Source organism: Neovison vison, chromosome 6 (assembly GCF_020171115.1).
Source record: "Neovison vison isolate M4711 chromosome 6, ASM_NN_V1, whole genome shotgun sequence".
Taxonomy (NCBI): domain Eukaryota; kingdom Metazoa; phylum Chordata; class Mammalia; order Carnivora; family Mustelidae; genus Neogale; species Neogale vison.
Genome location: NC_058096.1, coordinates 110,062,790 through 110,134,878, shown reverse-complemented (window position 1 = coordinate 110,134,878; position 72,089 = coordinate 110,062,790). Strand labels below are relative to the sequence as shown.

Sequence of the window (72,089 nt, the reverse complement as noted above, 5' to 3'; positions counted from 1 at the left end):
TACACGTTTGAGGCAGTCTAGCAAACAGCCACAAGGTGGCAGGGTATACCGCACGTGAAAGCTCATGCCCTGCTTACTGGTTCCAGGGAAGCGGGAAGGTGTCTATGGTGTTAGTGCTACGTCATCTAGTTGCCTTCCTGGGCCTTTGTGCCTGCTCACTTCCTGTAAGTCCCTTCTTCAGCTCAGTGAAACCATCCCATGGGATCGGCCGGTGGCCTCTAAGATGTGATTTGCGGTCCTGTAGCCTTCAAATCTCTCCTTCAGAGATCTACTTGGGTGTGTGAATTTCCACTCTGAAAGTCATTGTTTTGTTTCAGGTTTGCAGCTGTCCTGGGGAAAAAAAGAGTTCGGGTTTCCATTCTCAGGCAAAAGCAAGTGATCCCTAATAGAACACTGGAGAGGGAGAAGGGGCTTATGAGATGACAGTAGCAATAAATAGAACTGAACGTTCGGAATCTCCAGGGGCTGTCATTGCCAAGAGCTCTCTTAATCCTCACCACAACCTTGACCATGAAAGAAGAAAAGATTCAGAGCAGACAGCCTAAGAACACACACGGGGTTAGTAAGTGGCAAAGTTGGGGATGCAGCTCTTACCCTCCAACTTGCAGAGAGGGCCTCAGCTAGCACAGGGGCTACCTCTGTGTGTCGGCTGTTGAATTTACAAAAAGGGGCCCCTTTCTTCATGCACCCCAGTGCATGGCTTTTCCAACTACACAGCACAGTTTAAGGAGAGAGTTCAGAATTTCAGAACTGGAAGGGCACCTGGGTGGTTCAGTTAAACGTCTGCCATCAACTGTGGTCATGATCTGGAGGTCTGGAGATGGAGCCTCACGTCCAGCTCCATGCTCCCTCTCCCTCTGCTTCTCCCCCACTAGTGCAAACACACTCACTCTCTCAAATAAATAAATAAAAATCTTAAAAAAAAAAAAAAAAAGAATTTCAGAGCTAGAATACTCTTTGGGTCAAAATCCCAAAATCTGAATGTTAGAGAGGAAGCCCCCAGGGCATGTCATGCAGCTCCATTTCTGCATCACAGTGTTGCCCTGAGCTCTGGATGCCTGGTACCAGGTGTGGACTGGCTGTACCCTGAGCATATTGCTCCTCCCCTTCCATGCTGAGGACCTGGGATTGCCCCCTGGACCTTTCCTCTCTCGATCATATTTAGTGACCCTGGGTACTTGACGGGGAGGGACATCATCCAAGCCCTGCTGGCCTGGGCCATCAGCTCTGACCTTGACTGAAGGTTACTTGGCTTGGTCAGAAAGCTGCTTCCCCTGGGTCCTCAGTTTCTGACTATTACATGAGAAGACTGCACAGGAGAATCTCTAAGGCCCCTTCTAGAAACCATGACCCTGACATTTCCAGCCTAACTAACTGGGAGACAGAGATTGCTCTTGCTAGGGGTGTCCTGGGAGTAGAAATCACTCATGGAGACCACAGAGGGCAATAATTGCTGGAGAACCGCCTTTTCTCATCTGTTGTTTCCAGTGTTTTCTGCATCCACTGGATCAACATTCACAGACCCAGGATCTGGGGCTTCTAACATGCCTCCCAACGTTTTCACAGTTCAGAAGGTGCTTAGGATGAAACACTAGTTATCACAAACTCCAGCCTACCTAACAGCTCACAAGGGACTCTGAGTTCCTATATATTTAACATTCGTAACTTGCAAATCTTTATGTTAAAAATAACATTATTTTATTTCAAAATTAATGTATGTTAAATGCACAAAAACTTGAAAAACTGTTATGACAAAAATAATAATGCTAAATAACATTTCTTTAACATTCACAATGTTCCAGGAAGTCTTTTAAAATTTATGTTTAAAAAATTATAGATTCACAGGAAGTTACAAAAATAGTACAGAGAAGTCCCTGTTTCCCCCCGTGGTAATATCTTAGGTAACCACAGCACAGCCTCAAAGACAGGAAGTCAACATAGTTGCTACAATCTACTGATCTTATTCAGATTTCACCATTTTTGCATGTCCTCCTGTGCATGTGTGCGCGCGCGTGCGCACGTGTGTGTGTGTGTGTGGTTCCATGTGATTTTATCTCATGTGTAGATCACAGATGCATGTTATCCCTTCACAGTCCCTTAAGCCCTACCCTCCCTTCAGCCCTACCCCCTGGCAACCACTGTTCTTCATCTGTATAATTTTGTCATTTAAGAATGTTCTAAGTCAGTCCAAGAAAGACAAATACCATATGATTTCACTCATATGTGGAATTTAAGAAACAAAACAGATGAGCATGGGGAAGGGAAGGCAAAATAAAATAAGATGAAAATTGAGAGGGAGGCAAACCAGAAGAGACACTGAACTCTACGAAGCAGACTGAGGGTTGCTGGAGGAGAGGTGGGTGGGGGATGGGGTAACCGGGTGATGGGTATTAAGGGAGGGCATGTGATGTAATGAGCACTGGGTCTTAAATGCAACTGAAGAATCGCTACATTTACCTCTGAAACTAGTATAAATAAATAAACAAACAAATAAAGAGAAATGCTGGAGAACACACCTTGGCAAAAAACAACAACAACAACAACAAAACATTATACATACATAGAGGGGTTCTTGGCTGACTCAGCTGGTAAGGATTCTACTTTTGGTTTCAGCTCTGGTCATGATCTTGGGTTCCTAAGATTGAGCTCTGCATAGGGCTCCCCACTAAATGGGGAGTCTACTTCCTTTCTCTCTCTCCCTCTGTCCCTTGCCTGACTCATGCACTCTTTCTCTCTCTCTAAAACAAATAAAAAATCTTTAATAAAAAAAGAATGTTATATACATGGAATATAATAATAGCAATATAATGACATAATAATAGTAAATAACATGTATTGAACATTCACTATGGGCTGGGAATTTTTTCTAGCCCAATACAATTATGAGTTCATTGATCCCCTCAAAAACCCACTGCCATGATTTCTATCAATACCCCTACTTTCAGATGTGGAGTCTGAGATAGTCACCTAATTTTATTCAGATTATAACTGGCAGAGCTGAGATTAAATTCCATATCTTGCTCTATTAGACTTTATTTATAATAGTATGCTCCCTTTCTAAATAGATTCAATCTAAATTTTTAAAAACTAAACACAGAAAAGTGTAATTCAACAGAAGCCTCAGAAAGTGTCAAATGATTGCGACCATAAAGACCACATTCTCTCAAAACAATGCAATTAAGGGAAAAACCAATGATAAAATGAGGACTTGAAAATTTTCTTTTGTCTGTAAATTTTTAAACTTCTACCTCTAAACAACTCAGAGAAGAAGAAGACAGGAGTTTTCCCAGCAAGGGAGCAAGCACTCATGGACAGGAGGCCACGAGGTGAAGGTGTGATTGCTTCAAGACTGTAAACAAAGGAGAGGCCTGGACCGAGTCCAGGAGGCAGGCGATGTTTTCCGGTCATCCCAATAGCCTCAGAGCCTCACCTGACACTGCATTCGTGGAGTCAGTGACTGTTTGGTAAAGGACACCTTTTAAAAATAGTCCCGATGGTGGGTACTGCCTCGATTTTCCTAGATCCTGAGTCAGAAACTCAGAAATATTTGCGAAGGCTTTCTGGTTTTTACTGGAGTCACATTTAGAGAGCGTCATGGGTTACCAAAACATGACCTCACATCACAAATTCACTGCTTTTTCAACTTATAACAGTTTCCTCCTTCTTTTTTTTTTTTTTTTTTTAAGATTTTACTTATTTATTTGACAGAGAGAGAGATCACAAGTAGGCAGAGGCAGGCAGAGAGAGAGGGGAAAGCATGTTCCCCGCTGAGCAGAGAGCCTGCTGCGGGACTCCATCCCAGGATGCTGAGATCATGACCTGAGCTGAAGACAGAGGCTTAACCCACTGAGAAACCCAGGAACCCCTTTCCTCCTTCTTTTGATGAAGGATCGCTTTTTGCTTTTTATTATTTTTTTTAAGTTTATTTATTTGACACAGAGAGAGATAGCAGGAGAGGGGGCTCCATCTCAGGACCGGGGCTGGCTCCCAGGGCCCAGGGCTCAATCCCAGGACTCTGGGATCATAACCTGAGCTGAAGGCAGACGCTTAACGACTGAACCACTCAGGTGCCCCAGAAGGATTGCTGCCTTGCAGTCACATAGGTGAACTCTGATGGGAGGCAGCTGGGGAGGTATGCTGCTGGACTCAGCTGGGCGTCCAGTACTAACACAGACTTGCAGAAAGGCTCTTTGTCTCATAAATCAGCATGTACCACCCTTGAAAGACATCGATGCTATAAGTCTTACAAATTATAGACACTGAAACATTAGGATCTACTCTTAATCAAATGTATTCTGCAATCAAATTAACTTCTAAATTTTTTATCCATAGTAACTTGACACAAAAATTAAGGGCAGGGAGAGGTGGGGTAAAGAGCATGTAGAATTTTTGTTTCTTTGTTACTAAATTTTTGTATTGCTTGAAATTTTACAATGAGTTTGTTACTTTTAAAACTGGATCTAGGGAAAAGCTCAGTGGATAAATGCATCCAGTCAGTGAGGTATGTTGTTTGGGTTCAAATCCTAGAACTGTCACTTCGTAACAATGCAACCACCAGTAAATGACTTAGCCTTTCTGTGCTTCGTTTCCTCACCTGTAAAATGGGGACAGTAATTATAGTACCGATCTCATAGGGTTCTTGTGCGTCAAAATGCATGAGTATATGTAAAATATTCAGAAATACACACGAAGCAAAGTCAGTGTTCTATCACTATTCATTTTTACTATAATAAAATTTTATTAGGATTTTCTTCCCAATGAATTTTTAAGATGAGGAAATAATCTGCCGTTTCCTCGCCCAGTTCCCGGGGCCTCCAGAAGTGCGTTGCAGTTTCTGCTACTTCTTGCATCATACAGTCTCTTGGAAGAATGACCTGGGCTCCCATGAGGAAATAGCAGCTACCTGGGAGCTTGGTGTCGTCCTCTGACCAGTTTCCATCAGTAGGTCCCGCTGGACACTGAAACCATTCTGGACTGAATCTTAGAGTTTCTTGACCCTTTTGGATTTTGCTTAATTGCCTTTGACAGGAGTGAGACCGATTAAGTAACTATTCTACACCCGGCACCGGCAGTTTCTACTGCATCATAGAATGTACTCTTGAGTATATGATTTGTTAAGTTCTTTTTAAACTCCCTCTTTCCCCTGCCTACCAGCATGAATCCATATTGAGATTTTCCTGTGCTGGGGCACCTGCGTGGCTCAGTCATTAAGGGTCTGCCGTCCGCTCAGGTCAGGATCCCAGAGTCCTAGGACTGAGTCCTATCAGGTTCCATGCTCAGCAGGGAGTCTGCTTCTCCCTCTCCCTCTGCCTGCCGCTCTGTGTACCTGTGCTCTCTCTATCTCCCTGTCAAATAAGTAAATTTTTAAAAAATCTTTAAAAAAAAAAATATTTTCCTGTGCCTCTGTATCATCTTTTTAAAACTAAGTGGAAGACTTAAGACAATTTGATGGCTATTTCCTGAGAGGGTCTGTGTCCCTTTGACAAATGCTGCCTGAGAAATAACAGTTACTCATTCCTTGTTCATAGGAACTTCGTCTAGGAAAATGGTCCGTAGAAGTTTCATTGACAAAATGAGGTCATTAAAAACACGTAATACTCAAATTTGGAGTATTCAATGCTTTCTGGTATAAGCAATATAGATTGTTTATTTCTCCATTTGCTTAGCTCTTAATCCAGTAAGTCTCAGTTGGCTGGGCATAACAGAACACTCTATAGTCCAATGGAGTGAAGCTTCTTGCCACCCTCCTGCAGGGGGGTCTGGGTTTGCAAGAAGCTAAGTAGATCAGAACCCAGAGCTAGAGTGTCCAGAGAACAGTACTGGAAACATCAGCCAATTTATGGGGGAAAGGGAGAGAGAGCTCGAGGGCTTGGAATACCCGATTACCAATAGGCAAATCTGATCACATACTTCAGTCTTAAAACAATTCTGTCATTCCATATCGCCTCTAAGACAAAATCTTAACTCTTCACACAGTGTTTAAGGATCTTTCAGACACTAACTGGAAAAGATACCTGCATTCCTGTGTTTATAGCGACATTGGAAAAGACATGGAAAAAACCCAAGTGTCCTTCAAATAGATGAATGGCTAAGGAAGTCATGGCATGTAAATATATTATTCAACCATTAAAAAAAAATAAGGAAATCCTGCCGTTTACAACAACATGGAGGGATGTTGAGGGCATTATGCTAAGTGAAATAAGCAGGACAAAAACAAATATTATATAATCTCACTTATATGTGGATCTTAAAGAAAATAAAAAAGTTCCCAACAGAGACAGAAAAACAGACTTATAGAAAAAGGGATCAGATGTGTGATTACCCGAGGCAGGGGGAGGGGGAAGGAGACTAGGAGAAAAATGGTCAAAAGGTGCAAACTTACAGGCAGAAGAGAAATAAGCACTAGGGGTAGAAGGGACAGCATGTGACTACAGCTAACCCTGCTGGATAATGCATAGGAAAGTTGTGAAGAGAGTAAATCCTAAGAGTTCTCATTACAAGGAGAAGAAATTTCCTTTTTTTTTTTTTTTTGCTTTCCTTTTTATTGTATCTGTATGAGATGATGGATGTTGACCCAACCTACAGAGGTAATCATTTCACACTATACGCAAGTCAAAGTGTCATGCTGTACACCTACACTTCTACAGTAACGGAGAGCGATTATATCTAGAAAAAATGAAAATAATAAAATGTTTTTTAAAAGTCCTTCACAATCCCAGCCCCACACACCTCTCAGGCCTCAACCTGTATCACTCCTCTCTGTGAAGTCCATGTACTAGATGATTCAGTGTCCAGAATGATTCTAGATTACTTTATTCTTGAATTCTTTGCTGAGCGTTCCTGCTGCTTATAATTCATTTACTCCCCTCCTCTGTTTAACTGAAATGGCTGGTTCTTCAAGTCTTTATTCATGCAGTATTCCTTCTGAAAACCTCTTTTAAATATGTGTGGTGCACATGTTTATCCAAATACATTGTGCACTCAGAGGAAACCCTTGGTAGTGCCATAAAAGTGGAAAGATAAATGTAAAATCTTTAAAATGAAGGCAAAATGAGAAAGGATTTCATAAATGTGGGGTCGAGTCAGATACATTCCAAAAGGCGTCTTTTGAGAGCACATGTCTTTGTCTTACCTTTTCTTCGGCCTATAATGTTGGTAGTTTGCCCCACATTTAAAGCCAAGAGCTCTGGGTGCTACACTTGCAAGATTCTCAATAGCAATGCTAGAAGGTCTATGTCCGTTCTAGACCGTGAGAACCAGGTAGGGTTTAGGCAGCAAGGACTCCCACAGATAAACCTTGAACGTGTCAGTGTGTGTTTTTTCCATTACAGACAAGGAATGGGAAAGGCCCTCGTACATCACCAGGGGACACACTACATTTTCTGAGCATCTTTCCTTCCCCTCAGTAACCGAATGCTGTGACCAACGAAAAAATCAGTAACCGGAAGCATTTGCCAGGTAAGAATTACAAGTTAAAATTCTGATGCCTTTATAGTACAATAAATTAAACAAATTACATTGGAATATCAACTTGACATAACAGCTTGGTTTTCTCAGATTTTAGCATCTTCCAAACTGTGCCTCTGATCTCCCCACAAAGCTGTTCCTCCTTGTTCCTCCCTCCGTGATAGCCCTTCAGGTGCCCAGGTCGTCCTTGACCCTTTCATCTCTCTCACATACTCCAAATTCAACCTTTAGTACTTCCTGTTACGATATGTACAGAATCTGGGCCTCTCACCAGAGTCCAACCCCACCACTCTGTCCCCATGGCTGTCAATCTGTCTTCTCTTATATTGAAAGAGTATCCTAATTTCTTCCCCTGCATCCTTGCTTGTCCCCTGCAGTCCACTCCTAGAGTGGTATATGGGTGATTCTACTCAAACCTAAGTTCTGTCCTGTTACTCTGCTAATCCAAGTCTTCTTGACAGCTCTTGTGAAGACCTAGCAGGCCGTGCGCCAGCCGGCTCTTGCCTGATGTTCTGTGGTCCGTCTCTCCAACTCCTACACTGGCTTATGAGCAAGCCACTGGGCCACGCTGGCCTGCCCACTGTTCCCTTGGACACACAGGGGCGCTCCCACTGAGGCACTGTGAGAGGCTGAGACATGGCCCCTGAAGACAGTCACGTCCTATCCTTGAAACCTGTGGATGTTACTTTACATAGCAAAATGGTCTTTACAGATGTGATTACAGTAAGAATCTTGAGACAGGGAGATTTTTCTGGATGATTGGTAGGGGATGGTTAAATACAATCACAAATATAAGAGGGAGGCAGAGGGAAATTTTATGACACACAGAGAACGCAATGTGAAGACAGACCAGAGAGAGATTCCAGGATGCTGACCTCGAAGACCACAGTGATAAGGACACAAGCTAAGGAGTGAGTCTTCTCCAGGGCTTCCAGAAGGAATGTGGCTCTGCACTTTGGCTCTGGCCAAAGTGATACTGTGTCTAAATCAGTGATACTGATTTTAGACTTCTGGCCTCTCAGACGGTGAGACAATACATTTCTGTTATTTTAAGCCGTGAAATCTGTGGTAAATTTGTTCAGTAGCTTCAGGAAATAAGCCCAGGGACTTGGCACTTGCTGTCTGCCCCACCTGGAGAACCTTTTGTCCATTGGTAGGACGCCCTTTCTTATCTCTTTTGTGCTTTTCTCAAATATGGCTTTCATTTGAGAACTTTTCCTCCCACACTGTCTAAACTGTAATCCTCTCTCATCCCCTCCATCCATACACTCTCCATCTCCCTCTCCTGTGGACTTTTTAAAACATTCTGTCCTAGTAGCAACTACCACAGTGTTATTTTATTGTTTATCTCTCTCCATAGAATGTAGCACCGTGAAGGAAGGGATTTCTGTCTTTTTTGCACCGTGTTATCCCCAGCACTTAGAAAAGGATGGAGACCTAGCAAGTACTCAATAGTTATTGAATGTTGAATGAATAAATAAAACCAGAGCACGCAATGTGTCATAGAAGTGATTAAATCACCAACGTGTAAATAATGCATTACCCCTCACTTGAAAGAAAGTGATTTGAGTGTATATAATCAGTGGGGCACACAAAAAAATTAATGATCTAATCTAATTATTAATCATTTAGTGCTTTTACAGTCAGTGCTAATGGCAGTATCCAGTACTAATGAACTCTTAGTTGACAGACAAAACAATTATTTATATTAATTTAAGTAACTTATAGCATCATTTTATAAGAAGAAAAAGCTGAAATTATAGTTGGGATAAAAATGCTTTTGCAACAATGTTAAAACCCCATTGGAAAATATCAGTATGAACTTACAACTTAATGAAATATATCTTTTCAAGCTCATCTCCTTAAGTGGTTTATGAATAACGTCACCCCCAGCACATGACTGATCTCCAGCCCCAGCATACAGATTATGGTTTCTGATATTTCTTAAAAGGGTGCCCAATATGTCTGATATGTCTGAGGGAAGTAAGACGTCTATTTAAAAATTAGATACCCTCTTGGAGGGTAAGTTTGGGTAGATTTTAGGGTTTCTCCCCTCTTTTTTATAGCTGGCATTATGTTGAGATTATAGTGACAGAAAACATGATATCCTACACTAGACTTATGACTGTAAACCTAATTCCAAGAAGCTAGAAATTCCCCATCAGTCCCAGAATTTGAGGGGAACCTTCATGGACAGATCATGTGTTAATGTGTCCCTCTCTGCACTAACGTTCATGTTAGCATGTCGTGAGTATTAAATAAATCTTTGCTGCTATGGACTGAATGAAATTACAACGCCTATAATGTGTTATTGGGTCTGTGGAGACTTATTATATGGTTCTTATGTTTTTAGAATTCACATTCAGCCTCCAATGTAAAGGATACACACAGTAAAGTCTTGCCTCTACTCACTCATTAAACAAGATTTTAGGGGCACCTGAGTGGCTCAGTGGGTTAAGCCTCTGCCTTTGGCTCAGGTCATATCTGGGTCCTGGGACTGAGCTCCACACTGGGCTCTCTGCTCGGCAGGAGCCTGCTTCCCCCACCTCCCGCCCGGCCCGCCTCTCTGCCTATTTGTGATCTCTCTCTCTGTCAAATAAATAAATAAAATCTTTTTTTTTTAAACTGTGATTTTACTTAGCACCTACTATGAGTTTCAGGTTTTGATACTCACTGGAGAAAACACACAAGATGAATAAGAAAGTCTTCTGGAGGGAATGTACTGATATTGCGGCAGGGGCTTGAGAAGTGCATTCGAGATCCTGGGACATTTACCAAGAGCTTACTATTACAAGATACTCTGTCTCATAATTTCTTTCTTTGACCTTCCTTTGCTCATCTACCTAAACCTCTCTCAGGGTAAGGACATGATGGTTTCTCTAGGCCTCTTTCAATTTTATGATTTATGACTATCTTCATGAAAATGTTCAGAAGGGCCATTGCTAGACGCTGATACTTTGGGACAATCTGAGGAAAGGGGAAAGGCAGAGGTAGTGTCCATTTTCTTTAAATTGTGTCATGGGTCACATATACAGGGGAGTAATAAAACATACACATACAATTTGAAGGATAATAATGCACAGAAAACCTGCATAGCACACATCCAGGTCAGAGAAATCTTTGCCAGCCCCCTAGAAACCCTCCCATCCCCAATACACAATAATCCCCTATTAGAGTCACCTTTCCCCATCTGCACAGAGACAATTACTATCTTGACATGGTGACAATCACTTTCTTTGTCTTTAAAAATTATATGTCATATCCGTAACTACCCTGCACCATAGAACCAGTTCAGCTCCCTTGTTTTAGGAGGGTGCCCATTATTCAGGAGGGTCCTGTGATGGAGTTTATTGTTGTTCATAATATTCAGGGCCACTCCATAAAGCAACCCCTACCACCTCACCTTTGGCAAGATATATTTCCCTGTGCCATTGCAGGCTTGGCTGTGTCACTTGCTTTGGTCAATGGAATGTGAGGAAAAGTGACGAATGTCATTTTAGAAGGGAAGCTTTAACAGCTGACATAAGCTTCCCCAGGCTTCCTCATCACTCTGTCATGATGCCTGGAATTGTCCCAGAGAGGAGCTCTAGTTATTTACGTGTGTGTGTGTGTGTGTGTGTGTGTATGTGTGTGTTGCGCCTCAGCTCACCAGAAACCAGCAGCTTCCCTGAGAATAGCTAAGGAACTCTGATGGAGGCCTTCAGCCTCTTCGACAGAATTCAGCATAGGCTTTATCTACTGAAAGTCCCTCCAGACCCTTCGACTTCTACTGTCTCTTTTCAGCAGAGAATTCTGTATTCTTCCTTCCTAACCACTAACTCACTTAGTTGACCCTCATCCTCTATTTTTTTTTCCCCCTAGCAGGGAGCACTCTTTTCTGTTTATGTACTCTCCTTACATAGTGTGACAATTCTTCATGAAAATTTTGCCTAGGATAATAAGGTTCTGAAAAAAGTGACAGTAGATATGGTTGCCTTGAATACAGACTTCGGGGTATCTACAGCATGGCCCATAGAATTTGGACCCTTGAATACCAGCAGGAAAAGGAGCTAGGCTGCCTGCAGTTATTCTGATTGGCGTCAACTGATAAAAGCGTGACATGAAATACTTCCAGAAGCAGTTTCCCTGTATGTCCTGAGAGCTGTTCCCACCGGGTGACCGCTCCCAGGATTCAGAGTCTACCTCCACTCGAAGAGTAGAGCCTGGGTCGGGCTGCCTCCAAGTGCCACATCCTGGGGATGGAGAGGCCTTCTTAACCACCCTTGAAAAAGATTCCCTGGGAACCCTGCATGTGTCCTGGAGCACCTTCCATGGATCTTTGAATTGTGGAGAGCTGGGGGAAGACGGGACATAATTTGCATTTCCTCTGGATTTGTTTCTTATCCGGAACCACTAACTCACTTTTTTTTTTCTTTATTATGTTCCATTATCCTACATAATTGCACTAACTCACTTTTATTTCACTTTCTTTTTTTCTTCTTGGGCCCTCAAACACCTCTAGAACAACACATTCCCATCAGTAACAATGGTTGCCAATGACAGGGGTTCTTCTCTGGGCCTAGAGTGGGTAGAGGGAATATATCCCCCCTCAAGACCATGCATTGAATGTGGGGATAAGGGTTACACACAGTTTCCAAAAGCCTTCAAGTGATACCTACCCACCCCCAACTCTTTATTACCTTCAAATTCCAGACTCTGCAATGCCATCCCTTGTATTATTTGAGTAAGTAACATTTGAGTAATGAACATTTTTCAAAAGTATTGATTAATATTTATCAACCCATATTCCAAATTGGAGAGGAGACTAGATATTTTATCCTTCTCCTTTTTGCCGATTTTGTTCGCACAATACAGGTGCATAGTAATTTATTTTATAAATGAAAAAAATTTCCTTTATTAAAAAATACTATCTAGATTAAAAAGACAGCAGCGATGTATAATGAAATGGCCAGTATGTGATGTGGCCGCAGCTGCACACATTCTTACATTGTGAGTTCCTAATTTGTGGCTTCTGGTGCAACTCAGTGCCATCACAGAAAACTGAGGTAGTCTGTTCATTGGGTTGGATCACAAGCACATTTTTTTCTTGAAAGGAAACAGGGCTGTTGCACAGAAAGAGGAATTATATTGGTCTCTGCTTAGAGGGCTCCCACTCTAAATTACACCTGATGTAAATTACACACCTAAGGGGATTGCATCATTTGGGTAAAAACAAACAGATAAACCCTGACAATTTCCACCCTCTATCTTTTTGGTTTTCCTTCTTTGTCATTTGTTTTCAGATTCATTCTGGATGTGGCTCCAGCCTTGGCCATAAGCTCCTCAAGTCATTTCAATTCCGGGGAACCCCCATGTCCCCCATCTCACCTGGGCTGGTAGCTGACCCCAGGGAGGTATGAGCAGCCCTAGTCATGAGCCCAGTATGAGAAGCCGAGTTAATTTCCCATTTCTGAACCTCAGGTGTCTTCATTCAACGGCAAGTGATAAAGAAGTCAATGAAGAAACCATATTTTTAGAAAACGTCTCTTCTAGAGCTCTTGGTCAAGGGCTCTAAGACATAGTTTTGTCCTTTCTGACATCCTCACCGTAAAGCTAGTGGAGAACATTTCCCCATCCTAAGAAATGATACAGTGGTATTGTCCTTGACCTCACCCCATGCAAAAACCACTTGGAGACAAATGCCAAGACTGGAACTCAACACTGAAAAGTCTCTTCCAGCTCCAACCAACTTCTTCCATGCTGCATGTTGTTCCTCTGTGTGCCTCCATCTTCCCAGGGATCTGGTTTCCAGATTAAAGAATCAGGGCGGATTATGGCTGGAAGAGACCCTAGATACTCTCTAGCCAGCCTTCCCTGTGCAGGTGGGAAGATGGAAGTCCGCTGAGGGAAACTACTGGGTTCTGAGGCCAAGCAGATTTGCTCAGAGCCTGGACAAAGTGTCAAACCACCTGGTTATTTCCCTGCCCTGGCTGCCTCCCTCTGTTGTCTGTGCCTTCAAGTGGATTATGCAAATCTGGAGTCAGGTTCCCTCCTAGTCTCTAAAGTATTTAAATCAAGCATTAGGGAACTGTGGGTGCTTCATTGCCTGGCCTCTCTCAGCAATAGCTGAGATCCAGAAGCTTGCAGCATAGAACAAACTTGTTCTTCCAGCAACTTCTTCTGTATGGCCTGGGACCAGAAACCAAATGCAAGCTCTAACAATTCTAAGACTCTAGGAATCTGAAATGTTATCATTGTGCTTTTTACAGCATGTCAGATTGCATTCTATCTCACAACTTACTTGAGATCTTTCTGAGCAAAGGGCATCTTACTCCTATCTCAATCCCTACGTGTTAAGAGCTCAGTAGTACTCTGATAAATGAATAAATGAGTATGGTTTTGGAAGGCCTAGATCTGAGTCTTGGATGAGGCTCTTAGAGCCATGTAAACCTCAGTTTCCAGATCTGAAAGGAGGGGGAGTTAATTCCCACTTTGGCCAGCACACAGGTCAAGCAATTGATGAATTATAAATAGCAAATGATGGTCCCCACATATAAGGAGGCGTGTGAGCTGCAGGCTCTGCATTCCCTCAGCCCTTGCTTCTCTTTGGCTCCTTAGGGTGTCATAATCACTATAGCACACAGTGCATAAGATACCTGGAAGGGCAGCGGGGTGAAACAGTAGGGGAAGCAGGAGGGGGAGACCCCTGAATGCCTGGGTGGCTGTGATCTGGGTCTGAGCCTCCCAGCCTGCCCCTTCCACCCAACCCTGTCTTCCCAGCCCAGCTTTGGTCCCTGGAGCTCTCTCCTGGGACCTCCCTCCTCCCCAGGCCTGGCTCTTGGCTCCCAGCCCAGCTACCATGGAAACAGGTACCAGGGTGACAAAGAATAGTGCTGGGTCCTGTTTCCACCTAGTCCTGCTGATGAGTATTTTCAGACCACAGACACTGAACTGCTCTACATTGATCTGGGCTCTTTCTGTGTGCTCACTCAGGCAGAATTCAAGTTTCCCTTCCTACCACCAGGACCATGTCTACCAGCCTGACCACTTGTGAGTGGAAGAAAGTCTTCTATGAGAAGATGGAGGTGGCCAAGCCAGCTGATAGCTGGGAACTCATCATAGATCCCAACCTCAAGCCCAATGAGCTGGCCCCGGGCTGGAAGCAGTACCTGGAACAGCATGCCTCGGGCAGGTGAGCAGCCCAGGTGGGAGGGGTCTACAGGCAGCCTTGGGGACATCTTCCAAGGGGAGGCAGAGAGATCCATGGAGCCTGGTCCTAAGGTCAGCTCTGGTTAGAGGACAGAGAAGGAACTTCCAAGGGGGTCAAAGAGGCCTAGGTTCTAATCCCAGCTGTACCACTGACTCCCTGGGTGACTTAGGCAAGTTGTTTTCTGTCTCTGGGTCTTGTTTTTCTACTAAACAAAGAGCTAAAATGTCCTTACAATCTCTGACATTTTAGATATTTTCACATTTTCATAATCTCTTAAAGAATAATGGGGACTGAGAGGAAGAGGTCATGAGGTCCGCTGAGAAAACCTTTAGCTTAGGGTTGTGGCCTGTGCTCTGCTCCTAGGTCTGTTTAGTCAACTTAGTCTAATTTAGCCTGAGTACAAAAAAATTTATTGTTTATCTGCTATGCTCTAGAAACTGCCTTTATGGCTAACTAATTCTATGAACTGGCAAAAATTCGCTTTCCCTTTCACAAAACCAGAAAGTTGGCCTTAGGTGACCAGTTAAAACCATTCCAGCTCTATTGTCTATGGGTTTGCGACAAAAAGACTTAGCATGGGACACAATTTCCCTTAGGTCCTTAAAGTCCAGTGTCCTATACCTCATATGAATCTCATGCTTTCCATAGTGCAAGGAGTCCTTGAGGCTAAGGGGACATATCCCTCTGAAGCCCACGTGCCTCTCCTTCTTCTAGACTGATTTGGGATCAGAACCACAGAATTCCCTGCCCAAGCTGCTTCAAACTCACCTTCAGGGCCTATGCAGGCCTCTTCCCCAAGTCCACTGATTCAGGGAAAGATGGTTCCCCTGGGCCCTCAGGGAGGCCAACAGGTGGTTATATTTTGGGGATGTGGATACGCAGAACTTGGACACAAAGAGTGGGTTATTCATGCATGTTTTATGGTGAGGCATGCTGATGGGGGTGGCACTAGGGGGCAGGCTGTGGGTGGGGAGCTTCTGTGTGTACTCTTGTTCTAAGACCTATCAGTGTTAGAATGAACTTGTCTTTGGGACAAAAGACAGAGGGGCAGAGGTTGGTTGGTTTATTTCAATTCACATCAATTCCGGAAACATTATTGTGCACCTGTTATACACTGGATCCTGGTTTTGTCTCTGGCTGGCTGTGTGTACATGGATAGCTCTCTTTCTCTCTGCTTCTGTTTCATCCCAATAAAACGAGGTTGACTAGATGATCTTTAAGGTCCCCTTGCACTAGATCTGCTGTTTAGAAATTGAAGATCTGAGATCTAGCTTGAGGGAGAGGAAACAACTCTGCATTGGTTTGATTAAAAAGCTGTAAAAGAAGGAGACAGAACACACAAAGCTCCTGAGCTGGCTGTTGCAAAGGGCTGGGAACTTGGGCCCAGGAGCCCAGGGGTCTGGGGGACTAGGGGCTGAGCTCCACGGGCTTGAGGCTGCTCCTTGCCTCAAGTCTCCGCTGGTCCTGTTCCTGGCTGGTGACCTGTGGCTCCCAGCTGGCCTCAGGCAGGCCTTCAGAACCGCAGATCTTATGTCACTCTACACACAGGCTCACTCTCCTTGTAAGCTTAATCCTGGTGCCCCACAGCTCTGGCCCAGCACGAGTGGGGACCAATCAGGCCGTTTCACTGGCCAGTCTGGTCTTGGGCTATACTGAAAGTGTTCTGTGCTTATGTTGTCCATGGGATCCAGGCCTCAGGGTCAGGTTTGGCTTCATCTCTACTTTACAGCCTGGACTGTGTGGTGGTTGGCATAACATAGGTGCTAAGTGGTGTCTGTTGCACTGAATTGAGTTCCTCATCAGAAGTCCTTTGGGCCCTTATACAGGGGACCCAGAGAGAGTCATCAGTGAGGGCAGACCCAGTAGACGCTCGACTGTAAAGCAATTCTAACAGGTTCTGGAAGAGGTTCCTCGCAGGAAGGAAGGGACTGTTCTGGAGGCAACGAGTGTTCCATCACTGAAGGTGAGCAAGGGACACTTGAGGGAGTGGGGCTTGGCTATGAGTCCCAGACCACTTCCTCCCACCAAGCTTAAAGCTGGGACTCAAGGGGGCCCACTTTGTCTCAAGTGTGGCCTGTGTGTATGTAACTGTGCACCTGTGCATGTGTGTGGAGGAGGCTGAAGACTAGCATCCATTTTTCCAGTCTCTATGGCAAGGCTAGTGTGGGGTCTAGGGATGACTTATCAAGGGGTAAGAGGGTGTTCTTTGAGAAGGTACAGGGACCAAACTTCGTAGTCCTCCCCCTGTTGGTCCATCACCCATCCACGGTCCATCACCCTTCCACCAGTCCATCTGGTGGATTCTTTGGTGGATTCTTGGAGGTTACTCTCTGAATTATCCTTGGTGGTCCATGCTCAAGTCGTTCGAGCATTTCCTTTCCTCCCCAGAGCAGGCAGGATGCATGAGTGAGACAGGTAGAGGCAGGGGGTCTGAGTGAAAGGAGCCTTATTTCTGCACCATCATCCTGCAATTCACAGATGAAAAATAAGGCTCGGATTTGAGGGGTGAGCCCTATGCAGGTACAGGTGCATGTCCTGAGTTCATTAGGCTTAAGGGTTGCTGAGGCCACAGGAAGGTGTGCAGGGGGCAGGCTGGAGAGACTGCTAGAAGCCAGATGGCTCCAGTGCCAGGCTCCTGAGGACACTGCTCAAGTCCCAGGGGAGTTCACTGGGAGAAGGCAGAGTGTGTGGAGCGCTAAGGAACCCAAGGGACAGCCAACAAACAGCCTTTACCTCTAGGCACAGGCACACAGGACTCATTCTTTCTGGGCTCCTCCAGGGCAGGCTGTCGCTGGGAGGGAAGCGGACCCTCTCCATCCTTCCCTCCCCTCCCTGCAGGTTCCACTGCTCCTGGTGCTGGCACACCTGGCAGTCAGCCCACGTGGTCATCCTCTTCCACATGTACCTGGACCGCGCCCAGCGGGCGGGCTCGGTGCGCATGCGCGTCTTCAAGCAGCTGTGCCACCAGTGCGGAACCGCGCGGCTGGACGAGTCGAGCATGCTGGAGGAGAACATCGAGGGCCTGGTGGACAACCTCATCACCAGCCTGCGCGAGCAGTGCTACGATGAAGATGGTGGCCAGTATCGCATCCACGTGTCCAGCCGCCCCGACGGGGGTCCGCACCGCAGCGAGTTTTGCGAGGCCTGCCAGGAGGGCATCGTGCACTGGAAGCCCAGCGAGAAGCTGCTGGAGGAGGAGGCGACCACCTACACCTTCTCAGGGGCCTCCAAGCCAAGCACCCAGGAGGGTTCGGGCTTTAACTTCTCCCTTCGCTGGTGCCTCATCGGGGCCTCCCTTTGCCTGCTCATTGTCTACCTGCAGTTCTCCTTCCGTGGCTCTTCCTTCTTTTAGTGGAGCCACGCATGTGGGATGGGAGTGGGGGAAACCGTTCTGCTTGTGATTCTTCTGCAGAGTCAACATGTGCTTTGGACAGCTCTCTCTTGGCCTCAGTTTATTCCTCTGCAAAATGCGAGGTTTGCTCTCGGGGATATATAATGGTCCTTCCATTAAAATTTACAGAGGGGGGTCTAAGTTGGATTTAGGCTTGGTGGTAGTAGTAAACCCACAGGGAGGTCTCTTCTCCCTCCTCTTCCTCCGCCCCCATCTCTACCCCACCTGTCGCTCCATTTCCATCTCCCGCACCCCACTGGGACCCTAGTAGGTCCTGTCATGCCCTGGCCTCATCTCAGGTTCATGTTCAGCGTCTGACCTGCCACTCTTCCCCTTGGAGTAGCAGTGATCCCTCCCATACATCAATACTCAGTGCATCTTGATTTAGTCCCTCTTTTGGAGAGTCTGCTTCCACCATTCTGAAAGTTTCAGATTTCGGCTTTGGTGCTAGAACTGCACTCTCCACTTTGGTAGTCACTAGTTTTATGAGACTATTTACATTTCGATTAATTAAAATGAAATAAAATTACAAATTTATTTCCTCAGTTGCACCAGCCACATATCAAGTGCTCAGTAGCCATGTGTGGTGAGAGGCTGCCGTATTGGGCTATGTAGACATAGAGCATCATCACAGAAATTTCTACAGGACAGCACTAGTCTAGAGCTTGAAAATCTCACTTCAATGTATGTGAATTCATAAAAATCAGAGGGGGGCACAGGTTTAAAGGATGCATCATGGAGCCTTCTAGGGACGGGGACAGGTAGGGATGCCGTGTGTTAGAGATACACAAATAAATTTGTAATCTCTGTGTTTCTGGCTGTCAGTGGATTGGGATTTGTGGGTCCCAGTCTTGTCTAAACTTATCTCCTGGGAAGGAGGACCCTGTTGAAATTCACTACAAGATGATGGCACTCAATCTCTCTTGCTTTCACTGTGTGTGTGGGTGTGTGTGTGGGGGGTGTCTTGGTGAATATATTTCTGTGTTTTAAAGGAATGTGTGAGATACAGCTAATTAGCACTAATTACACAATGCAGGGAAATACTCCTCTGCCATCTTGAATAAAAGTACCATTCAGCCAATTCTATGGCTATCCTGTTCCTGGGGATGGTGAAGGAAGGGTCATATTAAGCAGATATGGAATCTTTCAGGTACAGTGGAGCTATGAGTCTCCATCCAGAGGAAGTGATGACCAAGGGGAAGCATGAGTAGTGGAGGCAGACAGTACCTGTCTGCTAGCACCTTCTCCTTTTCCCAGTCCATGAGACTGCCCCATTAGGGGGAATGTATTTGCTGTGTCCATTTTCTTAGACATAGCTGTGACTTGGGCAGTTTGACTCATGGTTCAGTGTGAGATGACCTTGTGTTTATTATTGTCTGGAATAGGAAACAGAAACTCTCCTATTCACACTCCTCATTCTTTCCTGACATTCACACCTTTCCATAGCCCATCCTTAGAGCATCTATCCCAAGTGGTTTCTAAGAACTGAAGATGAGGTTCAAGGCTGGTGTGTCCAGCTAGCTGCATTTGGAGAAGGGGGGTTGATTTGGACACTGTGTCCCACCTGGCCACTGGATATAAGGCTGGCTTTATTCTCCAGCTTTAGCAGGGGGGCTCTGACGTCTTGTCTGAATTCCCCTCCGGACTTGTAGGTGCAGAAAGGTAGGCCATCTGGAAGAAGCTACCTCTCTTTGATGGGTACACTAGAGGTACAGGAGACCAGAGCATTTGTGAACTGGGGGCACGAGACATTGTGTTCACTTCTGTTAGCTACAGAGAATGCTGAACTGGGCCTGGGAAGCGTGTATGCCCTGTGGGGTGCTGCTCAACTGCAGACACAGGGTGGCTTCTGGGGGTCAGCCATGCTTCTGCCTGTCTCACCTGCTCTAGATGTTGCATCATGTACCTCCTTCTGGAAGATTCTATGATGGCAGTTGTGCCTCATTCTCCCCTTTCTGTTTCCTCTCTGTTGTGATGTTCCCTCTCTCTCCCCTCCCTTACACACCAGGGTTCCCCTGGAGGCTCTCTGTTGGTCTTCCTGGGTACCATGTACATGCTCACGTGGTAGGTTCTCATGCCTGGGAACTCCCAGTCTTTGCAGCTCTAAGGAGCACTGCTACCAAGCTCCAGGCCCACAGACCAAGTGGCCTGATCCCTGGGAGCTCCCTCAGCATGACGAAGACTGATCTCTTCACTTTGCCATCCAAACTTGTTCCTTCCACTTCTTAGAAATCTAGGAGTTATCTCCTAATCCTCCTTGACTGCCTTCCCTACCCGTCCCTGAACAAATGGATCAATCAACATGACCTGTTGATTGTTCTTCCCAAGTACCTCTGGCTTGGTCTCCATTCCTTCTTCCCACTTCTGGCTGCCCAGACTCATCCTTTGGTGTTCCTTGACTCTGCAGCCTCCTTAATAGTCATTACACTTCTAACGTCCCCTCAGACAGTCTGCCCTGCCCTCTACCACTCTCTAGTGATTTCTATCAATCAGATATAGTTAGCTCACTGCTTAAACTCTTCCAGAGATCTTTCCTGCTAATGGACAAAACTTAGTCTCATTAGCTAGGCTTGCCTCGTTTTCTAGGTAATAATAATAATAATACAAGAACATTCATTGAGAAGGAGCTCAATAAGCAGTTGTTATTATAATTTACTGTGTGTGAGGTGCCATGCTAAGTACTTTGTGTACATCGTCTGTTCTGAAAACAACCATTTGAGGCAGACACTATTATCATCTTTAGTATGGCTGAGGCTCAGACGCTGGTTCATGTGAACCCAGTGAGTAGGTCCCAGAGCTAAGGTTGAAATCCAGGGTCTCTCTGATTTAGAACTTCAGTTCTTGGTCACGATGTTGTCCTGCCAGTCCCAACAAGCCAGTGCTCCTCAAACTGAGATGTCCGCTCTCCAGGAACCCTGTCCCCATCTGCCTTCAGGAGCCTTTTCTTCAGGGTCAGCTGGAGCCTTAGCTCCTGTGTGAAGACTTCATTCATGTCTCACCCCCGTGGGACGGCCTCTGCTACTGTGCTTGTCATGCTGTGTTGTCACTGCTGTCCGCATGTGTGTCTGCTAACCACAGTCACTTGTTTTTCTCTTACCTCTCCTCAGTACCTGGCACACAGTAACTGCTTAATCAGAAGGTTGATGGACTAATTTCTTGTCTTGGATGCAGTAAAATCTCCCACACCTTCCCTCCCACCAAGAACCATCCTGCGTATGTTTTGTGGACTGTGGTACCCACAAGTTGGGAGGGAAGGACATACTGACTTTTGCCAGCTATTATGTATAATTTCAAACCCTTACTAGCAACTCTTGAGATAGGCACTATAATTATCCACACTTACAGAGGGGAAAATGAGTCTAAGCAATATGTTTAGTTTTGCAAGGCTTGGAGTTGGTTAGTGGAGGAGCCCAGATGGCCAACAAATGAAGAACGAGATAAGCCTGTATGGCTTAAAACATAACAGGTACTGAGACCCCCAGCACCTTTCCTAGAGGGCAGAGCCACACTCTAACATCTGGATGCCATCTGGACTTCAGACCAATAGCTGAAGACAGAAAGGGAAGCTGGATTTCTAGAAACGTGTTAACAGAGAAGTCTAAAAAATGTAGAAAATTTGTCTACTGGAATAAATGACAGGAAGTTTAGGAGACCTCTCGTAGACATTCAGTGTAAGATTAGCCCCATGATCATGTGCCTCTGATGCTGTTATGGGGAATGAGTATTTGTACCCCACTTCTCATATGGCCTTTGTGACCTGGAAAGGGATGTTTCTTCTTATTATTAGTTTTTGGTGTTGGTGTATATCCTACAACTACATCTGTGTATATCCTACAAGTACTAGGAGTTATAGGAAGGCAATGCTCTATAACCCCCATGTACATCTTTGTGGTGATTTTCTGCCATTGAATAAGCACAGATAGCATGCATTGGTTTCTGGTTGGCAGTCTGCAGACTCCCTGATGAAGAGTACAGTAAGGCATGCAAAAGTATGTGATGCCAAGACTCAAGATCTGGGTACTAGTCCAAGGATACAGTGGAATGGATTAGTATAAACCCATTAAAAACACCCAAAAAATGGTATTGAGGTATATTCTATGGTTATAGAGTTATATTTTCTTCCATAAGTCAATATACATCTACTCTATTTGATTGCTTGCCTGTCCTAAGTTCCACGATCACAAAGGTAATCAGACAGTTTCTGACTTGGAGGACCCATAATGTGCGCTAATCAATGTTATGCTAGGAGAGAAGACAACCTAATCATGTCTCAGGGGCTCGAGGCTTGGAATGGTTTCTTAGAAGAGGAGTCATGCAGTGGGTATGTCTTGAAGGATGCATGGAAGTGGTTGGGAGGTCAAGACTAGGGCTGGCAGGGAGCCAGGAATAACCCATTTCATATCCAGGAAGCAGTAAGCAACCAGATACCAAGAAGAAGTCAGGAGGATAGAGCACAAGAGGAATCTGGGAACAAGGCTAGCAAAAACGTGGAAAACAAGATAGGCTGGAATTGGGTAAAAATGGTTTTCTTGGCTCAAGTAAGGAGTGAGGGAGGAATATTTTGATTTAAGGTAAACATTTTATTGTTAGTTTTATAACTTGCCTTAATTTTTTTAAAGATTTTATTTATTTATTTATTTGAGAAAGCAAAAGAGAGAGAGGGAGCATGAGCAGGGGGAGAGGTTGAGGAAGGGAGAGAACCAGACTCCCCATTGAGCAGGTAGCCCGATGCAGGACTTGATGATCCCAGGACTCTGGGATCATGACTTAAGCCGAAGGCAGATGCTTAGCTGACTGAACCACACAGGTGCCCCTAGAACTTGTCTTTAAAAGAAAATGGAAAGATAATACTGAGCAGCAATCTTACCCTGGTGCCTCCTAGAAGCATTAGAATGGCTGCAGGTGTTGTACCTGACACCACCTGTGAATGAGAGGAAGCATTTAATCTCCCCTCACTGCAATCTCCATCCACACTTCTCTCTCTCCCCAGCAGCTGAGAAGACTCTCAGCCTCCGCTTCAGGGATAGACATGAATGATGTCTTCAAGTGCTCTGCGGGCAATGAGAATCTGGGCTGCAGATCACAAAACTATTTTCAGTGACATAACAGAAAATGTTGTTTATTCAATACTGAAATAAGGTCAGTTAACTATTTTAATAATCAATGAAAGTAGGCAATTAGTTTCTGGTCCCAATTGTTCACATATGTTAAATTCAACTGAGGACAGTTATGGTACAAATGATTTTTCCTTTTTTGCTCCTTTTTATAACTACAATTCAAACAAATTACTTCCTTAAATATTTGACTATACATATGTCCATATCTATTATAGATACACTGAACAAGAATAAATGTTTCTAACAGAATAAAATATGCAAAACTTTTGATGTGTGTGTGTGTGTGTGTTTATACATCAGTAAGTGCTTATATAAAAGGTGAGAAAAAGAAAAGCAGCCTCTGGCATCTGGGAGCTGCCCTAACCTTCACAGGTTAGGCACTGTCGTGTCTCTTCACAGCTGGTTGTGGTGTTCACTTGTTGAACACAAACACTTCATAAAACACCAACCTCAATCGGATCTTTCTGGGGTGATGCTGGGTCAAGGCAAGCATAAGATCACTCTATAACTGTATCTGAATAAAAACAGAAGCATGCACACTGTTCAAACTGCAAAAGATGACCAAACAACCCCCCATCATGGTCAATATGAATGGCCACTATTTCTTTACCAGTCATATCTCCTGGCCTGTAGATAAGAATAATTAAGATATCCCATCATAGAATTATCCCCACTTTCTGATAATATCCATTCCAGAGTGCTGCCCATTTGCACAAACCTTCCCCCACCTGTCACATGCCCCAGTGCTACAGTGTGTCTTTTCTAATGCCCTCTTACTGAGATGCTTCAAGTTTGCTAAATGCATCCTTGCTCTTTGCAATCAATCAAAAAACCCAACTTTGTTCGGTAACACGTGTGTTTCTGGTGGTCTTTGGAAATTGACAAGGAGGTTATATATCACTTCTTCTAGTATCCATGGGGTGTTCGGATGTCTCCGTGAACTCAAAAACAAAAATACATAGAAAGATTTTTTTCTGACTCTGAGATATTTAACTGAGAAAACCAAACAATTAACCAAGTAAAATAAAATTTAAGGACTTAGAAGTTTTAAAAGGGTGTTTCTAAATCTTAGGATAAAAATGAAATATATGTATTTGTCTTTATTTAGAAGTTAAGGAGTGCAACTTCATGTAAAAATTATTTCTATTTTCATGCTTCGTAATCCTTTAACAACCTATTTTATAGTATTGGTAGACTTTTAAAAATTTTATTTCCCATAAAAAGTTAGACAACAGGGGCACCTGAGCGGTTTAGTAGATTAAGTATCTGACTCCTGATTTTGGCTCAGGTCACAGTCTCAGGGTTGTGAAATCGAGTCCCACAGTGGGCTCCATGTTGGGTGTAGAGCCAACATGCTTAAGATTCTCTCTCTCCATCCCTCTCTGCCCTCCACCCTGCTCATGCCCTCTCTCTCTCCTCCTCTAAAAAGAAAAAAAAAAATTTAAACAACAAATGTCTATTCTAGTACTGATTATATTCACATTTTCAGAAAATGTATTTTTACCCATATTCTTAAATCTATTTCAAGAATGTTACATAAGCTATTAATTCTTTTGGTAGAATAGGGACAAATTTCACATACCCTCTTCCCTGCCAACTTGGATTTCCAGTTTTGATAGAATGAGCTAATATTTTATTACTAAATTAAGAAAATCCTTTATGGCTTATATGGTTTCTTTCAAGAACTGTATTAGACACATGCATTATGTTTCATAGTGTTAATTTAGAAATTGACTTTTAAATTTAAAATTTTATTTCTCCTCACCATCTTTATGCAAGCCCACCCCACTTTTGAGGTCTTTATTTTGATTTATTTTCTTCCTTTCATTTGAAACACTTTTGTGAGAAGTATTTTCAGAGAGGGGCTGTGGTTGGTTTGGCTGTCCAAGATTTCTGTTGCTTTTATTTGCCCAGAATAGCTTGGCTAAGATTATATTCTGTGATCACAATACTTTGTTTATTTATTTATTTTTGTCTCAAAACTTGGTGGCATCATTTCAATGTCTTCTGGAGCTTTTTGAGACAGAGAAAAATTTTGTTATCACCCTAATTTTTCCTTTCTTTTACATTGCCTGATATAACGTAAAATGTGTGTGTGTGTGTATGTGTGTGTGTGTACAATAGCCTCACAAATCTTGTAGAGAATACAGTCCAGAGAGTTTCTGAAGTTTTGCTTGTTTTGTTTTATTTCTTGTAGTAACGTCATCCACAGAGGAGAGGGAGACATTTATTCTGATTTTTTAGATTGTCTTTATGTGTTTGAACTATAATTTTTCATACAATTAATGACTTTTCTCCCCCAATGCTTACAGCAGGGAGATGGAGGGAGTGTTCTGTTATAGACTGTGTCATGTCTCTTCAAATTATTTGGTCTCTGACAAAAGTAGAAGAAAAATACCTTATTTCCTAGAAGTTTGGTTTACTGGAAGAGAGGTCATGTTATCAAGGGGTTAATAGGGAAGGAGTCTCGCTTAGATGTAGCTACCCTGCATGGCCATAGGAGTATGGCAAAACTGTCCTTTTCTGTATTTTGTGGAAAATCAATTTGTTGTTGTAGATCATTGCTTCTCTCGCTGACTGCCAGGAATACCTTATTAGAAGTTGCCTTTAATAGTGGTATTCCCTTGCTTTACTTTTCTGCAAATTTAATCCAAAATTAGAGCAGTGACTAGATGCTTCCTGTGTAGGGACCTGGTGTAGTTCCAGAAGTGGGGTGGAGACTTGCCCCTTGTGACTGTCCTTCCACTGTCCTTGCCACTCCAAGCCTGGAAAGATGAGTAAGTACTCTTCTGCTAGGAGAGGTGATCTTTTCCTCTTAGTGCTGAGGTGAACTTCTTTTTGCATATGGAGATCCACAGATTGGTCCATATTCAGTGGCATTGGGCTTACCATGGTATCATACATATATCTCTCAGCACTTTGGGAATGTAACATTTGTGGTTTCCAGTGAATACAGATATCTCTCTCTCTCTACTTTACATTTGATTATGCCATAGGGAATTTAGAAAGTTTAGAAGGTTTGGAGGATAGGTACATTGGCTGACATGTACCACCTTGAACCTGAAGGTATAACTTCTAATTTGGATTTTAAAATTCTACTCCTGTAAACTTACTCGAATTTTCACTAGATCAAGATAGTAAATAAATAACCTATATAGATTTAGATACATATTAGGTGACATTAAGTAACCATTTTTTTAAAAAAATTAGTACATTGTATTCATGCATCTCTGGTCCTTCAAAGAGTTCTTTTCTTAGGTGTGATTGACCACTAGTTCTCTCCTAAAATCCTTTGTCCCATTTTCCACAGGAGTAGGATCTTAGCTGGGCACACAACCTCATAGAATAAAGCCTCCTTATCTCAGACCATTGGCAGGTAAGTTATGTCTTTGTGACTAAGTTCTGGCCACTAGGACGTAAGTTACACAGAATGAAAAGCATTGGGGAAACTTCCTTAAAAGACAGTGTTTAGGTTACAGATGGCTGTTTAATAGAAAATTAGTGGCATAAAACAATAGTAATAGTTGTTATCTTTCAAGGCTGCTGAGGGCAGAAAGAACTCAACTGAGGGCTTCCGACTGGCTGTCTCTAATGCAGCTGCACTCAGATGCTGGAGCTGAAGCATGGAGGGCTGGCTGGGTAACTTTTTTCATGGAGTCCAGAGCCTCCTTCATGTGGGCTATTGGGCCACCAGGCTGAAGGTGTCAAGAACGAGAATCCCAGTGAGGAAAGCAAGGTTTAAAATTTCTTTTGTGACTTAGCTTGGCAATCACATACTGTCAGTGTACCATATTCAGTCAGAACAATCACAAAATTTTCCCAGTTTCAGAGAGAGAGTAAATAACTCACCTTTCAAGAAGAGTGTGTCAAAGGCACACCAAAAGCAAAACATATGGATTGGGATCTGTTGTTATTCCCACAGATGATGACCATGATGACCATGTGTCTTTTGTTCTCCTCACCTTTAATTTTTTTGGGGGGGGGAGCGGAGTTAAGCCAGCTGCCTCAACACAGATCTGCTATCTGTGGTCATGAGGCCAAAGCCACACATGACAGAGAGACAGATAGAAGTTACCTGGTACCTAATACCACCAAATACCTTATCAGCCACGGATCATCAACCTGAAGTTTTATGCCCGAGAGAAATAAACATCCTAGCTCTTAAAGCCACCCATGACTATCTTGAATTTTGGGTCACTAGGAACTGAACCAGACCACCAGGAACACATCAGGGTCCTAGTTCATTAGTCTGCACATTGGAGCCTCAGTCACATAGCATCAAGTGCTGCCTCCCAAACTCCCCATGCGTCCCTGGCATTCTTGATGTCCAAGGCTGCAATTCTCTGGTCCTCATTCTTCACCAACAACTAGTTTACTCCCCTCCTTCAAGTTCAACAACAACAAAAAATGCTCATCTTTTAGGAAACTGTCTCAGATGCCTAGAGACAGAATTAAGGACGTCATCCAACACATTCTCACACCCTGTTTTGTGAGCCTACACTTAACAAATCCACACTATCTTGAATGGCAGCTATTAGCATATCTTGGAATCTCCTGCTGCCTTATAAATTTCTTGATCATGAGGAGCATTTTACATTTATCTTTCTTGTCTTCCTGCTTGGCAGTTTTCCAGAGCACCCACCTCAGGATCCCTCATGCTCAATAAGGCTCAATAATTTTGTTCTATGAATCTCTATTCACTTTCTCCCTGATGATAGGAGAGAATTTTGTATTCATAATTTTGTACTTTTTTTTTAGAGAGGGCACTGTCTCTGGATTCATTTTTTCCTTGGAAAATATGAAATGGGAAATGTTCTATGAGGAGCAAGTAGACATTGAAAGAAGGAAATGTGCACACAGGTCCTGCAGACACTTGGAACAGGATGAGCAGTTTAAGAGAGACTAAAGTGTGTGGCCAGTTTAGGGACTGGTGAGCCCATGTATTTTCTAGAGGGTGAAACATTGGTGCAAACCAAACTTGAAGAAGTTGAAACCACATTTCTGACAGTCTCAAAAACCTGAATAAGGATTATGGACCTTTTTTCTTTTCTTTTTTTTTTTTTTTTAGGAAGCTGTAATTTTTTTTTTTTTTTTTTTTTTGGAGCTTTGAAGGGAAACAATGATATCATCAGATACGTATTTATAAGTTGAATCAGGCCAAGTGTATAGAATATATTTGAAGGAACTGGGTAGGGAGTTGGAGAAGAGACCCAACAATGAGAGGCCAGTTAGAAAGTTTTTAAAAATAGTTCACAAGAGACATAATATGGTCCTGAATTAGAGTGGTGGCCTACTATGACAGCAGTGGAGAGAAACAAAAACGAAATGCAGTCCTATAGAATTCACAAGATGTGATTACTTAAATGTGCCATTAAAAAGGAGAGGGAGAGAAATATGATATGAGAAGAAGTAAATTTAGGCATTATTGGGGGGGTAAATGTAATAGTCAAAGACATTAGGGTCAACATTCATTCAATATTTGACCAGCATTTTGTGAATATTTCATACATTCCAGGCAATCAGCCATAGTCTCTGCTGTTGAGGAAAACCCTTTTGCCAGGAGCCCAACATGCATACAAAATATTGTTAGAGCGTAAGGTAATTACTACAATGAAACATAACAAAATAACACACAAATAGTCCTCTTATTTCAGAACTGTTTAGATGCATAGGTCTCCTGCTTTGGGTTATGGGTTCTAGAAGAACAAAGCCATATATGGTTTGCATCAGTCCTCTGGAGTTGCCGGAAGTAGATCTATACAGAAATGCCCAACCTCTTTTAAAGAAGGAAATGGGACTCTGGAAGGATCTGGAAGACATTGGTTTAGGTGGGCATGGAATCTGAGGACTGAACAGGACTAGAAGGTTGTTGCTGGTTGCAGGAATCTTTTCTTACCTCTTTCACCTCTCCTTGGATCTAAGAATGAAGCTTTCCTGCTACACCGGTCCTCTTAGAAACCCTGTTTTCTTTAACCCCTGCTATCACATGTTGATGAGCCAAAGGGTTTATTTTTTTCTCAGGGCATTTCATTGGCTCATCAGTTTATAATAAAAGATTTATGACTAAGAAGTGCAGAAGTAGGGCAATGGGGAAGAGAGCGTAAGAAAAGATTGAAAGCTGAGTAGATTTCCCATGATGCTGTAGGAAAGAGAAAACCCCCAAACCCCCAAAACCCTCCATATTTGTGTTGTCAGCATTCAGACAAGTACCCACCTGCTACCAATTCACTGTGTGGTTTGGGCAAATCACTGCACTCCTCCAGGCTTTTATCAGCACGACCACCCACCACTCCTACTGCGATACGAGGCCTGGTTTCCAGTTTGACCAACTGACATATACAGACATTGAGGAACTTCCCAGGGAAAAATTCCACTGCATATATAAGTGCAATTCAGTTGATTCAGATATGTCTGTCTGAAGGAGGGTGGGATGGGGTCTTGCAGTATTAAAGGTAAGTATTGTTCTGAGTAACATGTGCAGAGGTGTATGTGTGCACTGGATAATGATGTAAAATGTTTTTCTTGTGTTGGTGCAGTCCAAAGTTTTAGAATCACCGGTATAAGGAAATGGCCATTGGGGGCATCATGGAGAGAGTGATGGTCCAGGGAAGTATTCTTGGTCCTGGGCATAACGCTGGGAAAGATGGGTCTGGACAGACACAGCAGTGAATGAGGATGGAAACGGCTACAAAAGGGAGCTCCTGACACACATGAGGTATCCTTGGTGGGTCTCCCCTTCATGAAGGAACCTTGCAAATGTAACGACAAGTGGGTGAAAAGGGAGATTATGTAGGTCAATGATTCTGAGACCAGCTATAAATGGGAAATGGATTGTGAGTACAGTTCAGGAGGCTGGAGGGCATTTGGATAACACGCAGGAGGGTGGTTTATATTAGATCTGCAGTGTTCAAACTCAGTTTTCCCTTCAGGCCTTTTGTAGCTATGAAACTCTGTGGCAGAATCCTGTGCAGAGGTCCAGAAAGAATTTCTGCAACATGCCCTTGCCTGTCCTGGCTGTCCCTGAGTCCCATGTGCAGCAAGCTCTAAGCCTAATTTGGGAAGCCTGTAATGACTAACACTGGCTCAGAAGGTGTCTCTGATCATTTCTAGGGAAAACTCTTTGATTCTATGGCTCAGGCAAAATTCTGTGTCATTTATCAGATTGTGACTTCTTTTCGAAGACAAGATTGAATTTTAGTCATCTCTGAATCCCTAGCACGGCACCTGTTACAAAGTGTTCAATAATCGAGTGTTTGATGAAAGTGAGTCTTTTTTTCCTAGTTCTTTGCAACTCTGGGACCAACACAGTGCTCTCTGCAAAGTGGGTGCTTTTAAAATGTTGGCAGAATTAAATGAATCAAACCCGGCCCTGAAATTGTAGATGAAGCTGTCATGTACCAATACAGCCAGCAGAGGGCAGAAGAGTTCAGTTTAACAACATCTTCTGCCTCCCGGAGCCAAAGCAGCTATGCTCAGCCAGGGCAACAAGAGCAGGTCTGTTTGTTTCATGGGATTAGGAAATGCACAACCAGAAAACGATGGAGACACAAAGCATGAAGGCCTTACACATTAATCGCCAAAGCGGGGTCTGGAGGATTTAGGCTTGGTGGCAGTAGTAAACCCCCCAAAGGCAAAGCCAGGCCCACTGTGCTCAGGTTCTGCTCAGTCAAAGCAGTCACAGGAGGTGAAAAGGATGGTTGGGGATGACTGAGTTAAGAGGATGAGAGAGAAGGTAGACAGGGGCAAGAGCAAGGAAGGGAGATGAGAAAGGAGAACACAAGAGGAAGAGAAAGGGAGAAGGGGCAGAGCAGAGTGAGAGGTGAGAGGGAGAGTGGAGGCTGTCGTTTGTGACTCCAGCATTTTCTAGAATTAAGTTCTTCAAAGATACAGGCTCTGCATCAGAATCTTTGCAGGGGGGACCCCAGCATCTGTGCATTAAAAATGTTTCCTAGGCGGGCGCCTGGGTGGCTCAGTGGGTTAAAGCCTCTGCCTTCAGCTCAGGTCATGATCCCAGGACCCTGGGATAGAGCCCTGCATCAGGCTCTCTGCTCAGCGAGGAGCCTGCTTCCTCCTCTCTCTCTGCCTGCTTCTCTGTGATCTCCGTCTGTCAAATAAATAAATAAAATCTTTTTTTAAAAAATGTTTCCTAGGCAATCGTGTTGTGAAGTCAGACTTAAGAATCATTAGTCTAGACGAATATTTGTAGTTTTGAGTGTGAGGAAATTGGAGTAGCTGTAGGGCTACGTTCTCTCCACAGGACATCTCTGTGTTTGCGTAGCCCCTACCACACGCTTCAAAGTGTAGGTCTTAGGATCAGCCCGAAGAGGAGCTTCACCATCTGTTCTGCACTATTCTGAGGGACAGGGCTCTCGCTTCTTGCCTCACTTCTCAGACCCAGCTCTTCCGGCGGATGGCTGCCCTGGGAAGGTGCCTGGAAGACCCCAGATTTAACACCTTGTTTTTAGGGGGCAGGTAGGAAAAGAGAATGGAGAGGTGTTCTCTGGGTGGCACAGTGGGGCAGAGCTCATTTGTCACTTTACTGGAAAGCCCTGCAGAGAAGTCACAGATCAACAAGTGGGAGGCTTCTGGAAAGACAGATGGAGCCACGATGAGAAGGGAAATTGAGAGGAGAATTAGGGACAAAGTTTCCTTACCTACATCTAGTGGGACGGGAAATGTTGGAGTGGCAGAAAGAGTTGTGACATCAGCCCAGCTGCATACTGTGTAACCTGGGCCCTCTGTTGCCTTGTCCACTTGATACTAACACACTCCATTAAATGTGAAACACGACGCAGACATGGGCTCACACTGCTCTTCACTCCTGTGGTGTGCCATGGACATATGCCCATGTCAGTGATCATGGATGTGTCCTCCTTAGGCCTTTCAAGAGATGTAAAAACTCTTAGATTTTCAGTAACTATATTAACATTTTTGTATTATGCCTTCACGTCATTCATGGCATATAGGAACAATTATACTGAGCAGTGTTTAAAGGTTTCTCTTTCTGAAGCTCAGGGAGGACTAAGGGCTGCATGGATATGTGTTCCTGAGAGTGTCAGCAGTCTAGGGTTGGGGTATACGGAGCATACAAAAGAAAAGAGACTGTTTTCTAATAGTCTTAGAACTTCTAGTAGTCACAGTTATGTGAGGTTCATGTTGTTTATCCTACGTACAGAATCCATAGAGACCTCACATAGAAGGAGAAAGAAGTTTATCTTCATCCCAACATATATTTTTTATGGACTACTCTGTACTTCACATTTTTATGGTCTCCAAGGAGGATACAAACACAGCTGAGACAAGGTTTCTCCTCTTCTTACAGAGTCCCAAGGAATGGAAATATAAAGTGATCTGTGAGAGTCTCTACTAGGAGCACAGGAGAAGGCCATATTGATTCTAAAAGACTCTTGTAAACATCTTAGAATAAGTTGTCCTATGTCAACAGATATGTGTTCCAGGTGGAGGGAGGTATGTGCGCATAAAAATGGATACAAGAGACTTCAGGGTGTGTAGAGGAATGAGCAGGTGGCCAAGGTACTGCGAGGCCTGGGATACAAAGAGCGACACAGAGTGACACTGACCAGGAAAGTCAGGGGCTGAGGAAACATGACTGTCAGGCTGATCTGCTTGAATTTGAAGTGCTTGGTACTGGGGAGTCATTGAAAGCTTTTGAACTGGAAAGTGACAGGATAGAGACCAGACAGAAAAATTCTGCAAGAGACCAGCCTGAGATGTCACCACCCAGTCCCTCTCATGGAAAAAGTTAACCTTACAGACTTCATTCATTAACACTTTCATGCTTCATTATCTCATACAGTCACATTAGGTCAGGCTTTGTAGAAGTTGGTGAAAGCCAATTTGGCAGGCAAGTCTGACTCCTCTACCATCAGCATCTGTAGAGGCATGAGCTGGGACTCCGCCAGCTGAAGAGCAGCCCAACAGAAGCCCTTAGAGGATTGTAAGTTTTCATTCTAGGGCTCCATGGTGATAGGGTTGCTATAGAAGGAAGGTCCCTGTGGAATTCTCCTGTACTCTACCATTTGGCAAGAAGTCTGGATGCTCACCATAGACTACCCCATCACCCAAGCCACAAACCACCAAGTTTGCCCTCTACTGGGTGGGTCATATACTCCAAATTGGTCTCCTCCCAACTTAAGTCAAACCTGAGGCAGCTATAAATCTGAGACAATTCAATAAATGAATTCACACTAAAGTGTTAATAGCTATGGAGTTTTGAGGTCTATGTCTCCAAGGAAAAGTATATAAAAGAAAAGAGACTATTTTCTAATGAATTAATTCCAGTGTCTGTGTGTTGGATTTCTATGGAAGAGATCTTCCTGGGCCTTCAAATCACGTATGCTCAGTGTGAGACATGCCTGCTTCCCTTGGCAGGTCAGAGCATCGGCAGGGACAATGAGCGCCCAAAACCTGGTTCATTTTTATCACCTATTGGCTCACAACTGGCTGTGTTCATCTGAGTAACAACAATAAAAACAGGCTTTATTTTTTACCATGTGTTATGGGTTACCAAGCACTTTCTCTTACATTGTCTGAGCTGGTTCTTAAATCCTATTTCAGCAAAAGCAAGGATTATCACACCCATTTGAAGCAGGAGAAAACTGAGAACTTAGGTCTAGGGGTCTCAGACATCCGAGCCAGGACTCTTTTCTGATTCCATGTTGCTTTTCCCACAGCCTGAAATTCTCTCCTCCTCCTCCTCCTCCCCTTCCTCCTCCTTCTCCTTTTAAGATTTATTTGTTTGAGAGAGAGAGAGAGGGAGAGGGAGAGCACACAAGCAGGAAGGGTAGAGAGAGAGGAAGAGAATCTCAAGCAGACTCCACAGTGAGCGCAGATCCAACGCAGAACTCTGTCTCACGACCCTGAGATCAGGACCTGAGCCAAAGTCAAGAGAGATAGATGCTTAACTGATCAAGCCACCCAGGTGCCCCTTTCACCCTCTTCTGATTGGGAAATAAAATGGCTTATCATTTGCAAAATATCCAGAAATCTTCGTCAGACATTCACTTCCTGTACTCTCAGGAATTTGTGGGATTTGAAGACATTTTAGAGAATGTCTGGATTAGTCTTTTGGGATTACCAGTGGTTCTTCTCATTTCCTTAACTTGATATCCAAACAAGCCATCAGTATGTCCTTCAAACCTAATTAGGCCCCATTTCCCTCATGGCTGTCACTCCAGCCCTGAATACCATCTTCTCTAGCCTGAATTAGTCTGGGGAATATGGTCCCCAATAATAAACACAAACTACCTCCTCTTTCAAGGATACAGGCCCTGGAGGGCTTGTTGTTGGAGGCCTGGGTTGGGGAGGTATGAAATGCCTTTATGTTCAGCCAACCAGTTGCGTCACTACTGTTTAAAGGAGAATGTGTCCCTTCCATTCTGACTCCCCTTTTCTCTTAAATGATTCTTAGGCTATGCCTCTGCTTCTATGCCTGCCCTTCTACAATTAATTCTTTGCTTAGCAGAAGGCATTAGTTTCAAAATATCAAATCAGGTCAGTCGCTTACTCAAACCTACCCTCCCCAGGAAATATTTCCTTAACAGAGCCTTCAAGGTTCTGTGTGATCTGACTCCTGCCTGGCTGGCTGGCCTCATCTGCTAGCCCTCTCTGATTCAACTACTCTGTTCTAGTGCCCTTGCCTAGATATTTAACAACTAGATATCTAGTTGCTGATATTTGAATGTACCAAGCATGCTTCCACCTCAGGGCCTTTGCACTGACTATCCTTCCACCTGACTAGGAAACGTCTTGTTGCAGATATTTGCATGGCTATCTCCTTCACCTCATTCAGGTATCTTAAATATTTCCTTAAATATTTCCTCCTTAGGAGGAGGAAATATTTCTTAATATGCTTAAATGCTTCCTCCTCAGAGGAAATGCTTAATGCTTAAATATTAAATGCTTAAATATTTTCTCCTCAGAAAGATATTCTCTAACCTTCACACTCTATATCTTGCATTCATGTTTATCAGTTTGGACACATATTAATTAATTATTTGATGTGGTTATGTTTTGTCTCCTTTAGTAGGACTTTGTCTCTCTAGTTCACTGCTAAATCATTGACCTCTCAGCAGTGCAGATTCTCAGTACTTATGTGTGCAAAGAATTTGAGTGAATCGATTTTACAGTAGGAGAAACTGAGGTCCAGAGTGGGGAGGGCAGGTCAGTAGCAGAAGCAAGACTCAAGAGCAAATGTTCTTTCTAACAGGCCTATGAAATGTTCACTGGCCTCCTCCTTCATATTATATAAAAGCCAGAGTCTTTTTCCATATAAATCCTCATTTTGAGAAAGAAACAGCATTTTTATATCACAATGCAGTCTAGTTTGTCCCTTTATTTCTTCAAACTTAAACTCTTTGATTTTTAAGGCTGGAAGGAACCACAAAAATTACCTATCAAGCCTTTTATCTTGCAGATGAGGAAAACAATGGCCAGCTGGATCAAGGCAGATCCAGAACTGGAACCTACGTCTCTCAACTCCCAGTACAGACACTTTGTACTTCCCTGTATTGCTGAAGGTTGAGCATCTATATCTGCTTACAATTTACTCTTTCTCATTAAAATGGGTTTCTATGCCTCATATTGGCAAGTAGTCACCCCCAAATGTACATTTCATAGGGTGGTGGAATATTGTTTCCAGGTATCTATCACATTGAAGAGACCTGGATGCTTTCTGTAGACACTTGGCTCCTGGCTGCAGGCTGTTCAGCCAGGTATCTCTTGCATCCTAAGAACAAGGGGGAGTGTGTGAAACGTTCTAACATGGAGTAACACCCTCCCTCTGATCTTGCCACTTCCTGGTTGCGAGCCTCTGTGAAAGACACTTATGCTCTCAGGCCCTTAATTTTCTTCTTCAGGAGACTGGGCTAGCATGCCCTAATGTGCAGATGAGGAAGTACTTTGTGAACCACAGAGGGCTGCATAAGGATGGGGAGAGGTGATTTCTGGGGACCAAGGGCTGAAATAGCCCCTCAGTACAACCACAAACCTCTCCCCCTCCCAGGCTTTGGAACTTGGAAGAGAATCCCTGGGGGTTGGCTGCAGAGGGCTTAGGTTGGAGGTATGAGGTTCCTCTGGTCTACATCAATGTTTATGCAAAGCTTGATCATGGAGGCTTTTAAGGAAGAATTCCTGTCCCCTTTTGTCCTGGCTTCTCTTCTCCAGTGGTCCTTAGATGTTTAACAATGCAAGGATTATAAAACAAAACCAAACAAAAATAAATACCAGAAATCAACTTATCCACAGCCCTAGCACTTCAGCAGGGCTATGAAGGAAGTAACAAGACCCAATTACCCCCATGTAAGTATTTACATAGCTAGATACCTTGAGTACTTTTCCTGAGAAGCAGGAGAGGGAGGGAGAGGGTAGAGGCAGAGGTTGGGGTAGATAGTTATCAGCCAGGCTGGATGGGAAGGGAAGTGCAGAGAAGGAGAGAGAGAGCCAGCTCTAACCAGACTGAAGTCAGAAAATGATGGCAGAGAGGGAGAGCTGTGAAGAGGAGTGGGGGGGGGGGCATAGAGAGAAAACAAAAAGATAGAATAGGAAAGATCCTGAGAGAAAGTCAGAGAAAGGTTAGGGAAAAGGAGAAAGAGCAATGAGAAGCAAGGTCAGAGGCAGAGGATAAGGACATGGGAAGAGAGGAGCAGGAGTCTGGGGAGGGGAAGTCATAGAGATCCCAGAGCACAGAGCAAGGGAGTGGGGCTGCAATTTGTTCCTGGGATGGCTGCTGTTATAGGAAAACTCTTCTTCTCTACTCAGTGGGGTTACCAAGGACCAAGTCTTGGCCAGAGGAGATATGAGATTATTTTGGGGGTTGTGGGGGGTATGGTGCCTGTGGACAATTGGGCTGATATAACTAGATTCTGAGTCTCCTGTCAGGGGCCAAGGAGTTTCCAAGATATATAGAGAAAAATAACATATATTTCCTAAGTTGGGTTCCTCTGTCCCAGATTCATTGTCCTCCTAGACTATTCCAACACATGTGAGTGACTTTTTAATGCTCCAGTTGTGGCTGGCCTTGTCTGGACCTGCCAAACCCAGGAAACATTAACACTCCTTGTGGACTTTCTCACAGCCTTGGCTTACAGACACAAAAGGACATGGTGACAATTCTCCAAGCCATTCAGGACACTTCCCAAACCCTCCTGCCTTTGAACATGGTAGTTTTGGTCTCAGTATTGAGAATATATACAAGATGCATGGGTGGGGACAGGATTGGTCAAGTTCTTTGATTCACTTAAATCCTGGAGACAGAGAATATCTTTTTAGCTTTTGATGAGCTTGAAGGACATACTCTGTTAGCCCTGGAAGAGCCTGCAGAGATCATCTAGTTCATGCTGGGACATTAGCTAGTTCTTCCTTGATAACAAATTATTTTGGGTTGGGGGGAAGCTGTTGAAACTCTGGTCTGGACACCAAACATCCAACCAGACTACAACCATAATTCTAGGACAGTATTTCTTAACTTTCCTTTTAATGTGTGTGGGGATCAGGGGAGTTCTGGATCTAACCAAGAATCTATTGATTCTCTTGCCACATAGACACAGAATAGTGGTCACATGTGTTCAGGGGGTTCTTAGATTTTGCATGTCCAGAGTGGGGGTTCCTTGACCTAAAACTGATCCTCCTGGCCAGGGATCTGATAGATACCTTAGAGGTGAGTGAGAAGACCCCTGGTCTTGAAATGTGGAGATCTTGCCCTTGCTGAAGCTGTGCAACATTTGGGCCAGAGCATTGCACTACCCATCACTAGACTCAGCAACTCAAACTCTGAGGTTTAGTAGGTGGTTTCTGAGATCGCTTTCCAGCTCCAGGTTTCGAGGCACCAAAATGAAGTCAGGCTCACTTTTTAAATATTTAATATATTTTGTCACAGAAGAAAGGCAGGCAGACCAGAAATCTTGTAGCTGCTGAGAAAGTGGGATGGAGGGTGAGGCTAAGGTACTTTCTCCACCATGTAGAGATAACTGAAGTTCTTTTAGAATCCATCACATCTTAATTTCTAAGACTTTTTCACAGAGATAATGGAGAAAGAAATGATTCACTCCTAACATCCGCATTCCATCTCAAATCTGTTTTTAGAAGAATGATTCTGAATCCCCCCTTCTCCCACACAAACACTTTTGCATTTGTCTGACCCTCTTGAAATGTTTGAGTATGATGAAAGACAGAGTTGTCTGGGTACCTTCTGTGTCTGCAGGGGTGTGTGATGGAGCATTTGCTTCTTCCAAGGCTGGGGGTTTGAGTGTATGTGTAATTTAGTGTGTGCGTGTCCATGTGTATGAGTGAAATCATGGAATGTGCGTGTGCACAGCAGTGACAATATAAAAGATTGTATAGATACTGTGGTATGTGTAAAATCATATGGGCCTATGTGGGTGAAGGATTAAATTTTTTTTTTTTTAAGTAAACCACTTTGGATTGTGTAGCCTCCTCTTACTTCTGTGATTGATTTCACGAGGGTAATGGTGCGTAAAAGCGCTGGTGAGATCTGGGGGCGCCTCCTCGTCTGACGTCAGAGAGAGAGTTTAAAAAGCGGGGAGCCGGTGGAGAGCACACAAGCCGCTTTAGGAGTCGCGAGTTTCAGAGCTATCGCTGCTGCCTGCGGATCCTCTCCTAGAGTTTGACCAACCGTCCTCTCGCTTGGCTTCCCCGGCGCGGAGATGCTGTCCTGCCGCCTCCAGTGCGCGCTGGCCGCGCTGTCCATTGTCCTGGCTCTGGGCGGCGTCACCGGCGCGCCCTCGGATCCCCGACTCCGTCAATTTCTGCAGAAGTCCCTGGCTGCTGCCGCGGGGAAGCAGGTAAGGAGACTTCCTCGACGTCTTCCCTTCCCTCTCCCGAATCCCTCAATCTTCTCTTAGCCTTTACCCTACCCCTTTGGGTGGATTTAGGAGGTGCTCCTGAAGAGTTTCGGTGCTCTTCTGGGTCCCTCAGCTCCTAAAGCTCTCAGGAAAACTTTCGAAGTCCAGAATCGCCTCTTACCTCTCTTTTTTCCTGGTCAGCGCGGTCGGTCACAGTTCAGGTAAGTTCTCTGGCATCCAAGAAAATCCCAAAACCCGGGTTGCTGAGCAGCCATCCCGCAGGGCTGAACGCGGAGGTGCTGGCCCAGGTGCTGAAAAAGAGAGGCCCTCTGAAGGCTCCCTTCCTGAGGAGTTTCTCCCTCCACGTTGCCAAAGGGAACCCTGCAGACAAAACACAGTATGTTTAAGATTGTGAAAGGTCTCGTTCTGCACAGTTAACTTAGCAAAAACGGTAAGAACAATTCCAGTGTGTAGCTCATGAGCTGGGAATTGAAATTGAATTAAACTGTTGGCACTGTTTTATCTTTGCAAAACTGTATTAACAATCTTCTATTTGTGTGTATGCATGTATTACATCTATAGAGGCAGGAAACATGCAGAAACATTTGAGTATTTTTAGTGTATCTGTGTAACTCGGTGATTATAGCAACTACCCTTATTTTTATATCCTCAACTGATTTTAACTGTGCAAAAGTGAACAGCTATGAAAATTGGGTTTGGGGTGTAGCTGAATCTGCTTCCCAAGTTAGGCTTTGCCATTTCTTTTTGCCATTTCTTTTTCTCCATCACCCACCATCATCCTCTCTATATCCTTTCTACCCTCTACAGGAACTGGCCAAGTACTTCTTGGCGGAGCTGCTGTCTGAACCTAACCAGACAGAGAATGATGCCCTGGAACCTGAAGATTTGTCCCAGGCTGCTGAGCAGGATGAAATGAGGCTGGAACTGCAGAGATCTGCTAACTCAAACCCTGCCATGGCACCCCGAGAACGCAAAGCTGGCTGCAAGAATTTCTTCTGGAAGACTTTCACATCCTGTTAACTTTATTAATTATTGTTGTCCATACAAGACCTCTGATTCCTTTCCTCCAAACCTCATCCCTCTTCCCTAATCCCCCAATCCTCAGCAAGACCCTTGCATTAGAAATTGAAGACTGTAAATACAAAATAAAATTATGGTGAAATTATGAAAAACAAAAATTTGATTTCTTGTTGTGTATCTTTTTGTTCAATAATATGGGATTAGTTTCAGTTGTGATTTCAGTCAAGTTACTTGATTTAGGCACTCGAAATCTCACAGACATAATATATAAAATTCGCTGTGGTAATAAAGGTTCTGTCCTAAATGGAAAGCCTTAGAGTTTGGGTCATTTCAAAAAAATAATTTCAAATAACTCTATGAATTCTAACTTTAACCCAGTGGCAATTATTGGGTAAGGCTGCAGCAAATACCAATTGCATATTAAATACAATTAAAATTAGATATTGAAATGAGTATTTATGGGTAAATGGGTAAGCAGGCTGAAATATCCAACTATCCACCAGGCTAATATGTAAAACACATGAAAAATGGAATGGAGGAATCATTTAGAAGCTGAGGGAAAGAAGCTGGCTTAAATAGCTAAAATGAAGTATTGAGTCTTTAAAAAATTGTTTCTTATTTGTGGACATTTATCTACAGAAACACCACTGCCTTTATATCTTCTTTGACAATCCTCTCCATAACTGAACAAGGCTGCCCATGTTTTAAAAGGAAGCTCTTAAATTTTTTTCTCAGGGGAAAATATTACTTTTGTTCTAAATTTGCAGATGAGAGTAGTATGGGTTGCAAAAAACATGAGTATTAGTTTACACGGTGAATGCTATCTATAGAAGGTATTGGAGCACAACATTATAATTGAAGGGTAATTGAAGAAGAGATCTCAAGCCTTCTCTTGATTTGATCAGAGAAAGCATCAAATAAAAATGCAAACTATAATAAAAACACTCAATACATGCTAACTATTAATATTATAATGACATACTGAATGGTACCACTCAAGACAGAGATTAAAACATTGCTAATTTAACTCACAGAGACTCTAAATAGATGTCCCTTCGGGGAAGTCTGTTTTAACTATCAACTGTATTTCTGAATGGCTGCAGTAGAACAATAAATCCAATATAAATACATAAACTCAATATAGATCCCCATAGTGTGAGCTTACTGATGGCAGTGTATAAACATCTAAGAGGGACTTTATAGAAAATATTTCTGTTGGACAATATACATTTTAATATGAATGTAGCTTAGCAGAATTAATTCCTGAACAGCTGATCAAACAAGAGAGAATCCAAGCCACTTTACTAATCTCTGTGAAAATAGAAGACCCTTTGAGGTTCTGGTGCATCTTTTATTTACAAGACATTTAGGAGGGAATTAATGTGTGTCCACTTAGGAGATCTGTCTGCGTTAAATGCCTTATGTACATCTGGTTACCAATCAACTCAGTGAAGTAATGGAATCACATTATTATGATTAAAGCACAGAAGAGAATACAACTTAATTGTTTTCTTTGCAGTGCATAGATTGTATGAGTGCCTGGGGATCTTAACTTTCTAGTATCATCTTCAGTTGTCAATTCCCAACAGCAGTATGAAAATAATTGGCAAGAATTATGCAGTCGTGAGCCTACATATATATTTATTCTTTATTTAAAGCCTAAACTGAATGGAGCATTTGATCAAGGTTAATTATCTTTCAGCCTCAGTTTTCCCACCTTCACAAGCAGAGGGTTGTACTGGGAAGGAGAGTCATATCCCTTCCAGATGTGACTAACATCCTGTACTTCAACACTGACAAATGTGCCAGAGAGGTACTGAGTCTTTACATTTTAATTAATAAATGGAATATAGCTCTTTTTTAATATATGGAAGTTTTTATTTTTTACTTCCTATCTAGTTCATTTGCATTCTTCCTATGTTTGATTCACTGAAAGAGTCTAGCATTCCAGCCTGTTTATCAGCTAGCCATAATGAAACATTTAGGTTATATTTTCCTTCCTCCCTGCCACAGCCACAGACTTCAGCAATCCTCAACAACCCGCTACTTCTAATAACGGGAGGGCTTGAGTAAGGTACTCCTCTTTCCTGGACCTTAGTTTCCCCATCTAAAAATAGGCATACTAATGGAACCCATTCCTTAGAGTTATGAGGATTCAATAGACCATGTATTATTGGAAGTTAGTAGTACATAATAAGTAGTGGTAAATATTGAATGTTAATGGTGCTAATTTTGTTGTCACTGGGCTATGCTTCCCAGCTCCTCTTTCTTTATGTTTGCTGTGTCTTGTCATTTCCACAGGTCCAAATGTAACCCAACTGTCAAGATTTATTTTATATTCTTGCTTCATAAAATTCTTTCTTTATGCCCTCGGTTGGGATAGCTCCTTTCTCTGAGTACTTAACCTGCATCTCTTCCATGGTGTTTATTTATCCCTTCTTACCCTTTATCATGACAGTATGAATGTATGTAGGAGAATAAATATTTGTGTGTAAACTTCCAGTGAGTAGATATATATCTGGTTCATAAGTATAGTTCACTCAGTATCTCATAGAATGTTTTGTACATAGTAGGTTCTCAGTGTTCATTAAAGAATAAATGGCCCATGAGGAATCTTAAGTGACACAAATCTCTATTTACTAGGTGACAACATTCTTTCTTAATGTTTTAGTTGGCAGAGGAAAGTGACATTACTGGCTATTCTATATGATGCTTGTATGACAGCAGAAAGATACAGCATATGGTTTTGATTTTAATAGCCATAGCAGCATGTGATTAGCAGACTCATCCATTTTGGAAGCTTCAATTAGTTTAGCTTTCTCTCTCTCTCTCTCTCTTTTAAAGATTTTATTTGTTTATTTGACAGGCAGAGATCACAATAGGCGAAGAGGCAGACAGAGAGAGATAGGAGGGGAAGCAGGTTCCCCACTGAGCAGAGAGCCTGTGTAGGGCTCCATCCCAGGACCCTGGGATCATGACCAGAGCTGAAGGCAGAGGCTTTAACCCACTGAGCCACCCAGGTGCCCCCAGTCCAGCTTTCTTTAACCATATTACAAATTTCCCCAGTTAGGCTGTTTTATCAACCAACCATTGGGCTTGCATTTACCAAGAAAAGAGTCACCAACACTTCTTTCACATTTGTGATTTCAAGATCATGCACATTCATTTTTGATTCTAATGCAGGACCAATTTTTTTTTTTTGGCTTTGGCTCAGACTATAATCAATATACAGACAATTCTATTTTATGGTGACATAAAATAAACCTTTAATTCTAAATGTCAGACACGCAAGAGGGCTCAAAGGTCATCTGGTCCTCACTATTCATTTTATTGAAGGCTAACATAAGGAGAGGTGAAATTATGTTCCAAAGCTATCTAGGGAGTACCAAAGATGCAGAGATGGGGCAAAGCCTAAATTCCCCCTCTCTAACCTCTTATTCTACTACACTTCCCCTAAGTAATCTGCACATCTAAATAAGTGGTGTATTTCTGATGTGAATGGTAACTCTGTCCCTGAAATTTCTTCACCTTCAACTATGCAGCAGGCCTGCATCTGAGAGAGAACAAGGCAATTGATACAAAATAGCTTCCTATAATTATAGAAAAACATAGGAAGAAACAGTTAACAGTATTGATGAAGGGGAAAGAAAACTCAAAGGAGATAGTCTTTCACTTAATTAGCCCCCAAAAGCAAACAATGAATCTGTCTCAGAATGGAGATGTCAGGGCTGTCCCAGCAAATGGTGGGACTCTCACTCACACCAAGGAGATGGAATCGGGCCTGGACAGGCCGTCTTCAGAGAAGTCAGGAGCCATACCTACAAGACTAGGCAGCATGCACTTCAAGGACCACCCCAAATTCTTTAGGAGTGAAAATGAGTGCTTTGATTCCAGAGATGCAGTTTTTCATTACCTAGAATGTGTCTCCATGTCAAGGGCTTGCTGGAGACTGGGAGAGAATTTGTATGGTGAGGTCTCTGTTTTCAGGGAACTGAGTCTAGTAGGTAAGACATAGTCATTAAAAGTGACCAAATACTATAATGGAAGTTCACCTAGAGTACTAGGAAAGAAAGGAGGTGTCAGCAACTCCCTCTTTTCTTTCTTTAAGTTATTCTTCTTATTAGTTTTTAAATTATGGTTTGAAAGTCTAAATGCTTTTATTCCAGATGGAATTAATAAATTATAGGTCTAATGATATAAGGCACACTTTCGCAACATGATCTCATTTAGGTTTGAAAGTGTTAATACTCTTTTATGTATGAAGAGGCCGAGACTCAGAGAGTTTAAGTAACTTGCCCAAAGATGTCACCAGCTGGTTTTTGGTGGAGTTGGAACCAGGCTGCCTGATTTCCAATCCAGTGCTATCCCCACTGTATCTTAGGGGAAAGAAGTGAATTACAGGGAAATCATGACTTGCTGGGCAAATTAAGAGCAGATCAGTTCCCGACCATCTAAATATAGCTCTTCTGTATAAAACACACATGGGCATTACTTCTTCGTTATTGTCAGAGGAGAAATGGATTTAGGTTCTGGGGTTGAGATTTGGTTTTGTGACCTGATTAGGGGCACTGTTTCCAAGGAACTGTTTGTAATCTTTCCTTTCACATGTTTAACGTCATTTTTGTAGTTTTGTTAAGTGAATGAATAATGAAATTCACAACTTCAGCTTGAAGCACTCCTTTTTCTACTCAATTCCTCACACACAGGTTTCACAACAACTCAGGCTTGGGCATTTTTCGCCTGAAGCAATTACAAATCTATTAGTCCCGGTCTTTATTCTACAAGCCATGGAATCTGCCTCACTAATGACTAGGTTGTGGCCATATCTTCCTACCTCTGCTCTTGTATGTATATCTTGTGAAAAGTGGTCTTGAGGCTGGGATTTGCAGACCTGAGAAATTTCATTGAAATGTACAAATGAGGTCAACTTTTGCTAAGTAGGCTTTTATGCCACTGAAGCTGATACAGCTCTCAAGGTCTCAGATAAATATTCTAGGTCACGTAAGTACTCTGTTTCTTATGTTTCACACGTCCCTGGAATAGGGTCCATTAAGATGCTGAAATTGTTATCCAGATATGAAATAGTTTTATTTTAAAAAAGCAATATTTCAAGGAAATTCAGGCTTTTAAAGTAGAGTTCAAATAGTTAAGAAAGATAATGCATTCCCAGTTAATTGCTGGTTAATTATATCTTTCTTGTATAAAAATATAAAAGTACATTTTCAGTTCCAATGCTACATTAAGGTCAGATGGCACACTTTAGGAAAGAATGTATTAAACTATGCTAGAATTGTCCCCAGCAAAAATTTATTGACTACAAAATACACATTAAGAAAATCAAGATTTACAAATTTAACTAGAACATAGCTCTTCCTTCCTTTTTTTCCTACCAACATTCTCCCACTCACTCCCCAAAACAAGGACAAAAGGCAATGATTTTACCAGACTTCTCCCCAACATCCTTATCATCATTTTTGTTTGTTATTATACATGTAACAGCATGGTGTACTCACAAGACCACTCAAGGTCTGTAACCTTCACAGTGTCTTCTGGAGCTTCCTGGCTCTCATGCTTTTCCTCTCTTGTGATTTACCAAAACATGTATTTATGGATCACCTGTTTGTCATTGGAGAGGGCAGATTCCTGATGTCACTGTTGCTGTCCTTCTCCTTTTCCTCCCCAGTCCTTCTCTGATGCCTATCCCCTTCCTGACAATAGCATCCTGAATTGTTTTGGTGTACTGTCTCCTTTGCTTGTCAGCCAAATTGGACAAGATCAACTCCACTTCCAGCCCAGTATTGATCCTAGAATGGATTAAGTCTTTTAGTATGTACCATCCCATGGTCCTAGACATTGGTTCATGGCTAGGCACATGGCCAATCACAGTAAATCTTAAGACGCTTTTGGGCACTGTTGGGACATATTTTTCTGCTGATTATGTATAAAGAAGGATGAAAGCTTCTGTCAATCATAGTGAGACTGGCAGTGCTGTCTGAAGGTCTGCGCTGCAGAAGGCACAGTACAGTCATGTAAGGACACTGAGTCATTGGTGTCTTTGTCAAAGTATAGTATTAAGCTTATCCCAAACAATAACAACAACAACAACATTTTTATTGTACTTATCATATGTATGATCTAATAAATTCTCCTAATTTTTAAAAGAGTTTAGTTTTCCTTTATTTTAACCAAGACTTTCTTATACAGACATTAATGCTACCTCATATTGTTAGTAGTGTGTGTGTGTGTATGTCTGTGCATGTGCATGCATGCACACTTGTATGATTCCATGGTTATGTCTTTGTTTATGTATCTGTAGCTATTTATGTTTTTTGCTTATCCTAACTTCCCTATTAAAATAAAAATTCTGAGAGGAAAAAGTTTAGACTCTACTCGACTGTGTCTTCTTGGAACCCCATTATGTCACAGGCTTATACCAACTTCTTAACAGATATTGTTGATAATAAAGGTAAGAGTTGGATACAGTTCCTTAATCCTTTTTAATTTATTTAAGTATTAAACAAATGTTATCTCATTAAATATTCATACATTTTACAATTCATAAACTAGGCATTAGGGCAAAATTTATACCTCTGCTTTTTTACAAATATAAAAACTATTGTTCAGAGTGTTTGAGTAACTTGGCCAAAGCCACAGATAACTCACATGACAGAGCTTAAAATAAAAAGTAGCTCCTCTGACAAATCAAGTAAAGCTGCTCAACCATTTCAGTTTTAGGGACACTCTGATCAATTAAGCAATTTTAAAGATCTCTGAAGATCAAACTTCCTTGATTTCTGCTCTCATTCTGCTGCTTGTTATGGTAGGCACAAGTCCACTGCTTGGTCCCGCACGTCCCAGGATCTCACCCCACTCACTGGATTCAGGGAGTCCAACTGTCATCTTCTCATGGACCGTAAGTAGGAGGTGAATGAGTGATATTACATGAAAAAAATCACTGCAGTATTCTGACCTAGTCTCCTTATTTTATCTACTCTCTTGACTTAGGGCTTCACTAGGAACTCCTCAATTCCTCTGACTTGAGAAGTATACCATGCTGGGGATGAGAACACTGTTGACCATACCTTGAAGTTTTCCCTGAGGAGGGTCTACCATCCTAGGTAACATTATACTTGCTTTTCTAAAATTGCCAAGTTATTACCATTAATGTACTATTTATTTTGCATCCTGCTGAGTGGCTATCATACTGCAGAATGTGTGTGTGTGTGTGTGTGTGTGTGTGTACACGCGCACACGGGCCTGCACGCATGTGTGTCTGCAATTTTTTAGATGATGAGTTCTTTCAATTTACAAAATATTTATTGATAGTCTATTTGCTAGATGGAAGCTATAAAGATTAAGATCTCCGTCCTTAGGCAGTTTAAAGTCTGAATGCATATTCACTGGTAAGTAGCTATATGATGAGACATTGGTCTGCAAAATGTGACCCTGGACCAGGAACATTAGAATTACCTGGTAACTTGTCCAAAATGAAAACTCTTGGACTCAACCCCGGGTATACTGAGTCAGAAATTGGGGGAATATGTCTGAAAGTCTGTATTTTAACAAGCCCTCCAGGCAATTCTGATACACACTAAATTTTGAGAACCAGTAAGGAAAAAGGGGGCTTGAATGTATTAGGTAAGTCACCTTGATAAAAATATTTAATTTTTAATTTTAATTTTTTTATTATTATTTTTAAAGATTTCATTTATTTATTTGACAGAGAGAGAGCTCACAAGTAGGCAGAGAGGCAGGCAGAGAGAGAGGCGGAAGCAGGCACCCTGCCAAGCAGAGAGTCCAATGCAGGGCTCCATCCCAGGACCCTGAGATCACGACCTGAGCCGAAGGCAGAGGTTTTAACCCACTGAGCCACCCAGGTGCCTGCCAAATATTTAATTTTTAAATTTTTAAATTTCATTCCAACATTTTTATCAAATAAATTCACACATGAAGTTGAGGTTCCTTTTTATTTTTTTTTTTTGCAATTATGTTCTCTTTCTTCTCTCTCATTTTATAGATAAACACTATCATCAATTCAGTGTTTACTCTTTCTGCCCATGGTTTTAGATTTTTACCATGAATGCAGAAAATCATAAATAATATGTTGTGTTGCTTTGTGTTTTAAACATCTTTATGAATAATAGCTTACATATTTTTGAAAGCCTACAACTGTGTTTTTCAGTCATTTTAACTTCTGTATAGTATTTCATTGCATAAATTTATCAGAACAATTTATGCATTCCCCTATTGATAAACATTTAACTTTTTCGAAATTTGTGCAGGGGAGAGAAGCTATTGTTGTCTTTAGATCTTTCTTGGTGTTATGAGACTGGGTGATCTCTCTTTACCAAAGAAAAAAACTAAAAGCAAAATAATTCTGCTGGCCTCCCAGTCCCTGTCATTAAGCTATAAGGATTCCGTGCTTCCGGGAAACTTTAACATTATAATTTGTTACATTTAAAAATTTGTATGTATAATGAAGTCAGTCTCCTTATTGCCACTCTGTCTTTATTCATCCCATCAAGATTAGGCCACACTGAAATTGCTTCTTCGGAAATTGACTATAAAGAGAATGCTCTGCATCTCAGCAGGTGTTTCAAACTCCCTTGATTCCTATTAGTGTAAGTTCCCATTAGGTAGTCCCAGGGAGACAGACAACTGAACAAATAAGACACTAGTTTTAAAAAGCTGAAATATGCTATTTAATATTCTACCTGGAAGGAGCTGAATCAAGACACTGACCTAGGAGACTAAACAGCAAAGGCTTTACTTGTCTGGGTTGTTTGCTGGGGCTAAGCTATGACCATTATAACCCAAGGCTGTATTACCTGCTATCCCTTTTTGGGAGCCTGGTAAACTTATATCTGGTATATTTAATTGCTGTAGCAATCTTGACAGCATCCTAGTGGTTCACCAATGCCTTTCCAATTCTGGCCTGAGAACTGCCCCAGAGCCACATGTGGTTGGGACAACAGAAAATATTAGCATTCTCTGGCTATGTGCTAATGCATCATTCAGAACCTGAACCTGTCGTAGGGGCTGTGTGCTAACCCATCATTCAATACTTGAACTTGCTCTACTATATACCTATCTACAAGTCATCTATACTTTGTTTAAGTTCCCCTAGTGATGAAGGACTTACTGCCTCCTGAGGAACTTTGGGGCTAGACAGAGCAAATCTAATCACTGCTTCAAAGAAAACCCTCTAAATTTTTGCAGGGAAACCCATGCTTTGGTCCTCTCACTATTCCCACATACTCTCTTCTCCCTCCTAGCCACCTCAATGCTTTCTCCTGCTCTTTTTTTTTTCTTTTGCATGTGACACGTACTCCAACTCTTTAACCCATCTGCACAAAGTTGAGTGTGGTCTATTTTTTTGTTTTTGTTTTCTGAGAGTAAGAAAATATTCTAAAGGGGTACCTGGGTGGCTCAGTCAGTTGATTGTCTGCCTTTGGCTCAGGTCATGATCCCAGGGTCTTGGGATTAAACCCCAGGTCAGACTCCCTGCTCAACAAGGAGTCTGCTTCTCCTTCTCCCTCTGCCCCTCCTCTTGGCTTGTGCTCTCTCTTTCTCTCACATAAATAAATAAAATATTTTAAAGTGTTTTTTATTGTGGTGAAAAAATAATGAATACTGTTTTTCTGAAAATAAATAAATTGGAAAAAAATAAATAAAATGTTTTTTATTGTGTTCATCTGGCCAACATATAGTATATCATTAGTCTTTAAAAATGCAGTCTAAAGGTCTAGAAAAGAAGGATTTTAACTACAAAGATAAATGAATCAATTTATTTTTTCAACGGACTCGGGCTCATGGTACACTGCCTACACTGATTAGCTGTTGGTTGAAATGAAAGATAATCTGCACTGGCTTTTGGTTCCATTATTATTACCAAATCATGGGAAGACATTTCCCCAAACACTGAGGACTCTTTTTTTTATAAATGACAAAAGTGAGGTTTAAGGAGGAAAAGCATCATACTTAATGTTACATTCAGGATTAAAGCTTACTTCTCTTGATTTTTTTACTGGTACTCATTGAACCATCTTTCCAAAAGTACTCATAAGTACTAGTCAGACATACGTTAACTCTAGAATTAATTACAGGAGCTAAGCTTTTCATAAATGGTGGAGCAGAGGCACGTGAGTACTATTCCAAGTCAAGGGGATAGATAGCAAATACGCAAAGGTGGGAAAATGCAGAATATGTTTCGAGAATGATAAATCAGTTCTAAGATGTATTACTCTGTTCTAGAATTTTCCTTAGACCTCAAAGAACAGTTTAGGCTGCTGCTTGTTCATACTTTTTTGAGGTGGTTGATGCAGGGACACAAGTCTTTCTCTGAAATGAATGGAGGATAAATGAGTTCTGTTTTGAGAGAGTATGTGAGAATTTTTCAGTTTCTTTCTGAAACTAAGAAACATTTTTAGGGATAAAAATAAAAGTTTTTGCCATACTCTGCAACTCTAAAATGAAAATGAAATGTTGAAGTAGGCTGTCAAAATATTTTTTGAAAAGTCAACCTTAAAATTACTTCAAGTAAAAGCCAGAGAGCTATTTGGAAGGCTGATCTATTAGCACGTAGCCTTTTATTTTTCTAAATTTCTGGCTATTTTTGTCCCTTTCCTTCTTCTTTTATTTGTCTTAATTTTTATGAAAAGTTGATCACTTGATAATATCTATGACAAATATAAAATTCAGGACAAAGCATTAATCAGAAGTTTAGGACTCAGGGGATGACCTATGGGGTCATCTAATGATTTTATTAAAAGGAAGGTATTATATTAAAAGGAGAAAATAGCTGCCTTTTGAAATTTCCAACTAATACTGGCATAGACCATAAGAGTTTACAGAGCACCTTTCATAAGTATCAATTCACTGATTAAAGATAAATGTGAGTGTCTTCCAGGTGTGAAGCTCTCCCTTAGTGGTAGAGATATACCTATGAATATGACATAGTTCCTGCTATCAGGAACTCATGTGCTTATGGGCAAAACAGTCTTAAAAACGTAGCTATGACTAAATGTGATAGCAAACACAGGGATAGCTCACAAGCAGGAGCACATAAATTTGTTTCTAAGAAAGGGAATATTGAAGACTTTGCAAAGGAGCTCAGTCCTGAAAATGAGTAAAAATCTGTAAGATGAAAAATTGGAAGATGATTCAGTCAGAGGAAAAGCAGATATTCAACACATTGGTAAGTAACTTAGACTCATTTGGTGGCAAGTAAAAGAAACTCATTCTGTCTTGCTTAAACACGAATGGAACTGTCTGATCGGGAGCCTGGGCATCCCATGATGCCAAGGCAGGTTACTGCCAAGTACATAACGGGATCGATTAAGAACAGAAAAAGAACCTGCTGAACCGTAGGTCTCTAATTTATAGCTTTTAATCTAAATTCTAAAATCCTAGTGAAGAATAAAAATCTGGCCAAGCTTGGGTTCAGAATCTATGCCAGCCCTATCAACATGACCAGAATGGGAAGATCAAGTGGTACAAAGATGGTTTCCAAGGATCTCCACTGCGAGTGAAAGCGTCAAAGAAAAGGGCTTGAAGACTGCAAATACATTCTAAGAGGGGTCTGCTACAAGCTGGTCTGAGACCTCTAATGAGAGTTAAGAATTTTGGTAATGCCAAAGAGTGGTATAGTGTGGAGTGTGTGTGTATGTGTGTGTGTGTGTGTGTGTGTGTGTGTGTTAGTAGAGAAGGGGAGATCAAGGAACTTGAAGAGTTGGCATGAAGAACATTGTGAAACTGTTTGGCCCTTTTGTGTTTTTTTAGATGATGAGGGACTTTTACAAATTCTGAGAGTATGATGAGAACTGTGTTTGGGGTAGTGATAGGTGGTGATGTAGAAGATGAATCGGTAGAGGATAAACTGAAAGAAGAGGAAGCAAGTTAGAGGTAGTGGGAATAGTTTAGGTAAGAGACAATCAGAGCCTTGACTAGACAACAGGGATGGATAAAATGGTATGAAAGAAAGAAAATCAGGAGAAAGAAAGGAGAGAGTATTGTAGCCTACTCAATGCGACTAGAAGGAAGCTAACATGATTACTACTTTTTTTAAATTTCTATATAATTTTATTAATTTAAACAAATTAATCAGTTATGTAATGCTTTATTTATACAAATTCAATGATACCTATATCTTCTGTGATTGGAATATTATAATTTAGCAGTATAAAATCTATAACTATCTGCCTTAAAGGTAAATATTTTAGAAAAGGAACAGTGTAAAGTGGCTTCTAGTCTAACTGTAAACATTTACCAGTTAACAATTTTGAGTTACTAACAGGTAGAATAAGCTAAGAAAAACAAATCAAGCTTAAAGAATTAGGGAGAGAAAAACAAATCATTATTCACTTATGTATGGAAAATATAGGTTTTTTAAAAATTTATTTTCAGCATAACAGTATTCATTGTTTTTGTACCACACCCAGTGCTCCATGCAATCCGTGCCCTCTCTAATACCCACCACCTGGTTCCCCCAACCTTTATTTATTTATTTGACTAACAGAGATCACAAGTAGGCAGAGAGGCAGGCAGAGAGAGAGGAAGAGAGCCCGATGTAGGCCCGATCCCAGGACCCTGGGACCATGCCCTGACAGCAGAGGCTTTAACCCACTGAGCCACCCAGGCGCCCCATGATTACTACTTTTTTGATGGAAGCAGCAGAGTAACAGAGGTGCCATTCCCCAAGACAACAACAGAGGAAGAGAAGCTTAGGGGAAGGAGGACAGGTTGCAGTGGGCATGCTGAGTTAAGGAAGGTGCTGAGGACAACCTGAGAGGGGAGGAGCAGATAAGAAGACACACAATCCCTCAGGAGGGAGTTCTGGGTTGGAGGTAAGAGTTGGGAGTCAAACTCATGGGTGGTCATGAGAAATTTTCCCAGCAAAGTGTGCAGAGTCAGCAGAGAAGTGGGGCCAGCCCAGCCAGTTGTCTGAGGGGACCCCACAGTAGGAGGTGTACGAAAGGAAAAGACTTCAGAGAGGAGGTTGAGAGGAAAGGCCGTGGAGGTGAGAAAACCAGAAAAGATGTGTGTCTTGGAAACAAGAATGAAGAATTTCTAGAGAGGGAATTTATTACCACCCTGTGCTATAGAACAGGTAGATTCGTTTTTGTTGGTTTAGTAGAGTTGACACAGGATGTTACTTTCATTTCAGGCGTACAACTTAGGGATTTGACAAGCTTGTACATTATGCTGTGTTCACTGCAAGTGTAGCTGCCAGGTGCCCAGTCACATCCCTATGACAAGACATGGGCTATATTTCTTATGTTGTTAAGCCAGGTAGATTTTATTTTCCATTTCACAAAGAGGAAACTGAAATTTGGAGACTGAAAGGACTCATCCAGGTTTATACAGCTGATCAGTGTCAAAGATCAGACTAGAACTGACGGTTTTTTTTTCACTGTCAAGCCTGCTCTTTTTCAACTGCACGCCACCAAAATAGGGCTCTGGCAGAGAAATTCCAGAGCTGCTACTAAACTCTTGTGGAAGGAGAGATGGGAGCCCAGGGCATAACCCAACCTGCAGAACAGGTGTGTGACCGCCACTGCCTTGCTCCTGCCAGGAGTGGGGTGGGAGTCCTAGGTCGCTGGAGGCAGCCGTGCTGGCCTGTCCTGGCAGACACCCCGTAGAGGCCAGCTCGGACTTAAGTGTGCCGGAGGCTGGCCTCCGTTTCCTCTCCGGTAAAATGGCAGAGAGGCTAAAATGTTTAGTCTTCCATGTCTAATTTTATGATTCTTTTTTGTAACACAGCATATTGGGTTTTTCCTCACTGCAGAAAAGACACGTCCTTGTAAACTTTTGATTCTGCTCTTAAGCATGAGGATGAGAGGTAGTGAGAGGCCCTGAGGAGAAACCAGAGACCTTAACTTTAGAGATGCAGAGAATGCAGAGTTTTACCAGCTTCTATAAAACCATGAGTGGGTATGATGGGAAAACAGATGAGTTTGGTGAGGAGGCAGGGACTGGTGGAGTGGGAAGATGGAAAACAAATCAACTAGAGTGATAACAACAAAGAAGAGAAAGAAAAGGAAAAAAGACAAAAGGAAAGAAGCCTCACTAATTAAAAATAGCTGAAACCCTGGAGATGCATTTAAAAGCAATCATGTTGGAATGTTCAAATTGAGAATAACAAAGAAATGGCTAGCAGACTCACTCCATACTATGAGTGCCTTTTATAAAAAAAATAAATAAACTGATATTAGAAAAAAGCTTTTCCATTTGCAAATTCTACCCTTGTTGCAGAACAAGAAAAACAGAAAATTTTCACATCATTTTCCTCTAGTCTTCGGGTGCTAAAATAAAAGGAGGATGAAATTAAATTCACTTTAAATGTTTTCCTTCCAGGCTGTAAAGCTGCTGGCGTCATTTATCTCGGCCCCAGCACTTACATAATCTGGGTGTCACGGGAGCCCTTGGAAGTCATTAAATAAAAAGAAGCCATCAAACAATAGAAAAGGAAAGCAATTAAAATGCTGGACCCAATAAGCCAGTCAGAAGTCTTGATTTAAATGCAACCCCAGGACCCAGAATATTAGACATGCAAGAGTAAGAGTATTCCAATAAGAAGGATAAAAGGAGTTTAAATTAAAAAAAAATGCTTTTAGGAGTCCAGAGGGGACAACAGCTCCCCAGGGGCAAGGTCATCTCTCTTTCTAGAGAAGAGGAATACCATGGCCAACCACAGACTCTGGTAGCTTTCAGGCTCCCTAGGTGTTGGAGGAAACATAGGTATTGGGCAGGGTGGACACAGAGGGTCAAGATCTCAAATGTAGAGAGCCTGCAGAAATAGAATCTACTAGGCAAGAAGAATACATCTCAGCCTGGGAGCTGAGACTTAAGGGTGTGCCCTCCTCTGCCTCTCCTTTGTGTCTGGACTACCTGGTTCTGGGATCGGGCTCTGGAGATCCTGTGACAAAGGGTCTCTACTAGAAAAGGCACTGGCTCAGACAAGTGGTTCTGTTTTTTTTGTTTTGTTTTGTTTTTAATTTTCATGAAATTTAATTTATTTATTTGTTCTTTCATGGATAGGTTTTTTGGTTTCACATCTAAGAAGTGCTTGTTTCCTGTGTTTTTAGAAGTTTTTTAGATTTTTACAATTAGGTTTATGACCATTTTGAATTAGTTTAAAATATGGTGCAGTGTGGATGGAAGTTCTTTTTTTTTTTCCAATTTATTTATTTTCAGAAAAACAGTATTCATTATTTTTTCACCACACCCAGTTTTGAAGTTACCCAGGAAACACAGGAACCTCCAAACGTGCTCCAGAAGATCGTCTTCATGGCTCCAACACTAAGACAGCATTCACCTGCTTCAGGATCTGATGGACTCCCTGGAGCCCCTGATCATCCCTGCATCTGCCCTTGGTTGTCCCTGAGACACTGGCTCATAGCCAGACACGTGACCAGAGCATCTAGCATGTTACAGCACCATGTTTGCTATTTTCTACTCTTTCCAGGATAGGTTCAGAATGAGGAAAGACCACAAATTGTCACTAGGTTTAGAAGGGGTCTTTAAAGTCAAATCTAGGCTTTCCAGGAAGGGCACAAACTCTCAGATACGGGAGTGAGAGGTCCCACTGCACAGAGTTTTGGAGTGCTACTACCTGCTCATTGCCATAGTCTGGCCAGTGTGTCTGTTTGCCAAGTGGCTGTGCTGGATCTCCATGAGAATCTTACCTATTGCTGGAATAGCCTTTGGAGATGCACTGGGAAAAAGGGTCTGCTGGCTTTCTGACCTAGAATCACATTGGTGGCCCTCAGATTAATTTTACTTTGGGAAAGTGTCAGATTCATCACCCTTTCCTACTTCTTAAGGTGCCCCCTAAAGAAATCCAGGTCCTAATCCTTGGAATCCATGAATTTTTTGTGTGTGTAACAAAAGGGACTCTGCAGATTTAATTAAGTTAAAGATATTGAGAAGGGAAGAGCATCCTGAATTTTCTGGATGGGTCCTAAATGTAATTATAAGTTTCCTTGTAAGAAGGAGGCAGAGAAAGATTTGACAGAGAGGAAAGCAAGGGGATACTGATGAAAGATGACAAGGTGCTGACTTTGCAGAGGAAGGAAGGAACCATGAGCCAAGAAATGCAGGTCTGAAAGCTGGAAATGCTGAGACACAGGTTATAGCTACTGTAAGGAGCACTACCTCTCTGAGACTCTGATTTGACCCAGTGAAACTGATTCTGGACTTCTGATTTCCAGAACTATAAGAGAATAAAATGTGTGTTTTCTTATTTATGATAATTTTTCATTACTTCATGGTTTCATTAGTTTCATTAATTCAAAGTTCATGGTAATTTTTCAGCAGACACAGGAAACAAATACAGGGCACTCCTGCCACTCTTGGTATTTTTTTTTAGGCTGAAGGACAAATAGAAAAAAGAAAAAAAACACTTTCAGCCCTGGGATTTAGACACACAGGTTCTAGTATCTGGGTTTTTGTTTCTGTCTCAATCTACACCAAATACACAATTTCTCTTTGCTTAAATACAAGTGAACATATTCACTGACCTCCATACCAGTCTGATTTAGAATAAATGTATTTAGTAATAATACCCTGATGCATTTTATTAGTTTCTGATGGCAACATTAAAGAGAAAGCCCTGAGGCACAGGCTGCTCATTTCATTCTTTATAGATGGCAGAAACAACCGCCATTATTTCTGGATGGATGGCAGAAATGACTGGAAAAGACAGAACTTTCAGGGAGACTAGGAACTCTGTTGAGCTCCTCTTTTGTGGGACATAAGACCCCAGATTGATCACAAAATACCTTAAATCTTTAGGTTTCACTACAGAAGGACTAGAATGTGCCATAAACATGCTCTTCTGCCTGTCTCTTACTCCCATTCTCTGGGCTTCCCACATGAAGCTCGATCTCCTTTGCTGACCATGCCTGATGCTGGGGAGAACTCCAGTTCTGGAGGCTCAATACCAAGAACTAGGGACTAGGTTCTAGTTCAGACTTTGAGGGATGGATTTCAAAGGTTCTTAAGTCATTAGGCACATCTTGCCATCAAGGAAGAAGGTGGATATTGAAGGGAAGAACAGGGTCTGCATGAGAAGTAAGCTTTCAGCCTGAGTGCTCTCTGTGACTCAGGTAAGAAATGATTCCCCCAGAACTAAGCTAAAAACCTGTCAGCCTAAGGCTATTTCTTGGAGTAGAGAGACTTTGACCTCCCTCAAGTGTTCTTGATTCACAGGAGCACAAGTCTCCTTCTTCTAGCCTCTAGGGATTGTGGAAGCTATAGGCTCAGCTTTGGCTTCCAGCCTTTTGATTCAAAGATTGGCTCAAAGTTGGAGCCAGGGAACCTGCCTGGAACCTCATATTTTGACACAAAGAGGATATCCTAGAGTTCGGAGTTTTCCAGAGTTTTCCGTAGCTACTTGTCTCATGAGGCAGCCCCAAAGCCTGTGGTAACCAAATCTTATAAGGTGAGGTAGTCATTGGAAACAGAAGTCATCTTTAGATTTAGACTTTAAATCTAAAGTCCTGACTTAAAATAGCTCTAAGATGACCAGGAAAGCATTCTGCATGTGTCATTACTATCCTCACATAATTAAATAAACCTTAGCTTTCAATTCAATTTGCAGACAGTTTTTAACTCTAAGCCAACATATCTCTCTTTGCCCCCTTTTTCCCTCTCCCTCTCTCTTGTTCCTTCTTTTTCTCTCTCATAGTTCTTGCAGCATTTGGAAACCTGAAGAAACTTAAGTGGTAGAATACATTGAACAGAAGGCCTTGTCTTCTATCCTTCAGATCTTGGAAATAAGGTCAAAGATTAGTTAGTGACAGAGTTAATTACTAGATTTTAGTATGAAATAATCTTTCTTTTGCGTTATATGGTGACACACTGCAGAAACTATTATTAAAGTGACTTTCATTTTAATATCAGAGTGACCCTGTTATGTTCCAAGAATTTGTTGTCATAAAATCACTGGCTGCCCTACTTTGCTGTCATTAAACTCACAGGATAACCACCTGTCTTTGGGTTCTGTTTATTCTAGCCCTACATGGGCTTGCAGAAGCATGTCTTCTCATTGACTCTATGGAGTCAATAATGAACTAGTAAAGAAAAAAAAAAAACCCCACAAAATCCAATAAGGTATTAACATATCTTGAATCTAAGAGATTCTTTAGTATCAGCAACTTGGATAAGTTTCAGAGTCCGGGGAATTTTTGTTGCTGTTGTTTGCTTGTTTTTCTATTTAAGAATCCACTGATAAAGTTAAAAGAGCACTGGACTTTAAACAACAACAGTACAGATCCTATCATTTAATCCTTTCAACCTTATGAAATAAGTATTACTACTTTATACTGAGGCTCAGCGAGGTTATGACAGAGCTGAGACAAGAATCCAGCTATATTTGACCTCAGAACACTATATATTGTCATCAACTCTACATGAGATAAGAGTTGTTACTCTCAGGCATCTCTTCCTGTTGAACTTAGGTGGGTCTAGGAGTGATATCCAGCACAGGCAAGTTTCTAGGGGGTCTTGTTGGATAGGGTCTGTAGGAAAGCAATTTGATTAACATACTTATTGTAAATAATGGGAAATAAAGTTTAAGAGATGGAGAACCAATTGTAAGTCAGTTGGATACATTGGATTTGGTGTGAAATTAAAGCCACCTCTTAAATGATCATGGGTAGAGGAGTAAGTACATAGGTCAGGGACTAGGCAAAAGTCCCAGTAGTTGGGGAAGCCACTTCTAAAACCCCTCCCAGCATCCACTGGTTGAATTCAAGGCAACCTAATAGGACGGATATCCAAAGTGATTGTTAGGTTGTGTAAGATTTGGAGGCCTGACCTCATGAGAGAAAAAATCAAGAGACATTTTGGAGGGAAAAAATGACAGGATTTGGTGACAAATCAGACATAAGACCTTAAGGAGAGAAATGAGTCTGAGGTTCCTGACCAAAGTGTGTGCACACAGATTTCTTTTATAGCTTAAAACTATACTGGAATAAGTGCTCCATAAGAACAAAGCAAGGCATAGCTCAAGGATTTGGGGAGAATGTCAGAAAAATACTGGTCTCTGGAATTTAATTTAGAAGAAATGTATGACATTCATTGTACATGGAATGTTTCCAGGACATAATCACTCGGAGATGACTTATGAGTGTTGCTAGTGAAACTATGGCTTTTACCCCTATATTTCTCTAAGATATTTCAGAGATCCCAGTTTCAAACATATATAAGATGCATGGTATCCTGGAGCTTCTAATTGGTCCTGTCTTTCAGGAGATGTGTTTATGTGTGACTTGGACCAGCATAAGGTGAAAGGTACTTTTGTGACTGACTAGGGCAAATAATAAAGGAAAAGTGGAGAAGGAAATTTGACCAATGATTATAGTACATTCTAAATGAGACAGAATCTGTTCTCCAGACCTGAGCAACAACAGGCCAGAGAAATGTATTAAGTTTCTCCATACCAGAAAAAAATATCTGAAAAGATAATCTGATTTCCTCTGCTCTGATTCTTCCATCACTAGACAATCTTCTGATGATTAATTCCATTTTCAGGGATCCTGATCCTAGAAATGGGGCATCTTGGGTGAAACAATGTCAATACATCATAATTAAGAAAATTAGTGTCAGGTTGTACTTTCAAACACTTGTGAATTTGGATAGCTTGGGTCAGTTCCATAGAACATGATCTACCTCTAGGTGAACTCACCTAATTAAAGCATAAATTGATTTTTTTATTATTAGTGTATTCATTTCTTAGTGCTGCTATAACAAATTACCACAATTTATTGGCTAAAAGTAACACAAATGTATTATCTTAGTTCTGGAGGTCAGAAGTCTGAAATCAGTCTCAAGGTATCAGTAGGGCCATGTTCTTTCTGGAAGCTCTAGGGAAGAATCCCTTTGTTTTACTTTTTCCATCTTCTAGAGACTTCTCATATTTGTTGATTCATGGCCCCACATCACTCTGTCATATCTCTTTCTCTGACCCTGACTTTCTTGCATCTTTCTTATAAGGACGTTTGTCCCTTGGACCCATCTAGATAATCCAAAATAATTTTCTCATCTCAAGATTCTTAACACAATCATATCTACAAAGTCTCTTTTGCCATGTAAAACAACATATTCACAGCTTCTAGGAATTAGGGCATAAACATCTTTATGTTTATTCTGCTTACCATGAGTATTGTTACATTTTGTCCAACAGACTAAGACCAAATGATCATTACTAAGGTATGGGTGCACTCTCAAGGTCTTCTTCTCCAAGACTGGGCTTGACCCAAGAAGGTCAATGGCAACCTTAAAATGGGTCTTAGGGAAAAACATAGGTCATGGCAAACTGGGAACCATGAATACAAAAAGGACTGTGCCCAAATGAAGGTAAGCAGCATGGTGATATCTTTGATATTTGTCACATAATGAGCACTTGAAAGAAGTTTGCTTTCAGCCTTTAGACCTGTTCAAGCAGAGACTAGACTACTACTTGGTAAGAATGTTAAAAGGAGATTCAAATGATGGCAGAACTCAATGACCTTTGTTATTCTTCTATTCATTAATATCTATTAGTTTATTAAATGAATTGGATGGAGATGTTCCATTTTATTCAGGAGCTACTGTCTCTTAGTAGTCATTACCTAATGTATATTTATAATGATGAGTCCAATAAAGCTCAAAACTTACCCATAAGAAGCAAAAGTCCCAGATAACTAAATGGACTTCACCTCCGCACAGCTTCCATTAATGTTAATGAGAAGTTAATAATGTCAACAGAAGTGACATAGTCAAATATTGAGAAACTTGGGGAACACAAGGACTCCAAATGGTATTGGCTGAATACTAATTCAAATAACTCAACTTCACATGGAGTGGGTAGGATAAAGGACAGTGAGAGGTTGTGTTAATGCTTTGCAGAGCACTCCAATTCTAGCTGCAACAACATTGCCTCTTAGCCTGAAGTGTTTATCCAAAGAACCACTTCATTAAAAAAAGAGTGGTTTGAGCTACTTAATAGCTTTACTTTCAAGTCATGAAGGTCCTGAAAAGGTGGCCTTGCCATAAAATTATTCCCATCCTGTCTACAGAAATGTCTGGTCTTCAACTTCAGCCTCTACCTCTGCTTTTCATACTTTTAACTCTTTACTGATGGTTTCACTTTGGGGTTATTTCTTGGTATGTTGTTATTTGTGTCCTATCTCCCTGTGTACAAATGAAGGAATGGAAAGGGTGGGAAAGGTATGTGAGTGGGCAACAAGGCAGGGCAGAGAGGGAGGCATCTCAGCTCTTAGCAAAATTGCAGAGTCCTAGAATACTGAAGCTGGAGAAGTTTTTGGAGATTATCTAATCCCAATCTCTTATTTTATAGTTGGCATGACTGGAGTCCCAAAAAGCATAGAGAACTGCCCAACATCTCCCCAGGACTAGTAGGAGGAAGAGAAGAAAGTATATCTCATTTCCTTTAACTGCCAAGCGATGTATGCTTTCTACTGATAATCACATTCTATCTTCTGGTGGTGATCTGTGGCTTCCCTATCCCCTTTGGTCTTGTAGAGTGCTTTCTGGCACCATCCATCATGGTGAACTTAAGAAGGCCTATCAAACTTTTTCCACCCATTAGTCCCCATTCTCCCAAATTTATTTCTCTTTCCCTGCTTAGTTTAAAAAGTCATTTTACTAGCATTTTGCATCACTTTTCTTGGTGGAAACCCTCTACACTTTCCTTCTTCTAGGCAATTGTTCATAACTTTCCTCCCCATAGAATGTCCTCCTGATCTGGAAAGGGTCACTCATCCTCCCTGCTGGAAGATGTTCTCATTCTCTCTGAATTTTTGTAGCTTTTGTTAAGATCCTCTCTGAGACTCTTGTTTTGCAAATTATATAGTTATTGGGGCAAATGTCTCAAAGCACATGGTAATGAATTTCCTGAGGACAACGCCCACATCAGATGACCCTATCTTCCCCATAGTAGGGCCTGTACCTAGATAAAATGATGATCACAGTAACAGGAAATACTAACAAAGCACTTACACCAAAAACTGTTTTAATCATTTTACATTTATTCACTCATTTAATCTCACAAAAATCACATGAGGTCATTTTTTAAATCCCCATTTTACAGATGAGGAAACTGATACATAGAAGATTTAGATATATTGTTCAAGGTTATCCAGTAGAAAGTAATGATGTCAGAATCTGAACCAGGGAATCTGGCATCAGGGTCTAAACCTTAAGCACTATACAGAATAGCCTACATGTGTTTATTAAAATATCTCTACATCTACATCTATGCCTATGTCCATATTGGTGTCTATCTATCTATTTATTTCTATACCTACATATGTATCTATAACTATTAAAGTGCTAGTGAGTGGTATTTACTCAGAGGGCCACTCATCCTAATTCATTAAGGCTTGCATCTTATTATGGACCAATATATTGTATGTTATTGATGTATCAGAACATGTGAGGGAGGATCAAAAGTAGAACCTCTCTCTCTAAATTGTCTCAACTAAGGTATGTCCTGGATTTTCTAGGAAGTTCAAGTAAGAATATTACCTTATTGTTAAATATCTTTAAATGCTCCAGCTTTCCTTTTTATCTGGGGAGAATCAAGACAAACACCAAAAGGTGTAGGTACACAGAGTTTACAACCAGGCTGTGTTTTCACATGAATAAACAGTGACATTATTTGGTTTTCCTGTTGCCCTGTCGAGATAGTTTTCCGAAGCTTTAATAATTAATCAAATTAAGACCTAAAAATCAGGCTCCTTTGAGGAAGTTTGTTTCTGTTAGCTATCAATTAACACTGATGATTTCAGCTCCCTTCTCAGCGTGCTTGGAAACATGGAGGCTGGAAAAGCACTGCAGTGTGTTAATGGAGCCATAATACACATTGCCTAATGAAGCATGAAGGCCTTGTTTATTCTGAATGCTGTAATTATTTAAGAGCTTTTAAAAGCCAATGTCAAACCTTGACTCTTTCCTATCTCTTTCTCACAACTGGAGTGATTCACTTAATGTTTTATCTCAACTCATGGAGGTGACCTGAAAATAAATAGCTAATTATGCATTTCCATTTGCCAGATTCTTTCATTGCCATGAGAATCTTTTGCCAGTCTGGACTCTGTCGCTGAGAGATGCTTCACAGCAACGTTCAGAGCTCGCATTTACTGAAGGTCTACCACATGCTGAGCCTCGCGTGAGGCATCCTGCATCATTTACCCTATGAATCCTCACCACCACCCCATGAGCCACAATAAGGTATGTGAGACCCAGGTATGACTGAGGATCCTAAAGACTCAGAAGCCAGGCCTGTTGGCTTTTGGGCTGGCAGAACACAGTTTCATATGGGTCAGACTCTCTGTGTTTAAGCTCTGACTCCACTACTTTCTGATGGTGTGACCTCAGACAAGTAGATGAACCTCTCTGTGAACTTGTTTCTTCCTGTATAAAACAGGGATGATGATAAACATGGGCCTCACCTCAAAGGATTGTTGCTTGGAGTAAACAGTGAGCCTGTGGAGTGTTCAGAACAGCACCAGTGTTACTGCAAGAGCATAACAATATCGGTTCTCACCATTAATGAACTCTCTGCCCCTTATTTTGTGGCCTCTGAAAAATGTCAACACACATTCACTGCATGCCTGGAAGAGGCCGGGGGCCAACCATCAGTGGAGAAGAAAGATCAGGAGGCAAGGAGTGGGAACAGTTATCACCTGCCTTGTCTATGCAATTACCTCTGGTTGGTTCCTGTGGGCAAATCTATTCTCTCTGGGCTTTAGATCCCTCATCTGTAAAAGAGGGTTGACCAGTTCTTGCATCACTGTGAAAATTAAAGGCTGAGTCAATCAGATAGAAGGTTTCAGAATTGGCTACTGCCTTAGCCCCTGGTGTGATGCAGTCTGAGCGCAGGTTGCTCTCCAGCATACTCTAGGAGGTATTGGTCAAATAAGATTTGTTTCTGTCTTCAAAGGACTTGCCACCTTATGGAGTATCCAGACAGACATATAAAACCTAATAAAAATGCACAAGGAGCCAAGGGAGGTGCAGGAAGGGCTGGGATCAACAGGAGAGGCTTCTTGAAGGAGGTCACACTGGGGTTAGGCCTCAAAGGATGGAAGACATCTAGACAGGTGTAGAGTAAGGACAGGGCAAGCCAGGGGAAGGTGACAGCACCAGTAAACGCATAAAGATGGTGATCTATAGGTTGTGTGCATTTGAGGGATGGTGTGTTGCATAGTATGGTTCAAACTCAAGGACTACCCAGAAAGGAAATAGATCTCACCTAATGCAAAAGATTTAGCTTTGGTTTGACTCTCAGCATTACTTTAATAAATGTGCAATTCATAGACAAGTCACTTACCCTTCTCAAACTCATTCTCCACACCCATAAAATAGAAATCACAGACATATGCAAATCCCATTTATAAGGATTCATGAAGTGATGTACATAAAGTATTAAAAGAGGGAAGCAAAATGTCAAGAGAAAAGAGTGATGTGATATGATAATTGTGCACATGCCATATTTTTCCTGAGTATATGGCCATGTTTTTATGGCAGGCAGGGTGATATAAAGAGAATAGGTTGTGGTCAAAAGAGACTACCTGGTGTTGTTTGCCACAGGACACAAGAAGTAAAGGTATATTGGGACCAATTTATGAAGCATGGGTTTGACCCAGTAGGTGTCAGGGAGCCACACAAAATTCACAAACAGATTGATGAGACTCAAAGGTGGGGAAACTATTCTCAAAAGCTGCTTAGAAGATGACCAGATGTAGGAGTTCATAGGCTGGGTGAGCCCTGCTCTTAGGTAAGTTTATCTGCCCAATAGAATCTCAGGTTGAATGGTCCTCCCACATAGTGACATGAAGAAGAGGGGAATCATTTCCATTGCACATCTGAGGAAATGAAGTCTTAGAGAATCTAAACAATTTGCCCAAGTTTGTATTGTCCATTCATGGTGGAGGTGGGATTCGAGTCTAAGTATTTGGACTTCTGCTCCAGAGCTTCATACCACAGAAGAATCCATGGGTGTGGGTACAATCTGGGGAGCAGGGAAGACTCCAGTATCACAGAGAAGGTCTCTAGCACCCATCATTCATGAGCCACTACTCCTGGCATTCAACCATTGTTAAAAATGCAAATACCCCTGTAGGGATGTGGAAGGGCATGGTGGGCCACCGCTCATTTTAGCTATTTACACCCCAGTGTCAGAAAGCAGAATACTTGAATGAGGAAAGAGCCTGAGGTCTCTGACCCTCCACAGGGTATGAAGTGGCCAGTGGGCAGGGCATACTTAGAGAAAAGCCAACTGTAAATCTCTTCACTGTCACCTGTGCTCTGCAGGCCTGGGGGTGGGGGCGTGTCATGTCCCTCTCACTTTCCTGTTGTCATCAGAACAACAGGTTTCCGGTCAGGACCTCTGAGTCAGTGTTCCTTCTGTCCACCTCCACCATAGGACATGGGCAGACCACATGCTGGCAGGTTTTAAAAGTCTGGCGTGACCTGTGCTCCCTGCCCAAGGAGAGGGCAGAGGTCTGAGGCAGAACCTGATACTGGACGTTCCCGAGAAAGAGATCTCTTTGGCTTCCTTGCTGTCTTCCACCCTGAAGGGCGCTCAGGGAAGGGAGGGTCATGAGAGGAGCCTGGGAGTCCTGACAGTGTCTGTGTCTGACCACGGGGACAGTGGGCCATGAGTACTGGTTGTTATGTTAGGGTCTTTTGCAGCCCACTGGAGCAATGAAATGCCAGCAGGTGATGTTGCTCAGGAATCTTTCACTAAGATGAGGAGGTTTACACAACACTTCCCTGACAAGGCCCCAAGGGCTCTTCAGCATGAGAGCACAGGTTCACAGGGCTTCCTGCAGCTGGGGAGAGAGCAGTGTGATAACCTTTGGGAAAATATTTTATTTTGCCTGGAATTGTGTAATACTTGTCATCATCTTCAGCTGAAGCTCAGAGCTGATGGTGAGAACTTTTGACTAGATGTCAGTGTCCAGAGTGAATTCTATGATTTATTTGTGAAGATCTGAAGTTGTGGCCTCCCTCTCTGTCCCACACGGGTTATTATCCCATCTCCTCTGATCTGACCTATTCGTCTTGCTCCTAAGGAGGAGTCCCAACATCCACTCCCTTCAGTCAACGGTGTCTGTCTTTCTGCCACTGCATCTCCTGTTGACTTCCCCTGTGTGCCTTACTTACTCAGTCTCTTTTCCCCAATCCCCTGCCCCCCACCCAGGCTCTGTCCATCCCCTTGTCTTCCTCCCATGCTTCTTTACTGAAAAACATTTGCCAACATTGGCTATCTATGAAAATCCCCCTTGCCAAAGATCTCATTCTCTCTGAAACATTCTCAGCCACTTTCCCACTTACCTGCAGTGCTCCCAGAGCTCATGGCTTGCACTAGCTTACTGGCTTCTTTTTATTCATTTATTTATTCAGCAATTCAATATCTATTTTCTCAAAAGCTACTGTATTTATGGCCCTTTGCTGTACCTTGTTCAGAGGTAGGGAGACGAGTAAAAAGAGAGAGGGAAGACAAATGTCAAGAAGAAAGTGTGATGTGATATGATAATTAGTTGTGCATGTGCCATATTTTTCCTGAATAGACCATGTATTATATGGGGGAGAAAAGTCTTGGTCATTGTAGTCAAAGAAGCCTGGTCCCCACTCATATTAATGGGCTGTGGAATTAGGCTTTGAGTCTTTATTCTGTAAACAAAGATAATAATATCTCCTTGGGGTATGTTGTGAAATTGAATTGAACAACGAATATAACATGCTGAGCTCATGACATAAGAAAATGAACACAACTTCATGCCCAACTTTGCTAAACAGTAAATGTTTGAGCAATCCGAATTTAGTCAACAGGAAAAAAAAAATCCACTGTTGTCTTTGTACCGGAAATGAAGGTGCTAAAAACTTTACCCATAATAAAAACAAATGAAGACAAGATAAATGACATGTACTAGATGAATTTGGGGGGTACATTATTTTTTCAAGATTTTATATATTTATTTGACATAGAGAGACACATTGAGAGAGAAACACAAGTGGGGGGAGTGGGAGAGGGAGAAGCAGGCTTCCTGCTGAGCAGGGAGCCCAATGATGCGGGGCTCAATCCCAGGACCCTGGGATCATGACCTGAGCGGAAAGCAGCTGATTAACGACTGAGCCACCCAGGTGCCCCTCAGGGCACATTCTTGATTATTACTACTTACTGCAATCTAAAATATGTTGCCTTTCCAGTATTTACTGGCCTATCATGTGCCTAAACTGGGCACAAATTAAAAAAAAAAACAAAGAAATAAAATTGACACCATCTGGAAAGAAGAATTATTGACCCTGGAAAGCAGGTTCTGAGGTTAGAAGAGCACTGGGCTTCTAAGGAGAAGGAAGCAAGAGTTTATGAATTGGAAGAAAAATGATTAAAGAAAAAAATAAATGAATTTTATGTTGTAAAATACAACCACACTTAAGCCAAACAAAGTAAGACTAATTCTATGATATCACTCATATGTGGAATCTAAAATGAAGAAATGAAAGGTCAAATTCATGGAAACAGAGAGCAGAAAAGTGATTGCCAATGATGAGGGTTTGGGGGAAATGGGGTAGAAATGGGTAAAAGGTACTAACTTTCAGCTATAAAATGAATAAGGTCTAAGGTTCTAATGGAAAACATGGTGATCATAGTTGATAACATGATATCATGTCACTGAAATTTACTAAGGAAGTAGAACTTACATGTTCTCACCCACACACCTCCCAAAAAAGAGAAGAATGTGAATTGATGAATGCTTTAATCAACTTGATAGTGAAAATCCTTTCACGATGTATATGTATATCAAATCAGAACAAGGTACATTTCAAATACCTTACAATTTTGTCAATCATACCTCAATAAAGCTGAAAAAAAAAAAAGTAACAGAATGCTTTACCTTAGTTTCTTTGATCTTCAACATTTCTAGGATGGTCTGTAAGGGCCAGAAACCCAACACAGAGTGGTAACGACTTTCTTTCCCTTGGTAAGTTGTGGAAGTGACTAAGTGATCCAAGTGACTAAGCTAAGTGACCCTAGCTTATTTGGGCTCTAGAGTTTACTACATTTGAATATAAATTACCATTTCCTTTCTCTTGCTGGACTGTGAGATGCATGGGACAGAGGACAAGATTTGGTTTATGTCTGTTCTCCCAGGCCTCACCCTGAGCCAGCAACTATAAATAACCCTGGCAGCAGGAGAAGAGGGAGAGAAAACAGAGCAGGGAGACGCGATTAAACGGAAAGTGGAGAGGAACAGGAGGATTTCCTTTATTCCTCTTTTTATGAAATCATAAAAACAATTCAACCAGAAGTTTATTTAATTAAATTGTTAAATTTGAGCTGAGTTTATAGATATTTGCATAATGTGGTTCGGCAGCTCCCAAACAATGAACAGAAGTCACTCTGAGCTCAGGAATCTTCAAACAAGCTCTGCAGATAGTCCTGGGGCAGGTGGCCTCTGAGCCATCCTTTGGGAAACACTGGATTATCTTCTCAGCTATCCTACCGTTCATTCCACTGATGAGCATTTATCAGGGCCTGTGGTACTCCTGGTGCTGGGTTAGAATATGAGACACAGAGATAAATAGGCTAGGTACAATCTCCACTGTAGTGGAGCTTATTACTGAGTGGGGAACCCATGTGCATGTGGTCAGAGATAAGCAGAACAGGTAAAAGCCCATTGTACTCATGAGGAAACAGAGATGCCCTACTCCCATGCAGAGATTTCTAGGGAAAAAAAAAAGCAAATTAAACAAAACGACAACTATACATATGGAAACATAAAGTATACTCCAAGAACTTGCTTCTTTTGTTCATTCCAGCCATATCCCTTTGAAAAAAAAGCGGGTGAATAGGCAGAATGCTTTTTTGGGGTTGCAAAAAGTGCCCTGATTGCTTCGTGCTGCCCCTCCCTTCCTCAGCGGCTAGATCCAAATAGGAAGTGGTTAGCAATCCTCCCTTACTGATCACTAGTGGTGAAGAGCATGGAGCTGAGCCCCTCCCTTCCTCAGCGGCTAGATCCAAATAGGAAGTGGTTAGCAATCCTCCCTTACTGATCACTAGTGGTGAAGAGCATGGAGCTGAGCCCCAGACTATCACTGATACCCTGGTTCTAGCACTTCTTAGCTGTGTGATCTTGAGCAGGTCATGTAACCTTCAAACAGGTCTTCTCATTGGTCAAGTGGTGATAAAATAGCACCTGCCTCGTGGTTCCCGTGACCCCTCTCCGATGCTATGTCCTGCTTACAAATAGATATTTGAACAGATATATCAATACTCTGAGAGTTTTAGAAAATCTGTTTCAGAACCATGAGCCAGAACACAGAAGGCTTCCAATCTTATGTTGAAAAGTTTGCACCTTATTCTGCAGGATGACAGAAAAGCTTCACAAGGAGAGCAACGAGTACAACAGTGGAGACTTTGGTGCCCATCCAGAAGCCTTTGCCACCCAACACACAACCTCAGCTACTGTTTGTTGTTGGCTACAACACTCACAGCGTGTCACTTCTCGGCAGAAGGGAGCCTTCTTAGACCAGAGCCTACTGAGCTTTTTCCCCTTCGCCTTGCCCCGCTTTTCTCCCTCTCTTTACTTGGAAAGTGCTCCCCTCAGTAAATCACTGGCACTAGAGTCCTGGCCTCAGGCTCAGCCTCTAAGAAACCTGACCTCAGACATGTGCTAACCTGCTTTAGTTTAGGCTTTAGCAGCAGCGTGTCGGGTAAATTGAAAACAGATTGAAAGCCTCATTTTCTTCCAATTCTAGTCAGAGTTTACAGCAATGATTTATCCATCAGCATGTGCTACTCCAAACTGTTATTTGTGTTTTCACGTTTATTTTTGTCTCTCCTACTAAGCCTACCATTCATTTTATCATAGGCAGCACCCTTTACAATGCCTGCGAAGGGCTAGGAGATGGAAATTCCCTGGCTGTCTTTGGGGAATGCTTCTGAGTTTTGAGCATTTCTTTGAGAAATAAATGAGCAAACCCCCACCCCCCTTTGCCTGTAGATGGGTATCTGAAGGCCATAGCTTCTTCAGTAAGGCATCTTGTACTTCTTGTAAAACTGAGTCTTATTATGTACAAACATGAACACCCACAATCACACAACCTTCATCAGCCTAACGTTCTAGCACAGCGTTGATAAATATTTGTGTTTAATGGCACTTAGGGGGAGAATTTTGATTTCTAAACATTGGCTGGTGAGTAATGATTTTGCCAAGAGCACAGCAAGAATTTTGCAATCTTGACTATTCCTAGTCTTTTGATGACATACAATTATTCCGCACTGCAGAGAAGAGTGGAGAGAAAATTCTTTAAACAGCTTGTCACCAAGGAATCATTTCATGGGGATTAAGGGTGGGAGCACCAAATGAATCCAAAAGAAGTGCAATTTTGCATTTTAAACACCATTCTTACTTTTATCTGAACATTTGAGCCTTGCGAAGGGCTTGCCTTCCGCACTGGGGCAAGAGGATTAATGGTGGAGTTTGCTCTCATTCATCTCCTCCAGATTTTAGAAGAGCACCTTAGACCTAGAAATGATTTCCCAACTGTTGTTGACCTCGAGCAAGTTGCAGTTTGCCAGCCTGATCAAGAAGACGTCTGTGTGAACCGGGAAGGGCATAGGATTCTACACAGGTGAATACCTCAGGCTCCATTGGTTGTGTTACTTTAGGTGAAAGAGGTCCCATGCCAGGGTCTCAATTTTTATAGATCTAAAATGAGAATTATACTACCTCTGCAACAAGGTTGCTGTGAGGATAACTGAGATGGTCCATGTCAACTAACATAGTGCGCTGCACAGAGAGAGCATTCGGACAGTGTGAGCTCTCCTCCATGTGCCAGGTTGTGAGTCAAACTTCCAACACTGGGTCTCAAAGACATGGAGGCACTGAGGATACCCATAATGCAGCAGAAGAGCCGTGGCTGGTGAGACGGGGAGAATGCAGTCCCGTCTCTCTGCTGCTTGTGTGCCATGGATATCTGACAGCTATGGCCCTTTTTTGAACCTTTCTGCATAATCTTCTTTCCTCTCCGTGTATGAGGCTTTCAATACTACTTTCAGAACGCGTAGGTGTCCTTGAGCACTAGCTGCATTGTTTCACTTATATTTTCAATTGCGTATGTCTTAACTTCCCAACCCCCTGGTTCTTACTTCTTACTCTATGGGACTAATTGTGTGAATCTCTGCAGCTACACCCTTACCTCCAGTTTACAAAATGTGCCCAGCACACATCAAATGTCAACTAACAATGGATGGATTGATGGGCTTGGGCCAGTCTCTGTGAATTAGACTTAATATGAGGCTTTCATTGGTCTTATTTACATTCACTTGACCGTTAATTCTTATGTACCTATCCTGCGCTAGGCCCAGTTCCGGCCCTAAGGAAACTGTGGTGAACACAATAGAGAAGCTTGCTCATTGTTCACTGAGCTTGTATTTTTGTGAGGAAGAGACACTCAACAAATAAGCAGCCCAGGAAGAAAATAAACAGTGATAAGCATTGTGATGAAAAGAACACGAGATGCTTTGCTGGAGTGCTGGGAAGGAGGTGGTTGGTGGCCAGGGACGGTCTCTCTGAGGAGGTGAAATCGAACCTGAGCAGTGAATGTCCAGGGAGAACCAGCCAGCAGGAGTGTTTCAGGCTGATGGGACAGCTAGGGCTAAGGTTTACAGACAAGGACTCATGCAAAGGTCCTAGCTCACCAAGTTACAGGATCAGAAAGAGTGAGAACACGGGGAAAGCCCAGTCAGAGCAATGGTTGGGGACCTGGTTTTTAAGTACTTAAGTAGATGAAGTGACCTATTCTTAATACAGTGCCATCCTAACGTAGTGCCTTGGTGCTTGTGCTTTTCCCATTCGGCAGGCAGCACTATTTGAGACATCGTCTTGCCTATATGAAGAAGCAGTAGCCCCCAAGTTTCTCCTTATTCTTACCTCCCTTTGAAAAAACAGTCTATAAGCCATAATCCCTGCTGGATTTGCTTCCCTATCTTGCACGTACATTCTTCAGACTTTTTAAGAAGAAAAGTAAATGTCAGGGGA

General features: G+C 42.1%; 2 protein-coding genes across 2 annotated transcripts; both read left to right on the top strand.

The window, feature by feature from the left end:
• Nucleotides 1-14,368: 14,368 nt before the first annotated feature.
• RTP2 (receptor transporter protein 2) lies at nucleotides 14,369-18,008 on the top strand. The gene is made up of 2 exons (XM_044255135.1): nucleotides 14,369-14,638; nucleotides 17,495-18,008. The coding sequence occupies exons 1-2, from the start codon at nucleotides 14,475-14,477 to the stop codon at nucleotides 18,006-18,008; spliced, it is 678 nt and encodes a 225-aa protein (XP_044111070.1). The 5' UTR covers nucleotides 14,369-14,474.
• Nucleotides 18,009-38,735: 20,727 nt separating this feature from the next.
• Nucleotides 38,736-40,184, top strand: SST (somatostatin). The gene is made up of 2 exons (XM_044255134.1): nucleotides 38,736-38,985; nucleotides 39,814-40,184. The coding sequence occupies exons 1-2, from the start codon at nucleotides 38,848-38,850 to the stop codon at nucleotides 40,024-40,026; spliced, it is 351 nt and encodes a 116-aa protein (XP_044111069.1). The 5' UTR covers nucleotides 38,736-38,847; the 3' UTR covers nucleotides 40,027-40,184.
• The last annotated feature ends 31,905 nt before the right edge of the window (nucleotides 40,185-72,089 follow it).

Coding starts and splice junctions, on each gene's coding strand:
- RTP2 (XM_044255135.1), top strand. CDS start 14,475: ATGTCTACCAGCCTGACCACTTGTGAGTGGAAGAAAGTCTTCTATGAG. Junction 14,639..17,494: donor GAACAGCATGCCTCGGGCAG/GTGAGCAGCCCA, acceptor CCCTCCCTGCAG/GTTCCACTGCTCCTGGTGCT.
- SST (XM_044255134.1), top strand. CDS start 38,848: ATGCTGTCCTGCCGCCTCCAGTGCGCGCTGGCCGCGCTGTCCATTGTC. Junction 38,986..39,813: donor CTGCTGCCGCGGGGAAGCAG/GTAAGGAGACTT, acceptor TACCCTCTACAG/GAACTGGCCAAGTACTTCTT.